Here is a 72089-nt window from a genome sequence, read left to right as displayed (position 1 = left end):
TAAAGTTAGAAGAATAGATAATATTACTGTTCCTATCATTTCATCATTCCAAAGCTAACTTCATTTAACAGCAAACATTACTGGTCTCATAAGGTCTAGAAACAGTATATTGAATAAAGAGCTTTTCTACATACCATGAACCATAGTACTAATACAAAATTATGACTAACCACTGGGAAAAATGAGAACTTAGTATAGAAAATAACAAGATATTTGAGAAAACATATGTAGCTTTCTAGGCAATAAAAAAATACTAATAATGAAATATTTCCAACTGGAGGGTTAAGAAAATTACTTGATATTTGGCCATATTAACTGCATTATAATTTATGAAAAAATAGAATCCAAATAAAAAGGTAATTTTAGAGATTCTTCTTGAATATCTGATTACCTTAAATGTAATACAGTGAGAACTGGAAATGAACTCTTTTACTGCATACTGTAGGTTAAGCTTAGTGAAGAACAACTTGACCATGTGTTAAACAGTGAATGGAACCAGAACCTTTGAGCAGTCTTAATATCCCAGAAAAACAGTACCACCTATGAAGTATAATTGCAGAAAGAAAGAAGGGAAAAAAAGAAAGAAAAAGAAAAGGAGTAGAAGGAAAAAAAGTTAAGAGAGAGAGGTAGAATAGAATTTGAATCTGATCAAGGTTCTAGATCTAGTTACTAATGGTAGAGGAAAATGACCACAGAGGAATATAATCAGTAAAATCTAGAACTGAGGAATGCTACAGAATAAATCACTGGGTTTCTTCAACAAATGGTAAGAAAAAAGAGGGAAGGAAAACTCTTACAGATTATAGCTTTTTAAAAATTCAGTTCATATTATTACAGTTTTTTTTTAAACTGTTACAGATTAAAGGGACTTGATATGTATCACGCACATGTGATATGTGGATCTTGTTTAGACCTTGATGCAGATAAACCAGAAATAAAACAAACATTTATAAGAACTGAAAAAATGTGAACCCTAACCAGGTATTTGATTATATTAACATTATTATTGATTTTAGGTATAGTAATAAAATTGCATTCATATTAATCCTTGTGTTTTAGGAATATACACTGGCATATTTGTTAATAAATAATAACATATCTAGAATTTCCTCTTTAATAATTCAGGGGTGGAGGAGGAGTAAGGAAGAAATAGATGAAAGGGTGATCTCAGGATGATAACTGTTGAAGCTGGGTGGTGGGTATGTGGAAGTACATAAGAATATTCTTTCTTCAAGATTCCATGATGAATAGTTTTTTAAAACCTCTACAGTAATTAAAACAAACTAAAAGTTTTAGTTATAGTGAATTAAATAATTGAAGTCACATATAAAAATACAGTCAGTTTTAGAATCTATGTATCTGACAAACATTTAAGGAAATTTAGAAATTGAATATAATTAATATTTAAATACATTCTTTTCTAACCTAGGATAATATTTAAAATCATTTTCTTACTGTGTTTTTCTAACCTAAGATGCTAATGAAAGCATTTTTTTATGGTGTTTTTTATTGTTGTACTGTTATCCACCAGTAGAGGGAGTAAAAATTCATCTGTAACAGTTCAAATCCCAAAAAGAAAATCAGAGAATGATAGAATTAAACAGGAATTTAAAAATGTAATTTTATAAATTAATCTGAGATCGTACAGGTGAAAGCAAATTTGTAGCAGTTACATGGCTGGTTAGGAGTGGGACCAGATGAAGAATTTAAATCTCCTGGCTTCCAGGCCAAAACTAACTTTGACTACAGCTAAGTCTTATCCTTTGAATGAATACAGTATTTCCTTCTTAGCCTGTGAGGTAGTCATTTGAAATGTTTCAGAAAGACAATCTTAGTTTCTTATAAATAAAGTTGATGTAGTAGTCTCAAAGACGGGCTTTTTCTTTTCTATTTTAGTGTGTTTTGTACGTGTAATGATCAAACAAGGCCATGCCAGGGAATTGATTATAAGGAAACGTTGCTATTTGCCTACCAGTATGTGCTATACCTTTCCTACATTTGCAATATACTGTTAGACCAATTTTTGTGTTTCTGATTAAATGTGCAAAGTGAAGGAAAATAATTACAGAAACCTTTTCAGCTCACTGAGATAATTTTTTAATCCTAAATATAGAGGCAGATATTTCTGTCCAGTCCGCACTTTATATTTAATCATACTTTTTTCTTTTTTTTAATTGTACTTTTTTTCTAAACCATGTAAGATTATCTGAAAATGCTTCTTCATGAAAAATTTTTAAATATTTAAAAGATCCAACTCACCTTATTAAATACGCGGGAGGTGCTTGTCTAAGCACATTTTGGGGCCAAATAGTAAGAATGGTGGTAAAATTTCTGACCCTGAAACAAAATGTAGATCTAATCATCAATTAAAAGCTAATATCCAGGGGTGCCTGGGTGGCTCAGTTGGTTAAGCTACTGCCTTCAGCTCAGGTCATGATCCTGGAGTCCTGGGATCGAGTCCCACATCAGACTCCCTGCTCAGCAGGGAGTCTGCTTCTCCCGCTGATCTCTCTCCTCTCATGCTCGCTCTCTCTCTCTCTCTCAAATAAATAAAATCATTTAAAAAAATTTTTTAAAAAGCTAATATCCAACCCTTCCATTCGTGGAACTGCTTCCCTGTTATGGCAACTACTGCTCAGGCCAGTTGTATGATATTACTTCATGTTTAGGCTGTCAATGAACCATTTTCCCCACGATGAAAAGTGTAGACATTAGCGGTGTGATCGTATGTCAAAACTAAGGTGTGTGTTAATAGTTCCTGAAGCACTGTCTGAATAAATTCACCATCCTCTTAATGTACGCACTAAATAGATAAAACATTCTTTAAAAATGGAACGTATCTATTATTTTTCCTCTCAAAACAAGAAAACTTCAAACACTTCCCACTCATTTAAGATGATTTTGTATCTAGCTATGATGAAATAATTGATGGCAAATTCCCAAATAGGGGAATGTTAATGTTTCTAACGTTAATTGACCACATTAATATACAGAGCAGCTAAGTGTGAATTTTTTTTATAAATGTATTTTTAAAAAGATTTTATTTATTTGACAGACAGAGATCACAAGTAGGCAGAGAGGCAGGCAGAGAAGGGTGGGGGGGAAGCAGGCTCCCTGCTGAGCAGAGAGCCTGATGCGGGGCTCGATCCCAAGATCCTGAGATCATGACCTGAGCTGAAGGCAGAGGCTTAACCCACTGAGCCACCCCGGCAACCCCTAAATGTGAATATTAACAAAAGCCAAATTAATAGCTAAAGGGAGACAAACTTTCTCTTTGGGTCTTTCGAAAACAATAAAATATTCATGGAATAATTAAATTATTATACATGTTTAATCTGAACACATAAGAAATGATAATACCAAAATAGACTATAAATCAATGTTAAATTAAATTCATATTTAATTTAATTAGTATTTCTGGGGCATCTGGGTGGCTCAATCAGTTAAGTCGACTTTTGGGCTGTGAGATGGAGATCTGCATGGGCTCTGCACTCACCAGGAAGTCTGCTTGAGATTCTCTCCCTTTTCTCTGCTTGCTCTCCCCCTGCTTGCTCTCCCTTGCTCTCACTCCATCTGTTCCTCAAATAAATAAATAAATCTTTCCTAAAAAATGTTCATATTTTAAAAAAAAGTTCGCATTTCCATGTAGAACATGAAATCCATTTAAAATACGTTATTATTGGGGCAGCTGGGTGGCTCAGTTGGTTAAGCGTCTGCCTGCAAGTCAGGTCATGACCTCAGGGTCCTGGGATCAGGCCCTGTGTCAGGCTCCCTGCTCAGCGGGGAGTTTCACTCTCCCTCTGTCCTTTCCCCTGCTCATGCACACTCTCTCTCAAATAGATAAATAAAATCTTTAAAAAATAAAATGCTTTATTATTTATTTATTTTAAAACGTACATTTTGAAATGTATTTTGGATTTTACTAATTTTCTGAGAATGAATTTCAATGATTTTCTGAAACTGAAATGTTAGTTCGATGCTAATATGAACACAGTCCTACATAGACACTACCAGAAGCAAAGTTGTCTTAATTCAGTTCAAGAACAATTAACATCATTATCAGTAATCTGTGCTAAACCTAAAGAACACCTTTAAACCAAACAGAACTAAACATTTTTTGATAATAGCAGAATGTTTATCTTCTACTTAATTGAATTATAATTTTCTTTCACTCGATGGATTTCTGATATCCTGCTTGAGTCCTAAAAATGGCCTGGCTTATTAAGCAATGGTGGGCATTTTGCCTGTAGCATTAGAATACTGTTTGAAATTTGGAGTCTCCCCCAAAATCTAGAGTAGAGAGAGGGAAAGAGGACAAATTGATATTTTACTACTGGAGGTTAAAAAAAAAAAAAAGGCATATTCACAGGGCTACCTGAGAAAATTGTAGCAAAGGAAGAATATCAGAAGAAAGGAAAGAAAGAGAGAGAGAGAGAGAGAGAGAGAAAGGAAGAAAGATGAAAGAAAGAAAGAAAGAAAGAAAAAGAAAGAAAGAAAAGCAGCCCAGAAAGTCTCTTGATTACTAGGGTTGAGAGATTAAAATTCCAACTCCTTCATTTTTTAATACTCATAGTTTTACTTCACACCTTACACTAAGCAAAAGCAAAACCTGACAAGCTCCTTGGGCGCAGGACTATTTATCCATTATCTATAACTCTGTCTGTCTTTCCACAATTTCTATACCTGAACTGGGCGGACAGACCTGCTTTGTGTTCATTCTCATTTCTATTTCCTCTCCTTTTTCTGGCGCTCACAGGAATAAGAAGTGCTATTTTAGCCTCCAAGCCTGTGCTGGGTATTCTAATCCATTTTGAGTTTATTTTTATGTATGGTGTGAGAAAGTGGTCCATTTCATTCTTTTGCGTGTGGCTGTCCAGTTTTCCCAGCACCATTTGTTGAAGAGACTGGGCTCTTCCATTCTATGTTCTTGACAATTCGGTCATACATTAATTGATCACATAAGTGTTGGTTTATTTCTAGATCCACTGATCTCTCTATTTTTATACTGATAACATACCATTTTGATTACTGTAGCTTTATAATAGCATTTGATGGTTTGAAATCAGGAAGTGTGATGTCTCCAGATTTGTTCTTTCTCAAGATGGTTTTTGTCCCATGCTGGGTATTCTGATCCATACTTTGGTAGTTATTAGGTACTAGCTCAAAAATAAATGAATTATACTTAAATTCTCTCCTGCTAATTTTTTCATAGACATGGTTTTCTTGGTAAGAAAGACTGAGGGAAGGAAGGCAAGAGTTGTACTATAAGCTTCACTTCAGAGTTCCTGGAATCCAGTAGACCCCAGTGCACCAGTAAAAGCCACATAATAGCTATATCTAGTCTACGAGAGAGTAGAGATGTGAAAAATGGTTGGGAAGCACCACTGTAGGCTAGTTCTCAGCTTTAGGGTGCCAAATGAGAAAATTAAAACAGTTTGGTCATGAGTTTTTATATCATTTTTTAAAAGATTTTATTTATTTACTTGAGAGAGCGTGGGAACAGGAGCAGAGGGAGAGGGATGAGCAGATTCCTTGCTGAGTGCAGAACCTGACATGGGGCTCCGTCTCATGACCTGAGCCAAAAATCAGGCATTGGAAGCTTAACTGACTGAGCCACCCAGGCACCCAAGTTCTGATATCTTTTATTCCATGGGAACACAATCCATGGAAAGAGAGCACTCTTTCCAAGGGATTTTGGAGAAGAGAAGCTTTAGTAGAAGCTTTAGAAATGGGAATGAAGAAACCGGGCGTGATGGCTGGAGTTGCATATCTGACCTTATTTAGAAAGATCAAGGAACAGGGAAGTGAATATAGAGCTCAGCATTGGCTTGGAGTTTGGGAATTGACTGACCAGATAGAATGTTGCTGAGTGGTTTTTACAGAAACACAAAATTTCAGTTTGCTCACATGGCACCCTGCCAATAGGAGCAGCTCCATCTTGAATCTAGAAATTTGTTTCCACTAGGGGCTAAAAGATTTTTTTTTTTTTAAGATTTTATTTATTTATCTGACAGAGAGAGATCACAAGTAGACGGAGAGGCAGGCAGAGAGAGAGAGAGAGGGAAGCAGGCACCCTGCTGAGCAGAGAGCCCGACACGGGACTCGATCCCAGGACCCTGAGATCATGACCTGAGCCGAAGGCAGCGGCTTAATCCACTGAGCCACCCAGGTGCCCCTAAAAGATTTTTTCTTAAAGAAAGCCAAATATTTTAAAGAGAGCACACACAATGGAGAGCAACCATGCTGGTCACCCTCAGGGTTAGGTTAAACCTCTGAGAAGCTGCTTCCTCTGTAGGTCCATGCAAGCCTGTTCCTCCATTAGGAGTGGCAAAGAAAGGTAACAGGATGAGGGAGAAGAGCAGAGACCTAGTAAGCACCTCATAGGCACCTGAGTGGCTCTTCCCTCCCTAGCTGACACTGAGCCAACATTGCTCCATCAAGTCACAGGAGGGCTCAGAGGATCGTACAGAATCCACTCCTGTATGCATTTCTTCCATATTTTGTGGAAAGCTAAGCACTACCCTCTGTATTAGGATATAATTATCCCTATTATCATTCTTTTATCTCCTGACAGTGACTTTTCTAACATCAGGGATTAAATAAACAATCTTCCCAACTGACTGACAGAGGCATCCAACCAGCAAGAGATTTTCCAAAAAGACTGAGGGAGGCAGAGCTGGCAGGAGGTGAATGTGTGAGAAGTAGGGGTGAGAGAGAGAACGAGAGGGAACAAAGCATAGCTGTGGGCTTTCTCAAAATGTCCTCCACCTGACAGAATTGTGTCTCCCAGTTCCTGCAACCTGAGCTAAGCCTGAGCAGGATTCTTTTTTTCTTTCTTTTTTTTTAAATTTAATTTTATTTTTTCAGTGTTCCAAGATTCATTGTTTATGCACCACACCCAGTGCTCTATTCAATCTGTACCCTCCTTAATATCCACCACCAGGCTCTCCCACTCCCCCACTCCCCTCCCCTCCAAAACCCTCAGTTTGTTTCTCAGAGTCCACAGTCTCTCATGCTTTGTCTCCCTCTCCAATTTACTCCAGTTCACTTTTGCTTTCTTTCTCCTAATGTCCTTCATGTTATTCCTTATGCTCCACAAGTAAATGAAACCTTATGATAATTGACTTTCTCTGTTTGACTTATTTCACTCAGCATAATCTCTTCCAGTCCTGTCCATGTCAATACGAAAGTTCAGTTTTCATCTTTTCTGATGGAGGCGTAGTATTCCATTGTATATATGGACCATATCCTCTTTATTCATTTGTCTGTTGAAGGGCATCTTGGCTCTTTCCACAGTTTGGCGACTGTGGCCATTGCTGCTATGAACATTGGGGTACATATGGCCCTTCTTTTCACTACATCTGTATCTTTGGGGTAAATACCCAGTAGTGCAATTGCTTGGTCATAGGGTAGCTTTATTTTAACAGGAGCCAAGTTTACTGTCACTTCCTAGAATGGTTTTGTGGCTCCCCCGCCAGCTCTAAGGCTATGCTGAACTCCCAGAAAGCATTCATCTGAGGAAGTGACTTACCTTTGGAGTTAAAACATCAGTGTTACCCGTGTCTGAAAAATTGCGTTGCCAGAGAGGGATGAAAGAAAAGAGTGACAGAATTGTGACGACTTTCTTGAGCAGAAAATCTTGAGGAAAGGGAATGCGATTTATGGAAGCTGTTATGAAGGGTTTTCTGTGTTCCTCTGTGAGAACCACATGCTGCTCTCCATTATTCCTCCAGGCTTCTGGAGTCACACTGATAATGCTTTGAATGCAGCGCCATGTAGAGACAAGTCACCAGGAAGCAGCATTATATAGACAAAATCACATTTAGAACCCCTCAGCCTTGCAGATCAATGGTCACCTTCACAGAGGAGGTGAGCAACATGACCAGCAGGGGGTCCACGTGTGCTGGCCCCTTTGTCAATCACACCTCACAGTGGGAACAACAGGACTCCAGTCCCCTCCAGCAACTGGGATTTCTGCCAGTCTAGTAAAATCCAGCAAGGGCATAGGGTTCACCAAGGTAGCCTGGGACCTACATGCAAATTGGAAATGGCCAGGAGAGGCTTCCAGCGGGCTATGGGAGGTGAGAAAAGCAAAGATTCACATGCTTTCTAAGTAAAAGCAAGAAATCAGGATTTCTTTGATTTCCCACCCGTTTTCTACTCTAAAATAGAATAAAAGAGGACATTGATATATTAATTTTGCACCTCTCCCCTTTTCAAATGAAATAAAGAATATAAGGAAAGTCAGGGAACTGCTCAAGACCTTTTAGCAAGTGGGGGTGGAGGGTCAACTACAAAGAAAGCAAATGAGACACAAAGTGTTAGTTTTTGCCAAAACCATAAACAACCTTCCCATACCTCAGACCAAAGAGAAATTCTGTTTTCAGCATTGCCTTCCTGCAGGAAAGTTAGCTTTAGCTGGATTGAGTGAACAGAGAGAGCATGGGGTCGAAAATTGATTGAACAGGAGCATGGTATCCAGAACAAAGAGAGTGTCCACAGGACACAGGCAGTGTATGCTCAGGATCCCTAGAAGGGCTCTGGGCTCTCAGTGGGTGGTGATTTGGACAACTCGCTTCTAAAAGTTGCTTTGAATTTTCAGCACAACTAAGATTAAAGAAAATATATGTTTTTTAAATCCAAAGCACTGCTATGTACAGACATCCTTGTACAAATCAAAGATAACATGTTATTGCCAGCTATGGTTTATTCTAGGACAACAAGATTGGTTCAGCCTTTACGTGATGAACGTAGTTTGGCACATCATCCTAAGAAAAGATAAATCACATGATCTAAACAGATGCACAGAAATAATTTGACACAATTCAAATCCATTTATAATGAAAACTGTCAGTAAGTTAGAATGGAAGGGAACTGCCGACCTAAGAAAAAGTCATTCATGAAGAGCTTCCCCCTTTCTCTTTAATAGTGAAAGCTTGAATGCTTTCCCTCCAAGAACAGGGACAGGACAGGAAGGTCAACTCCCTCACTTCTAGTTCATGGTGTATTTAAAGTCCTAAACAGCAAAAAGGGCAAGAAAGAGAAAAAAAAAAAAAAAAGGCATTCAGATTTGAAAAAATACAAACCTATGTTTATTATGATTGTTTACATTAATATTCCAAATTATCTTTAAATGCTATTGAAATAAGGGAGTTTAGTAAACTTGCACAATCAAGGTCAATATAAATCAAAAGTCTTTCTGATAGTGAATAACTAAAAATTCAAATAAAAAAATAACATCTATACTTATACTAAAAATAAGTGTAATGTATAAATCTAACAAAATAAGTGCAAAATTGACACTAAAGATATAAAATATTTTTTATTATTGAAGTATAGTTGACATACAATGGTATATTAGTTACAAGTGCACTATGTATCAATTCCATAATTCTATACATTATCCAATGTCACCATGATAAGTGTGGTCAACATTTATCATCATATAACATTATTACGGTGCTATTAACTATATTTCCTATGCTGTACTTTTTATCTATGTAACTTATTCATTTTATAACTGGAGTTTTTACCTCTTACTACCCTTTATCTATTCGACCCATCTACCCCACCGACCTCCCCTCTGGAAACCACCAGTTTGTTCTCTGTGTTTAAGAGTCTGTTTAGCTGTTCTTCATTTTTTTTTTGTTTTGTTTTGTTTTGTTTTTAGATTCCACATAGAAGTGAAATATATAGTTTTTCTTTCTCTGACTTATTTCACTTAGTGTAATACCCTTTAGGTCCATCCATGTTGTTGCAAATGGCAAGATCTTACTCTGTTTTATGGATGAACAATATTCTGTTGTATTGATATATATAACATTGCTTTTTTATCCATTTATCTATTGGTGGACACCTAGGTTGCTTCCATACCTTGGCTATTGTAAATAGTGCAACAATAAATGCTGTTTATATCTTTTCAAATTAATGGTTTGGGGTTTTTTTGGGGTAAGTACCCAGTAGTGAAATTACCAGTTCATACGGTATTTTTATTTTAATTTTTTGAGAAACTTCTATACTGTTTTCCACAAGAGTTTTACCACTTTACATTCCTACCAACAGTGAATGAGGATTCCCCCTTTCTCCACATCCCTGCCAACACTTGTTATTTCTTGTCTTGTCTTTTTTATATTAGCCATTCTGACAGGTATGAAGTGATATCTCATTGTGCTCTTGATTTGCATTTCCCTGGTGATGAGTGATGTAAAGTATCTTCTCATACGTGTGTTGGCCGTTTGCATGTCTTTCTTGGAAAAATGTCTATTCAGGTCCTCTGCCCATTTTAATCAGATTGTTCCTTTGGTGTTGATTTGTGTAAGTTCCTTTTATATTTTTGGATATTTAATCCATTATTGGATATATCACTTGAAAATATTTTCTCCCATTCCAGTGGTTGCCTTCTGCTTTCGTGTAGAGTTACTAGTTTTATTTTTTTATTGTTTCTCTTGATTGAGGAGACATATCCACAAATATGTTGCTAAGGTCATTGTCTAAGAGATTACTGCCCTAGTTTTCTTTAAGGAGTTTTATGATTTGAGGTTTCACATTTAGCTCTTTAACCCATTTTGAGTTTATGCTGTGCATGGTGTAGAAAGTGGTCCAGTTTTATTCTTTTAAATGTAGCTGTTCTGTTTTTCCTGTATCACTTGTTGAAGAGACTGTCTTTTCCCAATTGCATATTCTTGCCTCCTTTGTTGTAGATTAATCAACCATATAAGTGTGGACTTATTTCTGGACTGTCTATCCTGTTCAGTTGATTTATATGTCTGTTTTTGTGCCAGTACCATACTGTTTTGATTACTATAGCTTTCTAGTAATCTTGAAATATGGGCATCTGATACCTCCAACTTTGTTGTTCTTTCTCAAGACAGCTTTGGCCATTCAAGGTCTTTGAAATTTTAGTCCATACAAATTTTAGGATTATTTTTTCTACTCCTGTGAAAAATGCTATTGACATTTTGATAAGGATTTCATTAACTCTGTGGATATTTTGACCAGAGCAGACATTTTAATGATATTAATTCTTCAAGTTAATGAGCATGGAATATCTTTCTATTTGTGTTATCTTCAGTTTTTTTCATCAATGTCCTCTTTTTCAGAGTATAGGCCTTTCACCTCCTTGTTTAAATTTATTCCTAGGTACTTTTTTTTTGGTGCAATTATAAATAAGATTATTCTCTTAATTCTTTTGATACTTCATTAATAGGGTATAGAAATGCAACAGATTTCTGTATATTAATTTTTTAAAAAAGATTTTATTTATTTATTTATTTGACAGACAGAGATCACAAGTAGGCAGAGAGGAGGAAGCAGGCTCCCTGCTGAGCAGAGAGTCTGATGTGGGGCTCGATCCCAGGACCCTGAGATCATGACCTGAGCCGAAGGTAGAGGCTTTAACCCACTGAGGCACCCAGGCATCCCTTAATTTTGTAACCTACAGTTTTACTGAATTTATTTATTAGTTTTAACAGTTTTTTGGTAGAGTCTTTTTTCTATATATCGTATCAGGTTATCTGCAAATAATGACAGTTTTACTTCTTCCTTACTAATTTGGATGCATTTTATTTCTTTGTGTTTTCTAATTGCTGCAGCTAGGATTTGCATTGTCAAGTAGAATGAAAGTGGTGAAAGAGGACATCCTTATTGTACAACTGATCTTAGAGGGAAAACTTTTGAGTTTTTCACCATCGAGTATCTTGTTAGCTGTGCATTTTCATACATGATCTTTGTTAGGTTGAGGTATGTTCCCTCTACATTTGCTTTGTTGAGTGTTCTTGTCATGAACAAATTTTGAATTTTGTCAGGTGTTTTTTCTATATCTATTGAGATGATCAAGGTTTTTATCCTTCCTCTTATTAATGTGATATATCATGTTAATTGATGTGCAAATATTGAATCCTCCCTGCATCCCTGAAATAAATACAACTTGTTTGTGGTGAATGATACTTTTAATGTATTGAACTCAGTTTGTTAATATTTTATGGACATTTTTTGAATTCATATTCTTCAGTAATATTGGCCTGTAGTTTTCTTTTTTGTAGTTTTCATCTGGTTTTGGTATCAGGGTAGTGCTGGTCTTGTAGAATGAATTTGAAAGTTTTTCTTCTTCTATTTTTTGGCAAGTTTGAAAATAGGTATTAACTCTTCTTTAAATGTTTGGTAGAATTCGTCTGGTCATTTGGTAGAGGCCATCTGGTCCTGGACTTTTGTTTTTGGGGAGTTTTTGGATTACAAGTTTAATTTCATTAGTATTAATCAGTCTGCTCAATTTTCCATTTCTTCCACGTTTTCTTTTGGAAGATTGTTTCTAGGAATTTGTCCATTTCTTCTAAGTTATCCCATTTCTTGGGCCTATATTTTTCATAGTGTTCTCTTATAATCCCTTGTATTTCTGTGGTGTTGGTCGTTATTTCTCTTCCTTCATTTCTGATTTTATTTGAGTTCTCTCTTTCTTTTCTTTTCTTTTTTTTTTTTTTCTTCATGATGAGGCTGGCTAAAGATTTATTGATTTTGGTTATCTTTTCAAAGAACTAGCTCCCGGTTCCATTGATCTAGTCTACTGTTTTGTTTTGTTTAGTCTATTTTATTTCTATCCACTCTAATCATTATTTTCTTCTAGTTTTGAGCTTTGTTTGTTCTTCTTTTTCTAGCTCCTTTAGGGGTATGGTTGCATGGTTTATTTGAGATTTTTGGTTTTTGGTGTAGGCCTATATCCCTACAAACTTCCTTCTTAGAACTGTCTTTACTCTGTCCCCAAAAGTTTGGACCAAGGCATTTTCATTTAATTTGTCTCCATGTATTTTTTTCGTATGTATTTTTTAATTTCCTATTTGATTATTTTGTTGGTACATTGATTGTTTAGTAGCATGTTAATTAGTCCCCATACGTTTGTGGGTTTTTTTCCAATTTTTTTCTTATAGTTGATATCTAGTTTTATATTATTGTTGGAAAAGATGCTTGAGGGGCGCCTGGGTGGCTCAGTGCGTCAAAGCCTCTTCCTTTGGCTCAGGTCATGATCCCAGGGTCCTGGGATCGAGTCCTGCATTGGGCTCTCCGCTCAGCAGGGAGCCTGCTTCCCTCCCCTCTCTCTGCCTGTCTCTCTGCCTGTTTGTAATCTCTGTCTGTCAAGTAAATAAATAAAATCTTTATAAGAAAAGATGCTTGTTCGATATAATTTCAATCTTCTTTAATTTATAGAGATTTCTTTTGTGACCTAACATGAGTTCTAACCTGGAGAATGTTCCATGTCCACTTGAAAAGAATGGGAGTTCAGCTCTTTTAGATGGAATGTTCTGAAAATATACTAAGTCCATCTGGTCTAATGTGTTGTACAAAACCACTGTTTCCTTATTGATTGTATGCCTGGATGATCTACCTAATGATGGAAATAGGGTGTTAAAGTCCCCTACTATTATTGTATTACTATCAGTCTCTCCCTTTTTATCCCTTTATCTGTTAATATTTGTTCAATGTATTTAGGTACTCTTATGTTGCGTGCATAGATACTTCAAGTTGTCATATCTTCTTGTTGGATTGTTCCCTTTGTCATTATATAGTGCCATTTTTTATCTCTTGTGACATTCTTTGTTTTAAAGTCTATTTTGTGTAATAAAAGTATTGCTACCCTAGCTTTTTTCTTTTCACCTCCTTTTGCATGGTAAACATTTTTCCATCCCTTCACTATCAGTCCATCTTTTTAGGTCTGGATTGAGTATCTTGTAGGCAGCATAACAATGGGTCTTGTGGTGGTTGTTGTTTTTTAAACCTATTTCATCACCCTGTGACTTTTGATTGGAGCAATTAGTTCATTTACATTTAAAGTAATTGTTGATAGAGGTATGTGCTTACTGCCATGTTGTTACTTGTTTTATGGTTGTTTTGTAATTCTTCTCTGTTCCTTCCTTGTTCTCTTGCTCTTATTCCTTATGGTTTGATGTTTTTCTTTAGTGTTATGCTCGGATTCCTTTGTGTATCTATTACAGATTTTTGACTTGTAGTCACCATTGGATTTGTATATAACATCTTATGTGTATAGTAGTCTATAGTAAGTTGATGGTTCCGTAAGTTCAAACACAGTATGAAAGTACTAAGTTTTTACTCCCCCCCAACACATATTATGTACATGATGTCATGTTTTAAATCTTTTTATTTTGTGTATCCCTTGACTAATTTTTATCAATATAATAGATTTTACTACCTTTGTGTTTTAACCTCCATACTGACTTTATAAGTAATTAATCTACTATCTTTGCTATATGTTTGCTTTTATCTGGGAAATTTTTTCCTTTCATACTTTCAGTTGTTTTCTTTGCATGTAAAGAATTTAACATGTATTATAAGGGTGGTTTTGTGATGATGAACTCCTTTAACTTTTGTTTGTCTGAAAATTTCTTTAACTCCCCATTCTATTATGAATGATAATCTTGCCAGGTAGAGTGTATTGTTATTTGAAGGTTTTCCTTTCAGCACTTTGAATATTTCATACCACTCCTTCTCATTTGCAGTTTCTGTTGAAAAATCATTTGATAGTCTTACGAAGTTTTCCCTTTATGTAACTGTTTTCTTTTTTTTCCTCCCTGATTTTAAAATTAAGTTCTTTTTTTTTTTTTTTAAGATTTTACTTATTTGACAGAAACCACAAGTAGGCAGAGAGGCAGGCAGAGAGAAAGGAGGAAGCAGGCTCCCTGAGGAGCAGAGAGCCCGATGTGGGGCTCGATCCCAGGACCCTGGGATCATGACCTGAGCTGAAGGCAGAGGCTTTAACCCACTGAGCCACCCAGGTGCCCCTAAAATTAACTTCTTATCAAGACATTCTGCCATTTTAGTTATTATATGTCTTGATGTGGACCTCTTAGCATTCATCTTGTTAAGTAATTCTTTGTGTTTCCTGGACATGGCTGTCTGTTTCTTTCCCTATGTTAGGGAATTTTTTTAACTATTGTCTCTTCAAATAACTTTTCTGGACCCTCTCTGTCTGTTCTCTTATTGAGACTCCTGTAAGTTGAATATTATGCTTGCTGATGTCACAGAGTTTCTCTAACCTCTTTTCTTTTTTTATTAGTATTTGTTTGTTTAGCTCTTCAGCTTGACTGCTTTCCATTACCCTGTCTTCCAGATTGCCAATTCATTCTTCTTTATTCTCTAATCTGCTATTGATTTCCTCTAGTATATTTTTCATTTCAGTTTTTTAAATTCCTCAACTCTAGTTCTTTTTTATATTTTCTATCTCTTTGTTGAAATTCTCACTGTGTCCATCCACTCTTTTCTCAAGCCCAGTGAATATCTTGATGATCATTACTTTGAATTCTGTATTAGGCACAATGCTTATATCCATTTCATTTAGCTCTTTCACTGTAATTTTGTGCTGTTTCTCAGGCTGAGTTATTTAGTATTCTGGCTTTTTAAGGATGGGGACTCAATTTCCCATTACCCCGTTGTTCTCCCAGAGCTAAGTCTCATTGTTTTTCAAAGCCAGACATGATGAAGACTCTGGTACAGGTCACCAGTTCTAGGAGTATATAGCCGGGGGTCTGATCCTCTTCTCCATGCTTATGGTATCCCTCCCATTTATGGTTAGTCACTCTGGGGTTTTGGTTCCCAACTACCTCTGCTGATCTTACCCCTTTCATTGTGGCCTAATCTATAGTGAGCTCTGGAAGGTCTATTCTGCTAGTCTTCAGATCTTTTTCAGAATTAGTTGTATAGATGGAGCTCTTTTCTCCATGTGTCTGTGGGACAAGGTAAGCTCAGGATACTCCCACTCTGCCATCCTGCCTTAGTTTCACCATTATAAAACACTTTTGGTTGAAAATAAAGTTGATATAAATAAATGAAGAGCAATATTATGTTATGAATAAGAGGACTCAATATTGTTAAACTTCTAGTTCTCAAGTCGATCCATAAGTTGAATTGCAAATCCAGTCAAAATCTCAGTAGGTTTTTTTGGGGTAGAAAATAGCAAACCGATCTAAAATTGATATAGTCCTTATTTCATGCCATATCCAAAATGTAACTCAAAATGAATAATAGATCTAAATATAACACCTAAAATTATAACCTTTGGAAGAAAATGTAAGAAAACTCTCTGTGACTTGTGTGAAACCCATTGGAATGTAAAATAATACAATAATTTTGGAAAACAGTTTAGGCAGTTTATTTAAGTTATTTAAAAAACTCCTATTTAAGTCAACTGTTCTTTTCCTGGGTGTTTCTATTCAAAGGAGCAAATAATTACGGGTTTACTTACATTTAATATTACATATGCTGTATGTTTGTACTCTAGAATACAATTAAACAGCAGAGAGAATATATAACAAAAATCAAAGATTGGCTATTTAGCACAAGAGGTCTTGCTTTCTGCCTGTCTCAGCTTTGACATAACTTTCTCACTAAGCTTAGACATTTCTAGCTTTTGATTTAAAGTGAGAGGCTTTCATCTCTAAAACGGGGCTCCCACCTTATTCATTTTTACATATTCAGAAATGTATTTTATCCCAGAATTCTTCCAAGGAGGAAAAGACAAAGAACAAGAAGCATCAAACAAGGAAAGGAAGAGAGTTCTCATTTAATAGAGAAGTACATTCTTTCACTCTTAAGTACTGAGAGCAAGGATATCTCTTTGGCTCATCTCTATTTCCATGAGCAATCACTCTTCCTGTGAGAACCATATACTTGCTGTTGAAACATTTTGAGGGACATGTCACTGAACTATGTTTAGAAAGGTAATATGACTTATTCAAGGTTAATATCTAGAAGCCTTTCAGTCCTTAGGAAGCAAAAGAAGTGTTCTATCTCCTGACTGCAACCTACAGATTTTCCAAAAGACAGATAAGCAGTCCACTCTGATAAATGGTCAGTTAGTCAACTAACAGCTTTTTTTATATGCTGAGTAGTGCAAGAGTTCTTTGAAAGAATGATATTTTTCAAAGAGGTTGAAATCATGTCACATTTGAAAGAACAGTTATCCGTTTTAATGGGTAAAACCACAAGAGAAGGAAGAATGTAAACTCCATGAAGCAGGGCTTTACATTGTTCTCTGCTGTAACCCCAGTGCCTGGTGCATGTTAAATAGTCCATAAATAGTCTATGATGTGAGTACAGGTAATGGTGCAGACAGAATTGGAGCTTCCATGCCCAGTGTCTTTAAATATAAAAAGATAGAGAATATACTTAATCCTCTGTCCCATAATTTTATATTAATTATATCTACTCTAAATTTATAAACTTAAAAACCACATTTTGATGGGTGATTTTATTATTCAACCTCTCATGCACAGTGCCGGGAAGAAAGCTGTCAGTTAGTATATTAGACAGGGGACTACAGAGAAATAGGATGTATAGGATGATTAACTGTGTATCAACTTGAGTGGGCCAAGGTGCCCAGATATTTGACCTCAATGTTCCTGTGAAAGCATCATGTTTGCATGAGACTAATATTCAGATCAGTAGACTTTGAAGGAAGCAGATGACCCTCCATAATGTGGGTGGGCCTCATCCGATCAGTTGAAGGCCTTAAGAACAAAGACGGAGGTTTCCTGAAGAAGAAGGAATTCTGCAGCTTTACTGTAGAAAGCTTTGGGACTTGAACTGCAAATCAGCTTTCCATGGCTTCCAGCCTGCCTGCTGACCCTGCAGATTTGGGGCTTTCCACCTTCCATAATCACCTGAGCCTATTCCTTATGATCAATATATTACTCCCTTCCCACCTACTTTATAATAAGTCAGGGTTCTTCAGAGTTTCTCTTCAGTTTCTCTGAAGAACACTGACTAACACAATGCGAGAGAGAGTGTGATTGATTTTGAAGAATTGGCTCATGCAATCAAAGAGGCCGTCACGTCCAAAATCTGAAGGATGGGTCAATAACCTACAGAACCAGGAAAGGGTTTATCTGCAGTTCAAGTCCAAAGGCAGTCTGCTGGCAGAATTCTTTCTTCTTGGGACAGTCAGTTTTTTATTAAAGCCTTCCACAGATCAGATAAGGCTTACCCCACATTATGATGGCTATCAGCTCTATTAGGTCTACTGATTTAAATGTTAATCTTATTTTAAAAATACTTTCACACAAATAGCTAGAATAATGATTGACTTCATATCCAGGTACCATGATATAATGAGGTTGACACATAAAATTAACTATCACAGCACACATTTTTTACCTTTTTTAAAAAAGTGCAATTAGGTATCAAAGGTTGAAATCTGCTTTTTATGACATCTTATTCATTAGCACCTGAAGCCACATCATATAAACCTTGTCCGCCTAGACTTCAATTTTTTCCAAAGAATTTCATTACCATTCTAATCAGGTATATTCTTCTCCAAACTCAATAATTTGGTCCTTCAACACTTTCTTATCCATCACCCTGGGCTTTTCTACCCTGGAAATTCTTATCAGGAAATTAGAATATCTATCTGTGTGCCTGTAAAGATTTAGCATCCAAATATGATAAAAATCACTATTTTCACATTTTCTCCACATGCCTTCCCATCTCTTTAAGTAATTCCAATAAAGCCATCACAGACTGAAGTCTATCATTGGAATCAGCTGCTTTCTTAATGTAATTGAAAGTTCTTGTTCAAAATGGCATCCAGCTAACATTCTCAAATCCTTTTTTCTTTAACTTCTAACTAAAATGCCAAAAAAATCAGGGAGAAAGGTTGAAAATCACAACACAAAGCAGGCATCCTAATGTTTGATCGAGCAACATGTTAACAATAATCATGAAAAAAAAGATGAAACTGAATTGAGAAGAATCCAAGTCAGAATTTAGTACATCATATAGAGAGGTTCACTCCATAAGAAATGGGCCACTTTGAAAAGCTGAAAGGTTTTTGTCTTCTAAAACTGAAGTATATGTAGCAATGGATCCAAGTTTCTAGAAAATAGAATTAATAAAAGCAGTCAAATTTATATCACCTTAGAAAGTTTCTATATGAACTCTGCTATTGACGGAACTTATGTCCCCTAGAAATTCATGTGTTGAAATCCAAGTCCCCAAGGTGATGATATGAAGAGGTGGGGGGCCTTGGCAGGTGATTAGGTTATGAGGTGGAGCCCTCAGAAATGGGATTCATGCCCTTGTAAAAAGATATAAAAGAACTTGAATTTTGTCTTTTTCTCTGCTGGTTAAAAAAATGTATTCCAGTTATTATGGCCTTGTAACAAATTATATGAAAACTCAAATGGTAAAATATGACAACAGGAATTTAGGTCAGATTTTTAGAGAGGACAAAGCTAGAAAGGCTTGTCTTTGTTCCACAGTGTTTGTAGGTTCATCTGGAAGACACACAGGCTGAGGGCTAGAAACTTCCAAAGGCTCTTTATTCACATGTCTGGAGATTGATGCTGGGGGCCTCAGTTGGGCTCTACTTGAGACTTTCCAGATGATCTCTCCACACAGTCTAGTTTGGATTTCGTCACAACATGGTGGTTGGATTCTGAGGATCAAGTTGAGAGAGTGTGAGAGAAAGATGGTATCATTACTTTTGCCATAATTTGTCAAAACAGTTGCAAAATCTTGGTCAGAGGAAGGAAAATAGACTGTTTCTTTTTCTTTAACTTCCCTTCACCCATCCACCCCCTCCCCAAATCCCCAGTAATCACCAGTTCCTTTTTCTCAGTATTTATGAGTCTATTTCTATTTGTTTGTTTTGGTTTGGTTTTTAGATTGCACATATAAGTGAAATCATTTGAAATTTGTCTTTCTCTGCCTGACTTACTACACTTACCAAAATGCCCTCTAGGTCCATTAATGTTGTTGCGAATGGCATGATCTCATTCTTTTAGGGATAACATTCCATTGTATATGTATATCACATCTTTAACTATTCTTCTATCAATGGACACTTGGGCTGCTTCCAGATCTTCGCCGTTGTAAACAATGCAGCAATATACATGGACATGTATCTTTTTGAATTAGCGTTTTCATTTTCTTTGGGTAACTAGCCAGTTGGGGAATTACTGGGTTATATGGTATTTCTATTTTTAATTTTTAAAAGAAGCCCCATATTGTTTTCCATAGGCTACACCAAATGGTATCCTACCAACAGCCCACGAGGGTTCCCCTTCTCCACATCCTCACCAACAATTATTATTTCTTATCTCTTTAACGGTTAGCTATTCTAATCACTGTGAGGTAATAGCTCGTGGTTTCGATTTGCATTTCCCTAATGATAGTGATATTGAGCATCTTTTCATCTCCTTTGATTATCTGTATGTCTTCTTTGGAAAAAATAACTATTCAGGTCCTCTGCCCATTTTTAAATCAGATTATTGTTATTGGTGTTGAGTTGTATGAATTCTTCATACATTTTGGGTATTAACCCCTTATAAGATATATCATTTACAAATATCTTCTCTCATTTAGTGGATTGCCTTTTTGTTTCTTTTTCTTTCCTTCTTTTTTTTTCTTTTTCTTTTTTTTTCTTTCTCTCTCTCTCTCTTTTTTTTTTTTTTTTTGGTTGGTTGTTTTCTTTACTGTGCAGAAGCTTTTTAGTTTGATGTAGTAGGTTCTGCCTCTTAATAGGAATGAAAAAATTATGAAAGAACATGTAGGACTTGAATTCTTGCTGTGATTTTTTTTGGGAAAATGCAACCTTCTATAAAATCCACTAACCAAGAGGATAGATAAAGACATTTGGGGACATGCAGGAATTTTGAAAGTTTACCACAAATAGCTATTCTCTAAAACATAATTTCAAAAAATCATTCATAGCAAAATATATGAATTAGGTCTAAGGAAAAAGAAGTTGGACTTTTTTTTAAAAAAATATTTTTATTTATTTATTTATTTGACAGAGAGAGAGATCACAAGTAGGCAGAGAGGCCGGCAGAGAGAGAAGGAGAAGCAGGCTCCCTGCTGAGCAGAAAGCCCGATGTGGGGCTCAATCCCAGGACCTGAGCTGAAGGCAGAGGCTTAACCCACTGAGCCACCCAGGCACCCAAAGTTGGACATTTAAAAGAAGGGGGAAGGTAAGTTTAAAAAAAAAACAGTAAATGTACAGTAATGTCTAAATAATTGTTAAAACCAATAATCTGCAACTAAAATTCCAGATGATTTTAATGTAAACATGTTAGAGTTTTCCTTGATTGTTTTAACACTAATTCAGATACTTATGAGAAAATAACATTAAACTATATGTTAGAAAATATAAGAGTGACTACTGGACAAACAACACAGCATCATAATACAACAATAACAGGAGAAGTAATGAAAATTGAATTAATCCAAATCAGCTAGAAAGGGGTTTGGGGAGTGGAAACAAACATGATCACCCTGCTTGGAACATTCCTGCAGAAGCCATGCCATCTGTCAAGTAAGGTCTATAGGGACCAGCAGAGGTTGAGCTGTGTTGAGCAGCGATAGTGTTGACAGGAAATACAGTCAGGAGGCTGGGTTTCTACACCACATACACAGTCTTCAGAATTCACAGGAATTACATTCGAAAGGTGCCCTGGCTCGCAGTGGAACAGCCTGTTGACAACTCATAACATCATAACTGTGTTTATTGTCATTTGGATTTTAAGAAGAAATGCCATCCCTGAAAACCAGATTATATGTACACGTAAGGGGGAAAACAAAACCAATTTCTGAAGACTATTATGAGAATGAGATGATTTTTTTAAAGTCTTGGGACAGGTAAGAAACACAGTTGGTCATCATAATTTTTGTAGCCAGTCTCACAGTCTCTGAATTACAAGATTGCAGGAGTTTTTCCTTTTTGCCTTCTTTCTAATTCACATAAAGAATATATCGTGCTCCAAGAAGGAATATAATAAAAATACACAAATTGTAGGGAAGAAAAGAAACAGGGTAAGTCAAAGGCATGTCAGGACAAGCTCAGATACTGGAGTGTTAATAATTTTAATATTGTTTACAAAAAATAACCTTACCTGTCTCCTGGGTTTCATGTTTAGGATTTAACAAGAAAAGACCATTTAGGTAGCTTTCTTTTTTCAAAGGTATCTAATTTTCTTTTTTCAGTTAGATGATTTATGGTCAATTTACTTTATTTCATAAAAGGCCCAGACTGCCTCTTGAAATTTAGGCTATAGAAATAACTGCAGCTGGGTATTATGATAAAAGACTGACTTTGAAAGCACTTGGGAAGTAAACCATATTGATTATTATGGTAAAATGTCCTGTTTGATATATATCCCAGAGAGAGCCAGGCTGACATTACTGTATTATGTTCTTTTAGAGAAAGGCATAAGTTAAATTCCACAGAAAGAAAGAGAGAAATGAGGAAAGAATATATGGCGATAAGTTGATAAACTTTTAACATTTCCTTTTGAGAACTCCGTGCAGACCTCTATCAACCTGTAATCCATCCACCTCATCTTTTCTTCTAATTCCCCATGTGACCTGTTCCAGGCTTTTTGCTGGCCCACTATCCCATCAGCATATCACTAAGGCTCATCAGGCTCTCTTTTCCTTCTGAATTCTCTCCCCAGTCCAGCTTATTCTTCAAGGACTAGTAAAAGCCTATCTCCTATATGAGTTTTTCCAGACCACTCAGGCTTTCTAACAATAAGGGACAGTTGGCAAGCGCACTCATTTTGCATTTGTATGAATTTGCTAGGGCTTGCCTAACAAATACCACAAACTGAGTGGCTTACACAACAGAAATTTATTTTCTCACAGCTCTGGAAGCTGGAAGTCCAAGAGCTAAGTGTCAGCATGGTTGATACTATTCTGAAGCCTCTCTCACTGGCTTGCAGATGGTTACCTTCTCACCGTGTCTCCATTCAGCCTTCCCACTGTGTGTATGTCTCTGTTTTAATCTCCTTTTCTTAAGCACACCTAATCATATTGGATTGGGTCTCCCTCCCCCAACAACCCTCTTTTACCTTAATTATCTCTTTAAAGGCACTATCTCCAAATAAAGTTGCATTCTGAGATATCAGGGGTTAGGGCTTCAACATAATGAATTAGGGGAGACACAATTCAGCCCATAACAGTTCTTTACTACACCTTGCCTTTTCACCTTGCTGTTTTGTGTGGCTCCTAAATGTTTGTTTTCTGTATGATCCTTAAGAAGATGCAAAGCTTGAAGGACTAATATCAAACATTTGTTTCATTTTACCCTTGCCAGCACTTTGCAGTAAGAAATGGACATCAGTGGGGCTGCCCCGCATCGGGCTCTCTGCTTGGCGGGGAGCCTGCTTCCTCCTCTCTCTCTCTGCCTGCCTCTCTGCCTACTTGTGATTTCTGTCAAATAAATAAAATATTTAAGAAAAAAAAAAGAAAAGAAATGGACATCAGTGTTTTTGGAAAGAATGGTTGGAGTTTTGGCTAGTTCCCCATTATTCCTTCAAATACTTGTCAGCTTTGGTGATACTCTTCTTCTATATTAATGTTGCCCCCTTTAGACCGTTACTGACTCTGTGGGTGAGAATCATAGAATGGTGGGGGCGGGGGGGCGGGGAGGTGGCCAGAGCTTTATCTGGAGGATGCAGGAATGAAAGAGGACAGTGCACTCATAGAGTAAAGAACTATTAGAATGGGTATATTTTTTGGTAGTGAAATCAGACTCACCAGTAATTATGTTCTCAATTAATTTTATCCTCTCATATTCCCAAAAGTATCTAAAGAAGCTACTAAAGACAGCCAAGTTAATTTCTTAGAATGGAATTCCAAGATCTAAAGAGAGGTCTTTTTTAAGGTAAAGCTTTAAATGTTTATTTTTATTGTTTTTCTATAGTTTATTTCTGTTGGAAACTGAGGCCAGGAGACTTTAAGCAAAACCTTAACAATATTCTGTGGCTTATCTTGTAGGGTTTGGGTGATGAGGGCCACTTAGGTCAGGAGCTAAGAAAATTTGGTGGTAGGTGTTCTTGCCACTCTCTTGGTCCCATTTTTCCATCTGACAAATTCCTATTCATTCTTCAGTCATCCAAAACCTTTAGTGCACCTCTGTGTGGATTGTAGTTTATTTAAAATCTGCAGCCCTTAGCAGATTATGAAATTCCAAGGGCAAGAACAGTTTTACTCATGGTCAAATGAACACAGTGGAATGATGGGACTCTGAAAAGGGTCAGTGGATCAGTAAAAATAATTGATTAATGGTAGACTGCATTCTAGGGCATAGCAACTCAACTGCTTAATCAGTTGCTGAATTATTTAAAATACAGAACACTTTCCTTTTAGTTACTTGGACATATTTCTAGATAATCTTAGATTGAGGTCCCATTCTATCTAATAAAATATACTTCTTTCAATTTCATATTATATTTACTACTAACGCCACTAAATATTTTATTAATATTCCAAGAAAAGCTCAGTGCCTTTATACACCACCTTGTCACCTACGGTTCCTTCTCTCAAAGTGTGTAGAAGAATGCCTTCCTGTGGATCTTGCAGATACTCTGATTTTTATGCAGAATAGTAGAATAAGGTCAGGGACTCAGGAGTGTGACTGCTTGGTTTCCATCCCTGCTCCCATCACTTACTAGTTGTATGCCTCTGGTAAAATTACTTACACTTTCTGGCTCTCAACTTTTTCACATGTAAAATGAGGATAAAAATAGCCATCAGTGCCTCTTAGATTTGCTGTGAGAATTAAGTAGGAGTAGATGGGCCAGAGACACCACAAATAGCCATCAGTGCCTCTTAGATTTGCTGTGAGAATTAAGTGGCAGTAGATGGGACAGAGACACCACTTTATTTATAAGGTGATTATTTAAAATGTCTGGTACTCAGCAAGTCATACCAATTGTTTTGAGTGATTGGCTGTTTTGTCAGAGACCTTTTACATAGATGATAATCTATGTATACCCAAGCCTTAAGACTTTAGGCATCAGTTCCTCCTTGTTCCATGCCCAAAGAAGCCCTAACACTCTTTCTTCCCCAGAATCAGCTCTTGAGACCATAAATTAAGTTGGACACCCACTCTACAAGTTCTAATTTCCTCATTCAGTATCCTTGTTTCCTATCCTGCTCCCTTTCCTTCTTATCTTCATGGTTGTCTTGTTATGAAGCCTAGGAAGCCTTCTAGGATAGGAAGGCGGTGTGAGGGGTGGGAGATAGGATAAGGTAAGAGCAGGGAAGTTTGCTTCAAAGTCCAGGAATTGGCAGGGGTCTTTTTAAGACATTGCTCTTACTTTTGATTCTTCCAGACTTAGGCCTGGGGTCTTACATCTATATTTTAACACTTCTTCTATATTAACCTGCCAAGATACTCCTATCTGGATGATTTTTAAGTTAGAGCAGAGTCACCATTTTATGTCAAATCTCTAAAGGTATTTATCCTTACTTTTTTTTTTTTAAAGATTTTATTTATTTATTTGTCAGAGAGAGTGAGCACAGGCAGACAGAGTGGCAGGCAGAGGCAGAGGGAGAAGCAGGCTCCCTGCTGAGCAGGGAGCCCGATGTGGGACTCCATCCCAGGACGCTGGGATCATGACCTGAGCCGAAGGCAGCCGCTTAACCAACTGAGCCACCCAGGCATCCCAATCCTTACTTTTTTTAAAGGAGCTTCATTGTGGGGTATCTCTGTGTGTGTGTGTGTGTGTGTGTGTGTGTGTGAATGGAATATTACACAGCCATAAAAAGGATGAGATCTTGCCACTTGTGACAATATGGATGGATCTAGAAGGCATTATGCTAAATGAAATCAGAGAAAGATAAAGACTATGATTTCACTTAAATGTGGATCTAAAAAAAAACACAAATGAATAAACAAACAAAAAGCAGAATCAGTCCTATAAAAATAGAGCACAAACTGATGGTTGCTGGTCTGTGGGGGTGAGATGTACAAAAAGGGAGACAGGGAGTAGGAGATATAGGAATATAGTTATAGGAATATATGGTTATAGGAATAACTTAGAGGAATAAGTTACAGGAATAAAAGGCAGGGCATAGAGAATATAGCTGATGATACTGTAGTAGCATCATATGGTAACAGATGGTAGCTACACTTGTAGAGAGCATAGCGTAACACACAGAGTTATTGAATCACTAAATTGTACGCTGTTTTATGTCTGAAACTCATATAACATTGTATGTCAACTATATTCAAATTTTTAAAACACACTGAAAAGAAAAGGAGCTTTAGAACCTGTGACCTTGGAAGGGCCAACCAGTGCTAACTGAATACTTAGCTTAAATATGGCCTATTTAATTAAAATAATAATTAAATTAAATTAAATTAATAAAATTAATTTAATTTAATAAAATTAAAAAGTAATAATGAAATTAAAATAATTTCATACAACATAAGTTCATTTAGATTTAAAAATTTTTAAGAAATAGTTTTTATAAAGAGAAAAATTTACTCAACATTTCCTAGCAGAAAAAAAAATGCTTACATATTTTCAGTCCAGAAGAAAACATGATTTAAGTGCTAAAAACAATAATAATGATCCTTCTTATATGAACCCTTTATAGTTTCAGATGTTTTTTCATAGTTGCCCAAATTAACATTGAACACTCCTTACACAGACAAGGCAGCCGTCGCTCTTGACATTTTGCAAATGACACAACTCTAGCTTAAGTTTACAGAGAATTATATCCCAGGTCCTCTGACTCCTGATCCAGTGCTCTTTCCAAAAAATCATACTCAAGTGAGAGAAAAAATGGAGTAAGATCAAGAAAAATCTCATTAATGGCATCACTCCCCTCAAAGGTGAGATCCTAAGAACCCAATATGTAAGTAGTCTACTGGCACACAGACGAGAAAGGGCTCTTCAGAAGGTCTTGAAAGAAACACCTTCCATTACACGGTTTCCTCCCACCTTGAAAAAACACAGGCTTCTAGTGACAATCATATCGTTAGAAACATCTACCCTACTCCAATTGTCCATGGAAATTATAAGGTCATTAAAGAACATTATGAATATTATCAGTGATTGCTCGAGTTGCAAAGTAAGAAATCATGATGGGCTGCTTTGTGCTCTGGGGGATGGGGGGGTGACTCTTTATGAAGAGTCATTATCTCAACAGAGTCTTTTCAGATAATACAAGACTTTAAAAGCCATGTGCACTCATATTGGTGGGGAAAAAAAAACACAGATGAATAACAAGCTAGGAAGAATGCAAGACAAGAAAATTTTCCTTTTTAAGAATTATCGATATATTTAAGAGCATCTTCGCTTTTAAATTAGGAAGTGCAAAAATGTGTGATGTGGTTTAGAAAAAAAAATTATCTTTTGGAAACCTCTTCATCTTTGCAACTAATGGAGCCTTTCTGAATATGTCCAGAGATGTATGTACTCAAACTTTTTATGTCATTTAATGTTTTTAAGCTGACTTTTAAAATAAACATAATAATCATATTGAGTTCAAAACCACAAATTCAGCAAAACCAGCCGAAACATGAATCGTGCATAACCAACCTAGATGCTAGAGATATAGAAGCAAATAAGATACTCTCTTTCCCTTCCTGGAATTTGCAGGATTTTAGAAAGAAGACAGAAACAGAATAAGAAATTGGTATTACTGACATTGGAGCTTGGTTAACAACCCGAAGTGTACAGGCTGTTATGGAAATCAAGGACGATTTCACAAGGAATAATGTCTAAGCTGAGGACCCCCCCCCCACAGGAGGGGTCTGATGACCTTTTGAAGATTGATGACTTTCCTGTGATTATTTTTAATCTTAGCCCTTTATTTTCTTCCAGCTGTAACAGTGTGTATTAGAAAGAGCAGGTGGGCAGGGGACTAGTCAGGAGATGGCATGGGCATGATGAGAAGCTGTGGACTCAGGGTGAGGGATCCTGTACTTCACTCCCTTAAAATCAAGTACTTAGCCTGGTTTAAACAAATTTGGATATAGTTCTTTTTAAATATTGACATAGCTCCATTTCTAAGAGCGTTTGTTTTTTTTGTTTGTTTGTTAGTTTGTTTGTTGGGGTTATCCCTCTCTCCATACATTTGTAGAAATCAGTATACTCTATTAACAATTTTGGTAGAAATGGGTCAAGGGGTTTTGATCCGGTTTTGTCTCCAAAATAAGACATTTTTCACAGTTGTATGCCAAAGTAACACTATTAAAACAAAGGGGTTTAATCTGCTGTCTTAACACAGCACAGTGACCTCTAACCTCCAGGCAGAATGTCTTTACAAGCACCAAAAGAAGTTTCACAGTGAGTAATCAAAGAATCCACTCTTTGAAACAGCCATTAATTTAGTTAGCATATTTTTTAAAATCAAGAAATAGGGGGTCTATACCATTTCTCCTTGCTCTATGATTTGTCTGGTATTTTAAGCATATCTAGGAAGGAATTCGACTTTTTTCCTCACAAATTTTTTTTAAAATTTTTAATGTTTTATTTTTTATTGTGGAAAAATATAAAATTTTCCTTCTGAACCATTTTTAAGTATACAGTTGAGTGTTAAATACGTTCACCTTGTCGTGCCATTATTCTCCAGGACTTTCTGTCTGGCAAAACTGAAACTCTGTACCCATCCAGCAACTCCCTATTGCTCCTCCCTCACACACTGCCAACTACCCTTCTGCTTTCTGTCTCTATGAATTTGACTACTGTAGGTAGTTGTATAACTGGAATCCTACAATACTTGTCTTTTTTTTTTTTTTAAAGATTTTATTGACTTATTTGACAGAGATCACAAGTAGGCAGAGAGGCAGGCAGAGAGCGAGGGAGGAGGAAGCAGGCTCCCTGCTGAGCAGAGAGCCCGATGTGGGGCTTGATCCCAGGACCCTGGGATCATGACCTGAGCCAAAGACAGAGGCTTTAACCCACTGAGCCACCCACGTGCCCCAATACTTTTATGTCTGGCTCATTTCACTTAGCTTAGTGTTCTCAAGATTCACCCATGTTATAACATGAGTCAGAATCTCCTTCCTTCTTAAGGTTGAATGCCGTTCCATTGTAGGTATAGACCACATTTTGTTTATCCATTCAAGTGAATACTGGGTTGCTTCCACCTTTTGGCTACTGTAAATAATGCTGCTGTGAACATGGGCATTTAATTATTTAGGACACCTACCCCAAAGTGGAATTGCTAGATCATATGGTAATTCTATTTTTAATTTTTTGAGGAACCACCATCCTGTTTTCCATTGGAAAATTTCCAAGTAAAACTGTCAGTGAAAGTAGAGTTAATAAAAAGTATATGTATGTACATATTATATGCACAATTTTTTGAATAATTCTATGGTCTCTAAAATATTCTAGAGGAATAATTAAATAAATTATATAAGACCTAAGCAATCATGTCTTTAGGGGGCACAGTCATTGAAGCAAATCCTATTTAAAAACAAAACAAAACAGAGTACGTGGCTTCCAAGAACGCTAAGATTCTCATGCAGATGAGTGGAACAGCAAAGGTGCCTGTTTGCTACACTGGGAGATTATACATGAGTGGGTTTCCTGGGAGATGGAGATTGGTGTGCAGGAAATCTTAAAGAAGTACAGTTAGAATTAATACCTCTGGGTAAATGAAAGAAGCAGTAATGTGCACTGAATTAAATTGCAGTGACATCACAACAAAGGTCTCAGACAACCCCACGGATGGGGGTTGGATCCGGTACAGGTCTTTTGAATTGTCTCAAGTTGGCCTAAGGGACCCAGCCTCTGTACTCCAGCAGTCATAGGACGTGGGCTGTTCTTCGGGAAGAAAGCATAATGACAGGTGAGACTCCTCTCCTTGGTCTATGGCATGGGCCCAGAGAAAATCTGCTGAGAAGTGTTGGTTGCTACACTGCAGTCTCCTGATGGCAAGGCTGCTGGGCCCACCTGACCTTAGGACTCAGTGAGTCTCAGTTCTTGATGAGCAGTTCTGGGAGCCTTGTCTCTGGAAGTTCCATGGGCAGGCTCCATTGTTACTGGGGATTAGCAACATGCCAGGAGCTCTTTTGCAAAAAGTATATAGTTTTGCCCTGGAGTTAGCATGGATATGCTCCAGACCCCAGGGGTCTAAATTGTAATTATCCTCCTGGGGCTGCCATAAACTACACACACACACACACACACACACACACACACACACAGCTGTTTTTTCCACACCTGCAGTACTTCTGCCATGGTGTCTGCCAAGTTGTATGACCCTCCCAGCCTGGACCTGCTGGAGAGCCATTTTCTGCTCTGGAAACCACACGGAGCTGGCAGGCTTGTTTATCAGCTTGTGCGTGGGGTAGAATAGAGTTCCCAAGTATAAAGTGAGCTGTCTCCAGAAGTTGGAGTTGTGTTTTCTTCTTAGTGGTGAGAATTGCAAAGTGTAAATGTGGCTTGTATTATTGAGGGGATGTCCCAGCATGTATCGGACCACTGGACCTCTAAAACCTTCCCTTCTGTGGTCCTCTGGAGTGTGTGGCTCTTGTCCCATCACCCAGTGTGCTTGCCGTTTTGTGCTTACTTGGTCCAATTAACGTAATACATCAACAGAGAAGATTTAGTAGACAGATGCGATGTTCTGTAGGATGTCCAAGTGATCCCAACCACCTAGACTATATTATGGGAGGGAGGGGAGATGATCCCTGGTTAATGCAACCTGTAAAACAGTTAATGCAAACTGTTTCTGATCCTTTTTTATAGTAGGAATGGGGAAGATTGCATTGATTAGATTAGTGGCGACTGACCAGGTACCTGAGCCATGTCACTCTGTTCCAACATGAGCACAGCTGGTTCAGTGAACTACAACGAGAGTTTGTAGTAGTCCATTGTCATCTCCTTGAACCCGGCTGGCTTCTTGAAGGGTCTGGCCGGTGAGTTTAGGGATATATTGTGCATTTCCTGCATCCTTTAGGTTTTTAAGGCTGGCTCTAATTTCTATTTTCTCCAGAGAGTTCCTGACTTAAGAGGATTCAACCTAAGATTTCTTGACTTTACAGGGGGGGTTGAAATATTCAGTAGAAACTGTACTTTAATCTTTTGACCTTTACCCAGGCTCCCAACATGCAGTACAATCTTCACTCATGATGCTGAACCGCTGCTGTGAGCTGTGGCTCCCAGTCAGCCACCCAGTCACGAGAGTCAACAACTGATGTCCATACAACCATTCTACACCGCTCAATCATTCTATTTTTTACTTTCAGTACAGTATTCAATAAATTACATGAGTTATTCAATACTTGATTATAAATAGACTTTTGTGAGATAATTTTGCCTGACAGCAGGCTAATGTAAGTGTTCTGAGCACGCTGAAGTTGGCTCTGCACTTACTATGCCCGACCTACTGACATCACAGATCACATGTTCAGTAGTAGGTATAGTAAACACATTTTGGACTTGCTATTTTTTCAACTTATGGATTTTTTTGGATGTAACCCCATTGTAAGTTAGGAGGATCTGTATTGTTTTGAATTAGTATTTTGGCTTAGGGGAGGAGGGTCATGGACTGCTTCAGAGTCTTCTGTTGTTCTTTTCACACTATGATAGCTCTTCTCACTGACCAAGGGACCAGTGTTGGGTTTCTGGCAATTACAGAGTCTATCCATTCCAGGTGTATGAGCAGAACAGAAAGAAATGACCACTTGGTGCCCCCCCCCCCCCGCAATATGTTCACTCTAAGATGGAGCACTTACAATCCTCTGATGACACATATAGATGTCAGCTAGGACCCTGTATCCAGTTCTCCAAATGTCTGTATATTTCCTTTTCCCCATTGCACCACTGATGAAGTAAATAATTACAGATTCCTTTGGGGAAAGAGTGGCAGAATCATTACCATATGTACCTGCTGAGGTGTTTCATATTTGCTCCTCCCGAGAATTTAGACTCTCCTTTAGTTAGTGGGTTCAGAATCTGCGCATCGTAGTGTGGAAATTGAACATGGCTTTTTGTTGAGGCAGCTCCCTTTCATCCATCTTTAATTTCTTTTGATGTATAGATTGGCCAATACCTCAGGTCATTTTAAACATACCCATTTGTTACAAGTGGTTGATAAATCTCTTAAGTTTCTCTTAATATTTAGGTTTCCCCCATACCTTTTTTTTTTTCTTTCAGTTACTTGCTAGAAATGGTATTTTCTTCGGTAAATTTTAGTGTAGTTTGAATTTTTTTTTTTTAAAGATTTGATTTATTTAATTGACAGATAGATAGAGATCACAAGTAGGCAGAGGCAGGCAGAGGGAGAGAGAGAAGCAGGCTCTCTGCAAAGCAGGGAGCCCGATGCGAGGCTCGATCCCAGGACTCTGAGATCATGACCTGAGCCGAAGGCAGAGGCTTTAACCACTGAGCCACCCAGGTGCCCCAGTGTAGTTTGAATTTTGCTGATTGCCTCCTGTGATGTTAATATGTGCACCTGTTCCCTATATTTCCTGATTATTTCTAGTTACATCAGAACCACTTTTGAGTTTTGGAAGACAAGACTACTTCATAGGTGATATTGTGTACTTTATTTAGTTGTCTCTTTATGATGTTAGCTGCTGTACTACCTACTAATTATGTGTTACCACGCCCTTCCCATGACATGGTGAGCCCTTCGGAGAGCAAATACAGTAGTATTCATCACTTTACCCCTACTACCTAGCATGGTTTCTCAAATATAATAGGTGGCCAATATTTCCTAAATGTTTAGTGAATCTAGGAACTCACAGTTCTGTTCAGCTCTAACTCTTTGTAGATCATTGGCAAGACAGTTAATTTTTAATCTCATTTTCATTGTCTATGAAATGAAAGGATTGATTTAAACCTGGCCTCTGAATTTACTTCAATAATTATATGAAATGGTCAAGAATATAAACTACCTTGCCACCACCAAAGGTTGTAAGAAGAAATAAAGGAACCCAGCCCATGCACACATACTAAGAAATACTGTTTTTCTGGTTTTCTCTTGTTAAAAAAAAGCTTTTTACAGGAGTGCATTTGCTAAGTAGTGCAACAAATTTGGAATAGAATATAATTTGTTGGTTGCATCTATCAAGCTGGGCCAAATAACACTCAATTAAATTAATCCCTTCTGTGGTAGGTAAGAATATACAAATACATGATCTCTGAACACATATGAATTAACAGTTTCACTGATGTATTCTATTGCTTTTTTTGTTTCTCTCTGCCATTTATTTCTACTCTAATCTTTACTAATTTCTTTCCTTCTTCTGGTCTTAGGTTTGTTTTTCTAGCTCCTTTAGGTGCAAGGTTAGGTTGTTTATTTGAGACTTTTCTTGCTTCTCGAGATAGGCCTGTATTACTAGTATATACTTGCCTATTAAAACCACTTTTACTGCATCCTAGAGGTTTTGAAACGTTGTGTTTTCATTTTCACTTTTTTCCATATACTTTTTTATTTCTTCTTTGATTTCCTCATTGACCCATTCATTGTTTAGTATCACGTTATTTAACCCATGTATTTGTGGTCTCTACAGAATTTTTTCCTGTGAATGACTTCTTATTTCATAGTGTTGTGGTCAGAAAGGATGCATTGTATAACTTGATCAAGAATTCTTGCATTCGTTGACCTTTGTTTTTTGGGCTAATATGTGACCTATTCTGGAGAATGTTCTATGTGCTTTTGGAAAGAATGCGCATTGTGCTGTTTTAGGATGGAATGCTCTGAATGTATCTGTTAAATCCATCCATTTCAGTGTGCCATTCAAAGCCGTCATTTCCTGGTTGATGTTCTGTTTGGATGATCTATCTACTGTTTGTTGATGTAATGATGTAGACGATATAAGTGGGAGTGTTAAAGTTCCCTACTCTTATTGTGGTATTATCAATTAGTTCCTTTGGGTTTTTATTAACCATTTTATGCATCCAGGTGCTACTATGTTGGGTATGTAAATATTTATTTTATTTTTTTTTTAAAGATTTTATTTATTTATTTGACAGGCAGAGATTACAAGTAGGCAGAGAGGCAGGCAGAGAGAGAGGAGGAAGCAGGCTCCCTGCTGAGCAGAGAGCCCGATGTGGGGCTCGATCCCAGGACTCTGAGATCATGACCTGAGCCGAAGGCAGAGGCTTTAACCCACTGAGCCACCCAGGCGCCCCTGTAAATATTTATAATCATTATATATTTTGTTGGATTGTCCCCTTTATTATTGTATAGTGTTCTTTGTCTCTTCTTACAGTATTTGTTTCAAGGTGTATTTTGTCCAATATAAATATTGCTACTCTGGCTTTCTTTTGACATCATCTGCATGACAGATGTTTCTCCATCCTTTCACTTTCAATCTGTAGTTGTCTTCAGGTCTAAAATGTGTCTTTTATATGCAGCATATAGATGGGTCTTGCTTTATGATCATTCTTCAACCTTATGTCTTTTGATGGGAGTGTTTCATCCCTTTACATTCAAAGTAACTATTGATAAATATGTACTTATTGACATTTTCTTACTTGCTTTGTGGTTGTTTTCGAAGATTTTCTCTGATCCTTTCTTGTCTTCCTTTCTTTCATGTTTTGTTGATTTTCTTGATTTATATATCTGGATTTCTTTCTCTTTATTCTACATAAATTTATTAGTGGGTTTGAAAGATGCTTACCATCTGTTAGTGTATAATCTCTTCTGCATATAACAGTCTATAGTAAGTTGATGGTGATTCAAGTTTGAGCCCATTCCTCCCTTCTCTTCTCACATTTTAGGTATATGTCATCATATTTTATATCCTTTTTTATGACTTCCTTGACTAACTTTTACAGAAATATTCATTTTTACTTCTTTTGTGTTTCCTATATTTATACTGTCACTTTTGGTCTCTCCTTTCCATTCAGAGTCCTATTTAATATTTCTTGCAGAGTTGGTTTAGTGCCCACAAACTCCTTTATCTTTTGTTTGTCTGGGAAACGCTCTCTCCTTCTATTCTGAATAATTGCCTTCCTGGATAGAGTATTCTTGGCTATCGAGTCCTCCCACTCAACATTTTTAATATATCACAGCACTGTCTTCTGACTTGCCTAATTCCTGTTGAAAAATCTCCTGCTAACCTTATGGGTTTTCCCTTGTAAGTTAAGGACATCTTTCCCTTGTAAGTTAAGGACTTCTTTCCCTTATAAGTTAAGGAATTCTTTGGCTGCTTTTAAATTTTTTTCTTTTTCACTGTATTTATAAATTTAATTACAATATGTTTTGGTGTCTGTCTGCTTTTATTGTATTTGTTGATTGGTCTCTGTTCCTCCTGGATCTGGATGTCTGTTTCCTTCCACAGAGTAGGTAAGTTTTTAGTTATTTCTTTCTTTGAATAAGTTTTCTGTCTCTCTCTTCTCTCTCTTCTCCTGGGACTCCTATACAATGTAAGTTACTACATTTGATGGAGTCATTGAGTTCCCTAAGTCTATTCTCATTTTACATAATTCTTCTCTTTTTGTTCCACTAATTACTTTTCATTACTCTGTCTTCTAAGTCACTAATTAGTTCCTCAGCTTCTTCCATTCTTCTGTCCATTCTATCAAGTTGCGTTTCTCATTTCACTTAGTGTATTCGTTGTCTCTACTATGTTACTAATTATCTGTTTTAAAGGTCTCACTCATGTCTGCCACTCTTTCCTCAAGTCCAGTGAGTATCCTCATGATAGTTGTTTTAATGTCTTTATATATCAGGCATGTCCTTATATCTGTTCTGCTTAGATCTCTGGCCATGTCCTTGTCCTGTTCACTTAGGATAAACTTCTCTATTTCCTCATTTTGTCTGCCTCTCTCGGTCTGTTTCTCTGGGTTAAAAAAGTCAGCTGTGTCTTCTGCTCTTGAAAGTGGTCACTTTATGAAGAGGAGGTCCTAGTGTGCCCTGAAGCGCAGTGTTCCCCGTTCACCAGACTCTGGACCTTTAAGAACATATTCTGTGTATGTTCTTTACGTCGTGCTATTGTGTCTGAGGCACTTTTCCTTTCTGTGCAGTTGTCTGCACTGACTCTCTGCCTATCGTGGGCTGTGCTTGCTCTCCATTAGGGGACCCAAGCAGATGAGCTTTTGGGGGGCATGATAGTGGGGAACTTGGGAGCAGGGCAGTTGGTGTCAGCAAAATGCTGCTGGGCCATTATCCCTGTGCCAGGTTCCTGGTGGCTGGTGGTTGCGCACAGTACAGCCAGGGGCATGCAGCTGAGCATGATACGATGGTTTGGCTCATATTTAACTGTTTTGAATTATCTAAACATTTATTCTCTAGCTCAGTGGTCACAGAGTCAGTGAGGATATTATAGCTTCTTGGCACCAATACTCAAGAGTCCTTAGAGATTGGTTGAACTCATTTTGGAAACAGAAAGTTCAATTCATTTTTCTGTTCCAAACAAAACTATTTTTCCACCCTATGTTAGGAAACCAGATACATTTGCATCACTCATAGGAAGTCACAGTTCTATCAGAAATTAGAGTACCTGATGAGCACAAGAAAAGACAGGATTGGTATCTAATATTTAAAAGCAACAATAATAAATTGGTTTTAAAATGGGCATGTTAATCATAGACTTTCTGTCACCAAAACACAGAAATGTCACCTTGTAATAAAAGGCTCCCTAGGGTCAGAACATTATTACTAACAATGTAGCACAACATCTAAATAATCTTTTATTCTTTAAAGCTGTGTACGCTGTTCATACTCTTAAAAATCATCAACATTAAAGATAACACTAAAAACAGCCTATTGGCCAAAACATACAATATGCACAGGTACACACAGACATCCATACATGAAAGTGTCCTCCCAAGTTAAACTCTCTAATGGCAAAAAATACTGCTAAGTAATTGCTTTTATTAATTTAAGATGTTTCTATTCTAGAGAAGGTAAATATTATAAACATGATTAAGGCTTATGATTCTAACATCACTGTATGTTCCTTTATGAGTGATGTCCCATAGTTGAATTTAAATTTCTCTCTGCCACTTTAAAACAAGGTGATACACACGTGACTCTATTATCCTTTGGTGGAGACAAGCATGAGTTGACCCCATATCCAATTAGAACATGTTCCAGTGGGGCACCTGGATGGCTCATTCATTAAGTGTCTGCCTTTGGCTTAGGTCATGATCTGAGGGTTCTGGGATCGAGCCTCTCATTGAGCTTCCTGCTGGGTAGGAAGCCTGCTTCTCCCTCTCCCCCTCTTCCTGCTTGTGTTCCCTCTCTTGCTGTGTCTCTCTCTGTCAAATAAATAAAATCTTAAAAAAAAAAAATGACTATGTCCCCAGCCTTTAAGAATTTGGCACAGCTAAGATCATACTTCTCTAAACATTATAATTACCGGACAGTCTCCTGGTACCCATTTAGTATGTTACTGAATTTTTACCCTGTTTGTTATTGTTACATTATATGTACACTAAGATTTTGGTTAAATGTCCCACCATTTTGGTCTTTTCCTATATCTTACAAATCGAGTTTACATTCAGTGTTCCAAAGACCTCAGCTAAAATAAGAACTCACTTATCAGCAACATAAATATTGAATATGATTAAAATCACTTTCTTTTCTTCTCTAGATTTTCACCAACACACAGTTTTAGGAGATTTACAGAAGTTGTGATCAATATATGCCATTGTGGAGAACATAACACTTTTTGTACTGTACAAGATAATTTTTTTAATGGAGATTATTTTCTAAGTGTCAAAGTAGGGAAAAGTAAAAAGTGGGGAAAGGTAAATTATAAAAATTATTTTTAAAAAGAAAATGCTGCTTATGCTCAGGCAATTCTTAAATATAATAATTTAGTAATTTAAACTGACTAGAAATATACTGATTTTATTCCAAATGTCTTTTCTTATCCACAGTAAAATATTTGATGATGCATCAGAGACAGTCCAAAAAATGGTCAAAATTAGTATTCATTAAATAACATTGAGGCTGAATTTGTTTACTCAATGAGCAATTATGGATTTAATATCCAGGATTGGTTATTCTCTCCTATTACTTGCCAGAATATTTAAAATCGGGTAGTTCTGCTTTGTGAGACAAAAAGTCATATTTGTACATGGAAATGATTCAAACATAAACATTTGGAAAGGAAATATACAATAGACAAACTAAAATTATTCCTCCTCCAATCTATTATTAGTTTTAAACAAATAAAATCACATTTTATGTGATTATGTAGATTACATAATAAAGTATAAGCAGTATGTTCCAAACTAATCTGTTCCAACAGGTATAAAAAATAAAATAACATATATTTAAAAGTGACATTATCTGGTGGCAAAAAAAAAAAAAAAATCGTACATGATTTAAATTTTTTTTTTTAAAGAATACGATTGAGGCAGTCCTTCCAGTGGTAATATTCAAATGTTTTACTTAAATTAGGATGGTCAAATTCTTTGATCTCTCCACTTCAACTGGATATTAGCATAGGGACTTAAATTGCATAATGCTAACAATTGCACATAATTCTAGCAATTGATTTTGGAAAAGACAATGATAGATGTTTTGCTATTCTTATTCCAAATCAAATGGTCTTGCATAGATTTTGCCTATCCAGAATTTCAGATTCCACTGAGTGCTTTGGAAAGAAAAGCGTTTCCCCCTGATGTTATTATAGATACTGTTTGCAGCCTTACAAATCCTCCAGCCTATGCAGTGAAATCTAAGATACAGGCAAGTACAGATGTTCATAGAATTTGTAAATGTGCCACTCAAAATGTTATTTCTCTTCATTTCTTTCAAGATTGTATTTATTTATTTGACAGACAGAGATCACAAGCATGCAGAACAGCAGGCAGAGGGGGGACGGGGGAAGCAGGCTCCCTGCTAAGGAGAGCCCAATGTTGGGCTTGATCCCAGGACCCTGGGATCATGACCTGAGCCAAAGGCAGAGGCTTTAACCCACTGAGCAACCCAGGTGCCTCTATTTCTTCTCATTTCTAACCCTTACATCACCACTAGAACTCTGATAGACAGAGGGAAGGCTAAAAAATGATTACATTGGTAAGTAAATAACTCTGATAGATTAAAGAGGTTTAATTTAACAGAGGTTTATAGCTGAATAACACAACACAGCAAATGTCATTGAATTTGTTTCCTTGAATAAGGCAGCACATGTTTGACCATGCTACCCACATACCAATTTGTACTAAGCAGCAGTCATTTGACAAATAGTAATCTCATAGTCTTGAAAGAGTTAATATTCCACGGTACAAAACAGTTTGTCCACTGGAAAACCAGGTACAACTGATTACATATTTGAATTTTGGGAGGGAAAAAAACATATTTAGCTAAGGACTTCCTGCTTATTAATATTATAGTGAGGAAGCCAGCGATAATATGTTGAATGTTTATAAAACTTCTACAGTGAGATTCCATTAGAGGAAATCTGAGAGTTTGTCTTTGGTCTTCATGAGTTGCTTTTTCATTGTCAATATTTTAACTAGATAGTATTCTGATGTAGGGAAGAACAACATTTCAAGACTTTGTTACATATCTGATTTTAAGGTGAGATACTCTACTTGGCAGACAATTTTTAAAGGGCAGAGTTTCTATTAAGTATTTTTGCTATTGTATAAATTAAACAAAATTCTATAAAGAGCAAAGGAATATACAGTTAGCAACATAGTAGTTTATCCCCAGCATCAAGATAAAAGTATCCTGCATTTTAAAAAGTTTGGGTTAACATGGCAAATTTTTTAAGGTTCAGTTATCTGAAATTTGGAACATAGTTTTAAAAATTATCTATACTATTTAGTGTTGGTTCTGACTAGAACATTTACACATAAATGACTTGATGGGCAAAGTTTTAGAGATAACTTACATACACACACATACACGCACGCACACGCACGCAGACCTTCCTCCCAGCCACAAACCATAATTTAGTGTTTCCCAGATACGCTTGATGAAAACAGTTATCAGAGGAACTTTGTAAAACATATGGTAGAACTTTCTAAGGAGATTCGGATCATCTAGATATAGAGATATTCACAAATATATCCGGCTCACTTTTTACCTTGTATATATACCTCTGCAAATCACCAACTCTTTCTACTATGTAATAGTTCTGTTGAAGAACTTGAAAACACAAGAAAACATGGCTCTAATTTCCTGCAAAGTATTCCAGTAACAAACTTGACAGTGGTCCTAAATAGCTTTTTGGAGTAAACCAGAGCCATAATTTCTGAAACCATAGTTTATGTGTGCACTTTTTCTTCTCCTAGACTTTTAGGATTATTAGGGCAATCAAATACTGAAATGAATTATTAAAGAGTATTGCTTCGAAATATCTATAAAAGAAAAAGTATCTGGGTTAAATATTTGCTTGCCCCACTAGATTATCAATCTAGGACACATTCAGCATTGTGTATAAGGATCTACAGCTCTTTGATCCTTTATCAGTTTTAACCAAACTGATTAGATGACTTCATAAATTAACAGATCAATTCAAAACAGTTTGTCGGTAACATGAATAATAATGATCTTCAGTGACAAAATAATAAAGCCAATGTCTAATAAAGTCAAGTAGAGTTTTATGTTTCGCTATTGTTTTCAAATACTATGGTTATTGACATCCAAACAAGAGTTCCATCATATACTTAGCTTTTTATCTAGTTGAGTGTGCAACTTTTAGTATTAGTAGAAAGAGACCACATTCATGATCCTGACTATAGTTACCCAATGCTACCAACTCCCAACTGAAAACTTTGCTGTGGTTGTTGCTATTATGTCAAGGTGTTCCCTGATTTATTTTCAGCCTTTCACTGTGTAATGAATCAGTCATCCTACTTTTCTCTTTTTGTCCCATTTGCTTGTTTATAACTATGATACATCATTTGTTTTCCAATGAGAAATCCTCAAAAAGTGGAGGAAAAAGCAATTCCTTTATGATATTCACTTGCAATAAAAGTCTGCACACTCTTTCTCTACTTGAATACATTTAGCAGTTTTAATTAAAATTACGGCCCCTCCATTGTCTCTGAACCACATTCTCGAATGAATGTGTAGCTCTCTGTACGTTCTAAATTTCTTTTCATAAGCAGAATTAGAGACTTCTTCAAAAGGCTGATAGCATATGAGCTCATAAACTAGAGGCAACCTCTTAGAGGTGTGTGTCTTCTCAACTATGCTGTGTTTCTAGGCATCTGTCAAGAAGGAAGCAAACATGAAAATGAGTAAGACCTTGGGCAGTGTGTATATTTTGCCAGCGGTGCTTTGTCTTTTAAACAGAGTCCACTTTTATTAGGTTATTTTTGGTCATTAATGGAGAGGCTTTGCACTTAACCCTATGTGCTGCACCATTTGAAATATCGACAAAGAATATTCTGGCTGTACACAGTGAGACTATAATCCTTCTGTATTCCTTTCTGAAATTTGGGTTCAGTAGCCCATATATGATTGCATTGAGGCTGCTGTTGAAATATGCCATGTAGTAACTGGCCACAAAGAGCCACTCTGGTATCCGGGGCCCCATGCTGGCAGGGTCTGAAGCCACAGCAAGACCAATAAAGTTGAGAGGAGCCCAGCAAATGGCAAAAAGGACAAAAACCACAAACATGGTGACAAAATTCCTGAAGTCCTGTGGTTTCATTTTGGGTTTATTGTTGGGTTTCACCCTCTGTCTGACCTGAAGAACCAGGATCCATATTCTTAGGTAACAGAAGATGACTATCATCATGGGAACTATGAAATGGAAAACCACCACAGCTATAGTGTATGCTGAACTGATAGACTGTGCAAAGGTGCAGGAGTAGACCCTTGGGTCATACTGCAGGGTTCCGGTACGCAGGTTGGGCATGACCGCCACAAGCGTCAGCGTCCATATCAGGAACACGTAGCAGAGGGAATTCTTGTTACTGTACAGCTTGTCGTACTTGAGACTGTGGCAGATGTAGCAGTAACGGTTAATGGCAATTCCAGTGATATTGAAGACGGAGCCAATGACACTGAGGCCCATCAGGAAACCACTGATTTGGCAGTGCAGGTAGCCCAGGTTCCATCCGTTGTTAAATATAGATGTCAGCACCAAGGGGTAGGGGTAAACAGCTACCACCAGGTCTGCAACTGCAAGGCTCACCACAAATATATTTCCTAAAAGAGAAAGGTTTAGAAAGTACAGGTTACCCCCCATTTTATATGCATTGCATTGGTTTTCTTCCACAGTTCTTATTTTTTTAAAGAGCTGTTTCTGCAACCCCATTAACCTGGCATCACAGTGACTGCCATATTATAACTGAAATGGAGACCATTTTCATCAGGAAGCAAGCCCACTGTTGCCCTTGTCAAGTCAATTCCACCGTTCGCAAATTCCCGCTTTCCTAAGACAAGGCATATTTCATGTTCAAAACTGTTATTTTTCAAACTATTTGGTTGTTGTTCTTGGACAGCAGTGAACCCTTGACCCTTGGTATAATAGTTAAGAAAAAAAGGTTTTTTTCATCAACTGTCTGGGTTAGAATATTGGCTTCACCCTCTCCTAGCTGTCTAACTGGGGCAAGTTATATTATCTCACAAATGTCAATTTCCTCTTCTGTAAGATGGGGATAATGATAGTACCCTCTCCGTAAGGCCTCCATGAGGCCAAGTTGAGGCATCCCACATCAAATGCTGAGCAGTGTCTGTCGTATAAGTGTTCAATGAATGTTGTTGGTGTTCAATAACACTCTCACCTCAATCTAAAGGAAAAGGTAGAAATGCTTCTAGATTTCATAAAGAACCTAAAGTATAAAATTAAACCCTAAATATTTTCTGTGTTAATATAATAACTCAACACATTTGAAAGTATAAAACAAGGAACTCTAGTCAAATTTTCCAAGATCTCTGCAAGTATGTTCTTTGCTTTTGCAGCTCATTTGCCTTTGTTTCTTACTATTCCTTCTGCCTTCAATGGCTCTTCTTTCTAATTTTTGAAATGCTACCCATTTCCCCAAATCCATCTTAAATGGAAATGCTCCAAGCCTTTATTTATTTGCCCAACTACAGGAAGACCTTCCTCCTTTGTAGGCTTTTAAATCACTTTATTTTATCACATTTGGTTGAGATTAAGTTGTAATAAATTACATTCAATAAAACCTTATTAACTGCATTTAATAGGTACTGGCTAAACAGGAAGGAACAGCCAGGGATCCTATGATCCTCAAACTTAGAAAAACAAAATTAAAAGAGAGAGAAAGAAGTATAAGCGTATGTGTAGAAAAAGAGGCAGCAAGAAATGGAGTGAGCTAGGAAGGAGCAGGGAAGAACATTCCAGGTGGAGTAACTATATATTTTGCCTTTTATTATATTTATTTGTAAAGTTAAGTTTCCTTTATTTCTATACCATAGTGCCCTAAGAGTGTGTCCTCCTTGTAACAGGATCTTGAATAGTAGTTCCCAGTCGAGACTTTTGCTCAACTGCTTGATCACAGATACTAAAATGTGATCTCCCAACATCTGAAATAAAACAACCTTTGTATTTGAGGTTCCTATTTAATTAATTTTACTCCCTATCCCTCCAAAAATTGCAAAGAAGTGAAGTAAAAGAACAGTCGTGGCTAAAAAAAAAGGAAGGTTTTGTCATAGAGGTAGGAATTTTAGATAAATTACTGTAAAAACAATTTCTTTGAAAACTGGTTACATGAGGCCAAATTAAAGCAATAAAAACAAATTTATTTTTCCCCAAAGAACAATTTCAATCACCACTGAAATATTTGAATTCCAAAGTGGGTTTGTTTTAATGAATTTTTAACTCAAAATGCATAATACTTTAAAAATATGTATATGAAATTCAGCTACAAATTACCATCAGAGCAGCCCATTTTTATCCACAGCATCACGATGACGAACTGACATAAATAGAGTTATTTTTAAAGAGCTTAAGTATAAGATAATAAACAATGTCCTAGACTTCTTTCATAGCTTTACTCCTCTGCTCCATTTAGTTTATAGCAATTATGCTTCTTTTTGTTCAAGTCATTACATTAATTAAACCATTAGTTTAGTTTTCTTTGAACTAATCCCCTTTCACAAGTGTCTGGAGAAAGAAAAATTAAGCCATAGAATGTACGCAGATGTGGCTATCAGGTAGCTCAACTGGAAGCTTTTCCATATCTCCTAGGGGTGTGTGTGTGTGTGTGTGTGTGTATGTGTGTGTGAGAGAGAGATGGGGAGGAAGAGGAGTGATAACAGTAATTAAAGAACATCATCCTGATTGTACACATTATAAGATCATCTCTTCCATCTCAGCTCTACGTACCTCCAGAGAGACAGTGATCTATCCTTTTTACAGACACCCGACACTCCCTACAACCAGCACAGCAATGCATTCTGAAACTTAAAATAATTCCTGTTAATGGCTAGCAAATTGCTTTTCTGTTGGATTCACTTCCACTCCTTACTGCAGAGCAATTATGGACTCCTAGGATGTTGAGATGGAGAGAAATATTAGGAATATGAGTGATCACACAGGATAATTCCCACTTTTTAGACGTGAGGAAAACAGAAATACAGAGTTAATCTGGATGAAGTCATACAGTTAATGCCAAGACAGCACCTGTGCTGGTTATTTGTTATCGTGGTGAAGGGGTAGGAGCACGCACCTCTTGGAATGGGCACTGAGTGTGAAGACACTTGTGTCCCTACAAACACTCACCAAAAAACAATCTCAGCAGAAGAGGGTTTGTTTTCATTTTGCTTTGTTAGCAGAAGAGATTCTTAACGACACAGCCTGTGGACATTAATCTTTCCTTGGCCATCACTGTCCCTGACCAACAAGCTCAAAACGTTATCATGCACCAGAAATAGAAGTTACAAATGGGCCCAGCCACATAGACTACGACTCATGAAAATGATCTGGTTATAGCCACTGCTGTCCTGCGGAATCCCCACACTGTCAAGAACAGACCAACACTGATATGCTGCCATTCCCCGGAAATATCAGCCAGACGATAGTGGTAGATTGATCACATTGGACCACTTCTGTCATCAAAGGGGGAGTACTTTATTCTCAGTGGAATAGAAGCATATTCTGGGTATGGATTTGCCTTTCCTGCCCTTATTCACCAATCAGATATCCATAGAATCCCAAGGTGACTTTGTCTTTGTTTATGATAAAAACATTGCTTCTGACTGAGTAACTGAATTTGTAGCAAAGGAAGCAAGGCATTGTGGTAGAATGGCTTATGAAGGTTTAGTTTCAGCATCAACTGAATGAGCATAGGGTAATGTCACCCAGGGTGTAGTATATGTTATAAATCAAGGACTAGATTCATAGATCAGAAAATCAAGTGTGGAAATGGTCATTTTTTCCTCTCAGAATTATCCTAGTGACACTCTAGCAAAGCATTTGCTTCCTGCCTCCACAACTAGGTTCTGTCGTTCTAAAGTCTTGGTTTCCAAGAGAGGAATGTTCTCTACCAAGAGATATAATTGTGGTTTCCTTAAACTGGAAGTTGAGACTGCCACCTGGATACTTTGGACTCCTCATTCCAGGAAATCCATAGACTATGGGGTCACTGTCCCAAGTGAGGTGGCTGATGCTGATTATCAAGGGAAAATTGGGTTGTGACTACACAGTAGGAGCAAGGATGGATGTGTTTGCTATGCAGGAGCTCCCTCCCCTGGAGTGCTTTGGTACCACCATGCCCTGTGATAAAAGCCAATGGAAGGGGCGCCTGGGTAGCTCAGTGGGTTAAGCCTCTCCCTTCAGCTCGATCATGATCTCAGGGTCCTGGGGTCGAGCCCCACATCGGGCTCTCTGCTCAGCGGGGAGCCAGCTTCCCCCTCTATCTCTGCCTGCCCCTCTGCATACTTGTGATTGCTCTCTCTCTGTCAAATGGATAAATTTAAAAAATCTTAAAAAAAAACAAAAAAAAAACCCAATGGAAAATGAAGCATCCCAATTCAGGCAGAAATGCCAATGTGCTGGAGCCCTAGGAAGGAAGGTTTGAGTCACCTGGACAGGCAAGAAATCGATCTCCCCATCTAACATTATACAAAATTTGGGCCTTGAGTTTGTCTTCATCAACCTGTTTCTGTGGCTCTAGCTATCTTGTTCCTAATTCGGTAACAGTTGAATCTGTGTGATGATTTCACCTGAGGAGAATTCATTTCTTTGTGTGGACTCCTCTCAGAACTCTGGCTGGGGGTGCCCATTACCATGGCAAGCTGGTCTCTGGGTTATTTCTCACATCCTGTCTGTGTCAGAGGCCTTTGAGAAGATGCTACCAATACCTTTTCCAAGTGCCCTCTGCCAGGCTGGTGCACTTACTCCTGAATTTTGATGAGTGTTGGTTGCTTCCTTTTACTCGCAGCTGCCTCCTCCAGGGAATTGCCCTCAGTTGAGTAGACAATGAGTGAACAGTTGACAGTGGAGTATAAAAGCCCAGCCCCTTTGCCTTCAGCGGTTGCAATTTTGTGGTTGGATTTATACCTAGAGTCCCCGGCTTGTTGGATCTGGCCAAGTCCAGGCTTCAACTGAGATCCCATCCTTGCCTGACGCTTCCTCTGCCCTAGGCAGCTTCTCTGTTCCACTATAGGTTCGTCCTGAGAGCAGTCCCTCAATAAAGCACGAGTAGCAAACCTGCCAGCTCTCTTTCAGGTTCTGTTTGTAGGCAACCTCACATGGACCTTCAGCTCTGTGATGGGGTTAGGTGGTTTTCTAAAGTCAGCCACTTCTTAGAAAAAAAAAAAAAGAAGAAGAAGAAGAATTACTTACTACGCTATATGACAGAAAACAAACAAACAAACTAGCCATGTTGGGTTGAAATTCCAGACTTAAATCCTTTTTGGTCTTGCTCTTTATTCTTTTCATCCTTGCTATGTGTATGTATGCTTCCAGCATCAAAACAACATGAGACTCTGTGCAGGTGCACAGAAGTCTGTCTCCCTCTAAGACCTCTTGAGGTCCAGGACTCTGAAAGCACAGTACCTGGCACATAGCAGGTGCTCAGGAACAGTTTGCTGAATGGACTAATGTACCCGTAAGTCTCTATACTCCACTCATACAAAGGTGGAAGTTAGTTGCTTTTTTGTTCTTATTTGCCAGGATGTTCATTCTTCAACAAGTCAGTATTCATTCCTTCTTTCATTTTAGCCTGGACTTGAACTTGGAAAGCAAGATTAGAGACCTACTGAATTATTGTTCGTAATTAAAAAAATAAAATTCTGGGATGCCTGGGTGGCTCAGTTGGTTAAGGGTCTGACTCTTGATTTCCAATCAGGTCATGATCTCAGTTGTGAAATTGAGCCCTGCATCAGGCTCCACACTAAGTGTGGAGCCTGCTTGGGATTCTCTCTCTCCCCCTCTTTCTCTGCTTCTCCTCCCACCCCATTCATGCATGCTCTCTCTCTCTTAAAAAAAAAATAATAATAACAAAATAAATAAAACCCTGACTGTACCTGAACTGTGCCTAACATCAAACAGATAAAGATCAGTTTGAACAGGAAAAACTTTGGCTAGTCTTGAAAACATTTTTCATGTGTTTTACACAGCAAATCCACAGACTCGGATCTAAAAAAAAATTAGCTTAAAGAAGAATTTATTTTGTACATCAAGGCTCACGGGCAATGTCTTACATTCTTAAATTTCAAAGGACTATATTTGAGAAACTTGTCTTTGCAGATTGTTAGAGGCAATGCAGACCTTAAGTTTAGAAACAAACATATCTGCATTCAGATCCTGGCTCTGACACCTGTTAAATGACCTTGGGTAAGTCATAGCTCCCCAGAGCCTTCATCTCTTAATATGTAATAAATCAAGATAATAAGGACCATGGTGAGAATTTGAGAGAGTGCGTGGAACACCTCTGGCTTTGGATAAATACTCATTCCTTCTCTTCTGCCTTGACGGAAAGCGCCTGTCAGGTTTCACAGAAGGCTCCTCCCCTGGTCAGATAGCCCTTGCTGAGGCAACATGTCTGCAGGCAAGGACTCTTCCCCTAATCCTTGTCATCTTGCAGAGCTCTCCTTTGGCAAATAAGCCTCCTTCTATCCTCCTGTCCTTCTGGCTATCAGCCCTTTCCTTTCCCTTCAAACAATCAGATAGGGCTGTCCCTCTGTTTCCTTCCCACCTATTTTAAATTCACCTTCCTGTAACATCTGGGTTCTACCCACACCACATTGCTGAAACTTCTGTCTGGTCATCTGTAACATTCTTTCTGAGCCTTCTCTCAGCCTTCATCCTCCTTAAAGTCCCGAAACATATTATCTTGTTCATGTAACACTTGTCCACATACTCCCCACCTTGTGTAAATAGTGGAAGACGCTATCCTGTGGTCCTGATCACATCTAGGAACCTCACTCTGTTGCCTCCTTCAACCCACTTGCTTCCTTGGCTCTTTCGTCTCTTTGTCTCACTTTGTCTTCCCTGTCCTACTCCTTAACTTGGCTTGGCGGTGACTCCCTAATACTGTAAACATAGTTGACTGACGTGTTGTCCTGACTGTTCTGGTACTGTAGCAATTAAAGAGGCTAAGAAACTTTATAAGAAACTAACACACATAACCCTCTTGCTCTAGTCTAGTTCTCAATCAATTTTTAAAAGTGTGAAATCCTGCCAGGAATTCTCCTCATTTTCTAGATCTGGTTACTCTTTTCTCATAAGGGTGGTTTAGGGGGATGCCTGTAATATGTAACCATCCACATTACAGCCAGATTGATTCAGCCTTTCATCTGTAAGCTAAACACAAACTACTGATGTCATAGGGAGTTTGGGAAGATGGCAGAGTAGGAAGACCCTGAGCTCACCCTGCACCATGTTTGCAACTAGATACCATCCACATCCAAGTCAGTAAACCAGAGAGCAACCTCAAGACTGGCAGGACAAACTCCACAGCTAAATATGGAGAAGCTGCATCTGAAAGGTGATAAAGGTCAGAAAGGCAGAGAGAGGCTACCTGCAGGAGAGAAGGAGCTGCACATACGCAGAGGGCAGAGAAATGGGCCCTTGTGACAGGGAGCTCACAGGGGGAAACCTAATCTCCATAAGGTTTGGTTTTAAAACCAAAGGGGTTGAAAATCATGAGTTTGTAAAACCAGCGAGACTTGGAGTCTGGCGCTTAAAAGTCACCTAACTCAGCACTGGGTGAGCCAGGAGGGCAAGTGATAACCAGGTGACTGAACTTAAAGAGACAGCAGCCCATATGGAGAGGCAAAGTAACAACAGCAGTTTATACAACACTGGAGGCAAACGGGAGACAGCTCTGTTCATAATGATTTTGGAGCATGTTGGGGGGTGTCTTTAAAAACAAAGAAGCTGGCAAGTGCCATTTTCTTCCCTTGCCCCCCAGCATAAACACAGAGTCTCTATCCTGCAAAGTTATCATTCGGAATAGTTCAGAATGTTCCCCAGACAAACAAAAGCTCAAGTCCACTGAACCAGTCCTGCATGAAGTATTAAAGGGGACTCTTTCTTTCTTTTTTTTTTTTTCTTTTCAGTGTAACAGTATTCATTGTTTTTGCACCACACCCAGTGCTCCATGCAATACGTGCCCTCCCTAATACCCACCACCTTGGTCCCCCAACCTCCCAACCCCTACCCCTTCAAGACCCTCAGGTTGTTTTTCAGAGTCCATGGTCTCTCATGGTTCACCTCCCCTTCCAATTTCCCTCAACTTCCTTCTCCTCTCCATCTCCACATGTCCTCCATGTTATTTGTTATGCTCCACAAATAAGTGAAACCATGTGATAATTGACTCTCTGCTTGACTTATTTCACTCAGCATAATCTCTTCCAGTCCCATCCATGTTGCTACAAAAGTTGGGTATTCATCCTTTCTGATAGAGGCATAATACTCCATAGTGTATATGGACCACATCTTCCTTATCCATTCGTCCGTTGAAGGGCATCTTGGTTCTTTCCACGGTTTGGTGACCGTGGCCATTGCTGCTATAAACATTGGGGTACAGATGGCCCTTCTTTTCACTACATCTGTATCTTTGGGGTAAATACCCAGTAGTGCAATTGCAGGGTCATAGGGAAGCTCTATTTTTAATTTCTTGAGGAATCTCCACACTGTTCTCCAAAGTGGCTGCACCAAAAGGGAACTCTTTCAATGGAAAGGAGAGACCCAAAGTAATAATGTAAAGGTAGGAAACACAAAAGCAGTTAAAAAGATTATTTCTGTAAAAAATCAGTCAAGAAACAATAATGTATACCTAAAATGTGGGGAGGAGAGGAGAAACAAATAAGTTCAAACTTAAATGACCATCAACTTAATATGGATTGCTGTATATGGAAGAGGTTATATACAAACCTAAGGTAACCATGTATCAAAAACCACTAATAAATATGCAATGAATAGAAGTAATCCAAATGTATCATTGAAGAAAATCAGCAAAACATAAAAGAGAGGGGGCACCTGGGTGGCTCAGTGGGTTAAGCCTCTGCCTCCGGCTCAGGTCATGATCTCAGGGTTCTGGGATCGACCCCCCGCATCAGGCTCTCTGCTCAGCAGGGAGCCTGCTTCCTCTTCTCTCTCTACCTGCCTCTCTGCCTACTTGAGATCTCTATCTGTCAAATAAATAAATAAAATATTTAAAAAAACAAACCCCAAAAAACACAAAAGAGAAGAAGACAAGAAAGGATCAGAGAAAATCTTCAGAAACAACCCCAAAACAAGTAATAACATGGCAATAAATACATATCTACCAATGATTACTTTGCATGTAAATGGACTATACACTCCTGTCAAAGGAGAGTGACAGAGTCACAGAATGGATAAAAAGAAAAACAAGAACCATCTTCATGCTGCCTATAAAAGACTTATTATAGACCTAAAGACACCTGCAGATTGAAAGTGAGGGGATAGAGAAACATCTATCAAGCAAATGGATACCAAAAGAAAGCCAGAGTAACAATACTTATATTGGACAAAATAGACTTTAAAACAAAGACTGTAAGAAGAGAAAAAGAAGGAAACTATATAATAATAAAGAGGATAGACCACCAAGAAATGATAATTGTAAACATTTATGCACCCAACATAGAAGCACCTAAATACATCAAACAGTTAATGACAGACATCTAGGAATTAATCAATAATAATACAATAAAGTAGACTTTAACACCCTGTTTACATCAATGGACAGATCATCTAAATAGCATCAACAAGGAAACGATGGCTTTGGATGACACGCAGGAACAGATATGGATTTAACAGTTATATTCAGAACATTCATCCTAAAACAGTAGAATACACATTTTTTTCAAGTGCATATGGAACATTCTCCAGAATGGATCACATATTAGACCACAAAAGTAGCCTCACCAAATTCAAGAAGATCCAAGTCATACCATGCATCTTTTCTGACTGACCACAATGCAATGGAACTAGAAGTCAACCACCAGAAAAAATCCGGATAGACCACAAATGCATAGAGGTTAAATAACATGCTACTAAACAATGAATGGGTAACCTGGAAATAAAAGAAGAAATAAGAAAATACATGGAAACAAATGAAAATGAAAACACAATGATCCAAAACCTCTGGGATGGAGCATATGTGGTTCTATGAGGGACGTTGATAGCAATACAAGTCCAGCACAAGAAGCAAGAGAAATCACCAATAAACAACCTAAGGAGCTAGAAAAGAACAAACAAAACCTAAAGCCAGCAGAAAGAATGAAATAATAAAAATTAGAGCAGAAATCAAAGATATAGAAACAAACAAAAAAAACACAGAAAAGATGAAACTAAAAGATGGTTCATTGACAAGTCAATAAAATTGATGTACCTCTAGCCAGACTTACTAAGAAAAATAGCGAGAGGACTCAAAGAAATAAAATCACAAATGAGAGAAGAGAAATAACAACCAACATGACAGAAAGACAATCATAAGAGAATATTATTAAAAACTATATGCCAACAAATTGGACAACCTGCAAGAAATGGATAAATTCCTAGAAACATTGGAACTCCCAAAGCTGAAACAGGAGAGAATAGAAAATTAAACAGACTGATAACCAGCAAAGAAATTGAGTCAGTAATCAAAAAACTCCCCCAAAAAACAAAAGTCCAGGACCAGATGGCTTCATAGGCACATTCTACCAAACACTTAAAGAACAGTTCATACCTATTCCTATACTATTCCAAAAAAAGAGAAAAGGAAGGAAAACTTCCAACTTCTTTCTATGGGACCAGCATTACTTTGATACCAAAACTAGATAAAGGCACTACTTAAAAAGAGAACTATAGGTCAGTATCCATAATGAACATAGCTGTAAAAATTCTCCATAAAATACTAGTAAACTGAATTCAGTAATACATTTAAAAAAATCATCCACCACAATGAAGTGGAATTTCTTCTTGGATTGCAAGGTGGTTCAGCATTCACAAATCAAACAACGTGATACATCCCATCAACAGATAAAAGGGTAAGAACCATACGAGCATTTCATTAGATGCAGAAAAATCACATGAGAGTTCAACATCAATTCATGATAAAAAAAAAAAAAACAACCTCAATGAAATAGGTTTAGAGAGAATACACCACAAGATGATAGTCTATCTATGAAAAACCCACAGTTAACATCATCCTTAATGGGGAAAAAGTGGGAGCTTTCCCCCTAAAGTCAGGAACAAGACAAGGTTGTCCACTCTCACCACTTTTGTTCAACATGGTACCAGAAGTCTTAGCCACAGAAATCAGACAACAAAAAGAAATAAAAGGAATCCAGATTGGTAAAGAAGAAGTAAAACGTTCACTATTTCCAGATGACATGATACTCTGCTTTAGAAATAAAAATATATTCACCCATCTTAATTCTACCCAAATACTAAATAACAAAGAATAGACTTTCCCAGAACATTATATTTAAAGCACAATGAACTTTAAGTTTAGCAGTCCTGTAATCCTTACAGTATTAGTAGTGTCCTAAATTAAAAAGTGAGGAAATTAAGCGAGTAATTTGCCTAAGGTCACACCCATTGGATGACAGAGCCAGAATTTTATACCAGGTCCATTGGTCCCAGAACCCACATTATTCAAAGGGAACATATTGCCCCCAAAACTTGAGTCTGTAATAGAACTAATTTTCTACAGATAGGAATGTTTTATATATAAAGTGTTGTATATAAATAACTTTGTATATGTACTGTATTTATATGTATTGTATTTTATAACCAATATAAAACATAACCTGTTTTGTAAATAGGCTTTTAAAAAAGCACTTACATGGTAAGGGGCACCTGTGTGGCTCAGTCATTTAAGCAACCAACTCTTGATTTTGGCTCAGGTCATGATCTCAGGGTTGTGAGATCAAGCCCTGTGTTGGGCTCCACTCTCAGAGGGAAGTCTGCTTAAATTTCTCTCTCCCTCTGCCTCCCCCAAAAATAAATAAATAAATCTTAAAAAAAAAAATAGTTTGTGTTGTAAAAGAATATAATACCTATACAAATGGCCCAAAATGAAAATAGCTCAAGGTATTCCAAACACAAATATAGGAAATAATTAAAGTTAAACTAATAGGATGAATTAAATAACAAAGGTATACATGAAATTTAAATTATTTTTTAAAGATTTTATTTATTTATTTGACACACAGAGAGAGATCACAAGTAGGCAGAGAGGTAGGCAGTGGGGGTGGGGGGAAGCAGGCTCCCTGCTGAGCAGAGAGCCCAATGCAGGCCTCCATCCCAGGACGCTGAGATCATGACCTGAGCCGAAGGCAGAGGCTTAACCCAGTGAACCACCCAGGCGCCCCTTAAAATTATTTTTTAATTGGAAAATAAAACTCTTAAAAGTAAAAATTAAAATTTAAGCCAAATCTTAAAGTAAGAATGAATTAGCTGGAATAGTGTTTGTCTTGCCACAGAACTCTGTCTCAGGCTCCAAAATCATACTAGACCTGGCACAGAGGAGATATCCAACAGACATTTAAAAAAAAAAAGAAAAGAAAGGAATTAATGCATGAATGATAAAAGCACATTATCCTTTTCAATATCACATAAGAAAAGAGTTTTATATTTTAAAGTGTGTTAAGAAAATTATAAAAGATATTTATCATCTTCCATTTAATAACTATGTGAGAAAATGTTTTAAAATTGAAGTTAACAGCCTGGTTGTCAAATCTCCAAGTGGTATTTTTCCAGGCTGTATTACTTCCTTCATAAGATACAAAGCCAGTGTATTATTTGCCAATAGCTATGCTTTGTCTCCATTATTGACAATTTTTTTGAAATTCTCTCCTTGATTCTGCCCCATGTGTGAAGTAGTTTTCATATTTCCCTCTTTTTTTTTTACCTATTCTTTCACCTGATGTTAATACTAACATTTTATTTATGTATTTTTATTTTTTAAAAGATTTTATTTATTTATTTAACACACAGAGAAAGATGACAAGTAGAGAGGAAGGTGCTGGGTTGGGGGGAGCAGGTTCCCTGCTGAGCAGAGAGCCTCATGCAGAGCTTGATCCCAGGATCCTGAGATCATCACCTGAGCCAAAGGCAGATGCTCAACTGACTGAGCCACCCAGGTACCCCTATTCATATATTTAAATTTGAATTTTAGCTACACTACAAATAACTTATTTTAAAATTGTTATGTCACCATAGTTTTTGATGTAGTATTCCAAGATTCATTGTCTGTGTATAACACCCAGTGCTCCATGCAATATGTGCCCTCCTTAATACCCATCACTGGGCTAACCAATCTCCCCCCACCCCCCTCCCTTCTAAAACCCTCAGTTTGTTTCCCGGAGTCCATAGTCTCTCATGGTTCATATCCTCCTCTGATTTCTCCCCCTTCATTTTTCCCTTCATTCTCTTAATGTCCTCCTCGCTATTCCTTCTGTTCCATTAGTAAGTAAAACCATATGATAATTGACTCTCTGCTTGACTTATTTCACTCAGTATAATCTCTTCCAGTTCCATCCATGTTGATACAAATGCTGGGTATTCATCCTTTCTGATGACTGAATAATATTCCATTGTATATATGGACCACATCTTCTTTATCCATTCATCTGTTGAAGGGTCTCTGTTCTTTCCACAGTATGGCTATTGTGGACATTGCCACTATGAACCTTGGGGTGAATTTAGCCCTTATTTTCACTACTCTATATCTTTGGGGTAAATACCCAGTAGTGCAATTGCAGGGCCATAGGGTAGCTCTCTTTTTAACTTCTTAAGGAATCTCCATATTGTTTTCCAAAGTGGCTGCACCAACTTTCATTCCCACCAACAGTGTAAAAGGGTTCCCCTTTCTCCACATCCTCTCCAACATTTGTTGTTTCTAGCCTTGTCCATTTTTGCCATTCTAACTGGTATAAGGTGGTAATCTCAGTGTGGTTTTGATTTGAATGTCCCTGATGGCTAATGAGGATGAACATTTTTCCATGTGTCTGTTAGCCATTTGTATGTCTTCTTTGGAGAAGAAGTGTCTTCACTTCTTCTGCCCACATTTTGACTTGATTATTTGTTTTTTTGGGTGTTGAGTTTGAGAAGTTCTTTATAGATTTTATCAGCCCTTTGTCTGTAGCATCATTTGCAAATATCTTCTCCCATTCCGTGGGTTGCCTCTTTGTTTTGTTGACTGTTTCCTTTGTTGTGCAGAAACTTTTTAAATTATTTTAATTTTTTTCATTTTTAATTGAAGTATAGTTGACATACAGTATTAGTTTCAGGTGCACAGTATAGTGATTCAGCTTTCACATACATCACAAAACACTCACCAGGGTAAGTGTAGTTACCATCTGTCAGACAGTGTCTTTTAAAACAACTCATGAGTACTTCATCTACCAACCAAGTTTTCAAATATATCTTGAAAAATTTTTCTGCTAAATAAGCATGTTTGTAGTCTTAAACCTTTGTATGACATGTCTTATTTTTATTTGAAAAGAAAAGAATTTTAAGTGCCATGATTGAAAGTAATCTCTTTGAAAGTAGGATCCATGTTTTACACAAGCTTAGTACATTGTCTTGTATTTTGACAAACCAACAATAATTTGCTGACAATTTATATTCCATCTTATACTGTAGGTATACAATAAATATTTATTTAAATAAATATTCAATCCAGTAAGCTCCCAAAGCACTCCAAGATCAGAGCAGCTAAGCGTCCTTTTAAGCCAGAAGCTCCACAACTCAAATTCAACTCAAGTAGCCTGAAAAAATATTCAGCATGAAGATTTATTTGTTTTTCTTTTTCTTTTCACTTTTTCTGAGACTGCCTTCAATGTGATTGCCAAAGCGGATAGCTCTGTAGAAGAATAAATCTTAGAGCACCTCAACCAGAAAATCCAGAATTTTATTCCCCAATTGTAGCATCATTGAATTTCACCGAAATTTCTTGAGATGTCACATAGAGCTGTCACGTGTCAGATCAACTTGGTTAGGCAACCTGTTTGAAAGGTGAGAAACTTAGGATGCTGATTAAGGAAGTATCTTTAGACTCCTTAGGAGAGTCTATGGATGATACTGGTGATACCATTTCTGAGCATGAGCAAGTGCCTCCTGAAAAGCAATTAATTGGGGCACCTGGGTGGCTGAGTCCGTTGAGAATTGGACTCTTGATTTCGGCTCAGGTCATGACCTCAGGGTCCTGGGATCGAGCCCTGTGTCAGGCTCCACACTCAGTGGGGAGTCTACTTGAGATTCTCTCTCCCCTCGTCCCTCCCTGCCTGCTCACGCATGCTCTCTCCCTCCTTTTATCTAAATAAATAAATCTTTTAAAAAAATCAGTTAATTGCCTCTGGTAGCTTAGAAAATCCTGAGAGTGTGTGTATTTCATTTTTAGAAAATAGGGCATTTCTGCAAGCTAGGCAACTTAAAACTCCTTAGGAAAAGGAAGGAAAGTCAAGCTACCTTATAAAGACCTTAGTATTTACCTCAAATATTCCAATTATCCTTTTTTTTAAGGCTGCTAATAAAGAATGAGCAGAACAAGGTCCAGAGACTATAGATATTTTTCAAAAGAGGTATTTTTTTTTCAATGGAAAGTGTAGCTGACACACAATGTTACATTAGTTTCTGGTGTACAATATAGTGATTCGGCAGCTGCGTAAGCAATGCTGTGTTCACCACAAGTGTAGCTCCCATTTCTCCCCATACACGGTTACAGTACCATTGACTACACTCCCTATGCTGTACCTTTCATTCCCATAATCTATTCATTCCATAACTGGACTCCTGTACCTCTCACTCCCTGTAGCCATTTTGCCCATCCCCCATCCCCATCCTCTCTGAAAACCACCAGTTCTCTGTATTTATGGGTCTTTTCTGTTTTGTTTTGTTTAGATTCCACATACAAGTGAAATCATATGGTATTTGTCTTTAACTTATTTCACTTAGCATAATATCCCCTAGGTCCACCTGTGTTGTTACAAGTGGCAAGATCTCATTCTTTTTTATGACTAATATTGCATTGTGTTTATGTTTGTGTGTGTGTGTATGTGTGTGTGTGTGTGTATATACCCAGATACACTACATATTCTTTATCCATGCATTTGTCAATGGACACTTAGGTTGTTTCCACATCTCAGCTGTTGTAAATAATGTTGCAGTGAATATAAGGGCATATATCTTTTCAGCTTGGTGTTTTTTGTTTCCTTTGGTTAAATATTCCAGAAGTGGAATTGCTGGATCTTATGGTAGTTCTATTTTAAAGTTTCTGAGGAAACTCCACACTGTTTTCCATAGTGGCTACACCAGTTTACAGTCCCACCAACAGTGCACAAGGGTTCCCTTTTCTCCACATCCTTGCCAATACTTGTTATTTCTTCTTTTTGATAATAGCCATCGTAACAGGTGTGAGGTGATAGCTCGTTGTGGTTTTGATTTGCATTTTCCTGATGATGAGCGATGTTGAGCATCGTTTCATGTGTCTTTTGGCCATCTGGATGTCTTCTTTGGAAAAATGTGTATTCAGTCAGATCTTCTGTCCATTTCTTATTCAGATTGTTTTTTTATGTTGAGTTGTATAAGTTCTTTATATTTTTTGGATATTAACTCCTTTTCGGATGTATCATCTGCAAATAACTTCTTGCATTTGGTAGGTTGACTTTTAGATTTGTTGATGGTTTCCTTTCATGTGCAAAACTTTCTTATTTTGATATAGTCTCAATATTTCATTTTTGCTTTTGTTTCCTTTGCCTGAGGAGACAGTCCTAGAAAATGTTACCAAATGGCAAATATTAGAGAAATGACTGCCTGTGTTCTCTTCTAGGATTTTTATGGTTTCAGGTCTCACATATAGGTCTCTAGTCCATTTTGAGTTTATTTTTGTATATGGTCTAAGAAAATGGTCCAGTTTCATTCTTTTGCATGTAGCTCTCCAGTTTCCCAGTACCATTTATTGAAGAGACTATCTTTTCTCCACTGTATATTCTTGCCTCCTTCATCATAAATTAATTGATCATATAAGTGTGGGTTTATTTCTGAGCTCTCTATTCTGTTCCATTGATTTATGTGTCTATCCTTTTCTGATTATTACAGCTATGTATTATATCTTGAAATCTGGGATTGTGATACCTCTAGCTTTGATCTTCTTTCTAAAGATTGCTTTGGCTTTCGGGACCTTTTGCGGTTCCATACACATCTCAGGATTATTTATTCTTATCTTGTGAAAAATACTGTTGTGTTTTGCTAAGGAATGCATTGAATCTGTAGATTACTTTGGGTAGTATGGACAGCTTAGCAATATGAATCATGAGCATGGAATATCTTTCCATTGTGTCACCTTCAATTTCTTTAATCAATATTTTACAGTTTTTGAAGTGCATCTCTTTCATCTCAATTAAGTTTATTCCTAAATATTTATTCTTTTTGGTGTAATTATAACTAGACTTGTTTTCAATTGAGATATTTTTGGATATTTTCAAATCAGATATTTTAAAAAAACAGAGCCATCAGATGTTAGTAAGAACTAAATGCAGGAGGTTTAATTTAGGACATTTTATCTTTGGTTAACTTTCAGATTTGACAAGAGAAAAGTGATTATGATAAGCCCCATCTTAACTGTGATTAATTTAATGCTAGAAACTGCTACTTTTTTTTCCTTTTTCTTTTTTAAAAGATTTTTATTTATTTATTTGACAGAGCCACAGTGAGAGAGGGAACACAAACAGGGGGAATAGGAGAGGAGGAAGCAGGCTTCCCGCTGAGCAGGGAGCCTGATGCAGGGCTTGATCTCAGGACCCTGAGATCATGACCTGAGCCGAAGGTAGACGCTTAACGACTGAGCCACCCAGGCACCCTGAAAAATTGCTACTTTCTTATGAAATGAATCCTGGAGGATCCAAAAATCAGATCCAAATTTAATCATGTAGCCCTCCAAATCAGTGATGTATTTAGGAGTCTTAAAACACTGTCATGAGGTTTCTAAGCAATTCTGAGGATTGCTTTGGCAAATTTGGCTAAAATTTAGAGTTTGTTAATAATATACTACACAGACCAGAAGGTCATGAAACTTTAAACAGTGGCTAAGAATGCAAGGGGGAAAAGTCAATAAAATGTCTTTAAAAATAAAAAATTGCCTGAATCAATAATTTCAAATCTCAGAAAGAGCTACAGGAGGAAAATGTCAATAGTACTGACAAGAACTCTGTCAGATTGAGGATTATATTAAACATTGATTTTGTTAGCTTGAAATAATTTTCCAAGTCTGTACATAGAGTCAGGTCATAACTTTTTGAATGTCAACGTACTTGTCTGAGAAATTTCTTGTAGCTTCCAGAGCTGATTCATTTTAAATTAGAGAACAGCTTGGATATTGAAATGATCAGCCTCTCAAAGGTTGGATATTAAAACAGTCTTGAGTCACAGTCCTACTTGCTGTGGAGAGAAAAATGTTTGTTTTGAAAGGGAAAATTGTGACATCAGAGAATTTGTGTAATTTCCATAATGCTGCAAAAGAAATTTAGATCCTAAATCTTTAGTTTCTGACTGATTTCACTTCTTACTGTTAATATTGTCCATTTACTTAAAAAAATTTAAAAATTACATAAAAGCTACTAATTATAGAATATATTAATAATAACATTATAATGCCATTATTTCTGTGGTATTTTACCACTTCAAAGTGATTGGTTGAAGGACAGGTGGATGGATGGGCAAAATCTTAATCTATCCTCCTAGCAACCCTGTGAGACGGGTACTCCACTGGACAGATGGAGAAACTAAGGCTTGGAGAGATTGAGTAACTAGATCCCACACATAGCACAAATAAAAGTATTACAGACATGAAAGACTCAGCCTGGGTCTGATTTTAATTCCAGTGCTCCTTCCACTGTCATACTGGGTGGGTCCCTGGAATAAGAAGTACTGATCATTTATCTGTGAATTTGGGGTTTTAGTTTTTTTATATACCTGAGGAGGTTTTTTAAGCAAATAAAACAAAATGTGGGAAAGTGCTTTGAATACTGAGAATTGCCCTATGTGCATAAATACAAAGCACCAGACATTCCAAACAGGAAGTTATTTTTCTGCTTCATCTACAGGAATCAGATCAAAATAGCTATCTGTGAAAAGTAAACCACAGACTACAATTTCACCAATTTCCTACTTTAGTTTTCTCAAGCTTGAGAATGTTTCAGACACAAATCAATGAATTTTTTAAATAAAAAAATAGAGTTGAAAAACTAAATTCCTTTAATTATTAGGGTTAGGTTGATAAGGATGCTAAAAATACTCATAATTTCAACTGGAAATGTTCACCAAAAGATGACCAGCTTTTGTAAAATCAGTTATGGACGGACCAGAACAATAAAAAAAAGACTTAAGTTTTATCAAAAAAAAGTTTTAAGATTTTCAATCATTACAGCAGAGTGGATAGTTGGGGGAATATTGTCTGTTTCAATTGCCCACGTCCCAGAAGTTAGACCTTTGTTACAATTCTATTTACCTTATAGCTGATGTCCATGGATATTAAGTGAATCACAGGAAAGCATCACTTTAAGTAAGAAGAGACTGTAGGATGCAAAATGAACCTTTATGGAGAAAGATTTCTGAAAAGATAAACTGCCTCAGTAGGATTGTCCAAAATGCATTTTCTTTTTCTTTTGAGACTTGGGCTATTGGTGCATATACAGATATTTTGTTTTGTTTTATGTTTTCGGATGTAATGATCCCACAGAACACTGGTTTTAAATCATTAGTAAACCATGTAACTAGCCACCTTTAGGACCTGGATAGAGACATCATGAGTTGATTTTGCAGGAGACATTGTCTGATTCTTTAATTTATAATGTGGTAAAGGGCTTATCTTCCATCCACTTTTGAACACGTGAGAGTGATGTGCTCACTCGTGTGAACCCCCCTGTTCTTTAGATATGTGTTACCACAAATGGAATGGCCAAGCTGGCTGCCAATTTAGGTTGTTCCTCCTAAGTGGTTACATTTTGAAGGGGTCACTGCCGACAGACCTAGAAGAACCTGACCCCAGGAATGCTCCCTGAGGAGGACTGTTCACTCGCACACACCACACGTTAGCTCACCACGCGTGTCCCCGGCTCATCCCACCCAAACTCGCGAGAACCTGCCTAAGTCCCAGAGGACCAACCCATTGTTTCTGTGTAGTTGGTTACTTCATTCTCTTCCAAGAAGGGAGAAATCTATATGGGAAATTTCTAAAACTTGTGTACATGTCTTAGGAAATAAAATAGGGAAACCAGATGTCATACAGAAGTCTTTTTCTCTAGTGGATGTACGACAAGTGACCCAGGTAGTTTAGGATAAGTGAGGCACACTTTCATGAGGACACTGTTTCCTAGCTCTGTGGTGTCCGAAATCACTGCATGTGTCTGTTATTGTACCCACGGTTCTTACACTTCACAAGGAGTTTAATAACCTTGTAAACACAAGGATACCAGAATCAAAAAGGACCCACAGATTTTGTCCAGCCCCATCATTTTACTGATGTGAAAACAGTACAGGGAAGTTGGGGGATGATTTAGCTACAATTGTAAATCCATTCTGTAAGGAAGACCTAGAGTTCAATTCCTGAACCTATTCTCTTTGCAAGCTCCTGCTGGGCTCCCCTGTGGGATCTAATACATTTGTCCCCAGCACAGGATCCCTCAACTGTGTGTGCATGCATGTACTTACACTTGTTTCCACCCCATCTCTGATGCTAAACCTACCACTGTCGTCATGACTTGCCCCTGAGCTCTGTCCCGACATTTTTAAGTTAGGAAAGGAAACTTCCATCTTCCCCTCCCACACCACTCTTCCCCATTCCCACAGGATCCCAAGAGGGTCAGAACTTAGAACTTGCTTTCAGGAATTCGTGAATGTCAGATGATCCAGCAGTTCGGAGGACTATTTCAGCTGTGGTGTTGGTCTGAGTGATTTTGTGGGCCAGCCCTGAAGCCAAATGTCGTATCATATATTCTTTTAAGACATTTATAAGTGAACTTCTGGAATATGTTTGTTAAGTTCAGGACTGTCTTTTTTTGCTGATGCACAACAGACCCAGGAAACAGATACACATGTGACCTCTACTAAGGGATCAAACCTAATGATGGTGATTAAACGGTACTGAAGAACAGGGAGTAAGAAATAATGGGGAAGAAAAAAAGAGAAGGCAAAGGAAGAGAAAGAAAGAGAGCAAAGAGAAAATGAAAGCCAGGAGACAGTGAAGAGAATGGCCAAGGGCTCAGTCAAGGTAGCTGGGTCCCCTTCACTGGGACCCAGCCTGGAGTACTGGTGGACTGATGGTGAGAGTGGCCACGGGTCACGGAGAAGGTAGTGAGCCTCAGCCTTCAGTATCTGAGCAAGGACTACAGAGAGAGAAAGAGCCAAGTTCAGTACAGACAACCATCTGCTTGTGGAGAGTAAAGGAGGAAAATGGACATTGGTGGTCTTCCGTACTTAGACTAGGCATAAATTCTAGTTCAAGTGGTGAATAATAATAATACTACCATCTATCAACAGCCTCATTTCATTTCTCTGAAGTGATGGTCACATGTATGTACATAAGGAAAAATACATTAAGCAGGGTCTTTGTTTTACGCACTCGATTGAGTGTCTTTTGCCTCGATTTAAAAACAATCTTTTTTCAGTAGGCATGCACGCCTGAGACTGTAAGCATCTTAAAAACAGGCCAGGGGCATCCCAGGTTGAAACTCCGATCTCTGAGCCCTAAGTCCATGTCTCTTTGCAGCTTCTCTGAGTAGTAATGCAGAATGGAGAGAGAGAGAACACTCCGTGTCAGCCTGAAAAAAACAAGTGCAAGCGTTCTTGCAGCCAACGAGTTACACTCAAGCCCGTGGTGCAGAGCTGATGCTCCAGTCTTATAGCCATTCTGGGGAACTTCCTGATTTAAAAATAATAATAAACTCCTTTAGGTAGGTATCTTCCTAAAATCTTATGGCCCTGTGTTCTTAAACAGAACACAGTGGATGTGACTGGACCTTTCCTTGAATGCTCAGGATCATGATTAATAAATACATTATTGGACTATATGTTTTCAGGAGCAGTTAACGGTGAGCAGTTATTTGCTTTATGACTTGACTCCCAAAGATTATGCTTGTTTAGTTTTTCTTTCTTTTCTTTTTTTTTTTTTAAGATTTTATTTATTTGACAGATGGAAATCACAAGTAGGCAGAGAGGCAGGCAGAGAGAGAGGGGGAAGCAGGCACCCTGCTGAGCAGAGAGTCCGATGTGGGGCTCAATCCCAGGACCCTGGGATCATGACCTGAGCCGAAGGCAGAGGCTTCAACTCACTGAGCCACCCAGGCGCCCCTGTGCTTGTTTAGTTTTTCAGACCAGCTTTTATTATTTCAACCCAAGTGGTTTGCCGCATGTACTGTTCCTTTAAATGTATCAGTCATCCTCCTAATTTATGACATAGTCTGGACACTAGCCTCTCTCTGTAGGGTACTCTAAAAACAAATCAGCTCTGAGAGAAAGCCTGTTATTTTTGGTTATTTTTATTTATTGGCTATATTCTAGATAGGTTTGATTGCCAAATAATTGAATTTTGAATATACAAGTTATGATCATACTCTTGCTTTAATTTTTTTTATAAAAGTTTTAGTTAAGCATGATGTATATCGAGAAAAGTACACAAATCATAAGTCTACAGTTCAGTTGTTTTTAACAGATTTCAACCAAAGAAAAGATTCTTTGGGAATGTTTGGGTAGCTCGGTCAGTTAAGCATCTGACTCTTGATTTTGGTTCAGGTCATGATCTCAGGGTCCTGGTATTGAGGCCAAGGCCCAGTCCAACTTCAGGCTCCATGCTCAGTGGGGAATCTGCTTGAGATTCTCTCTTTCCCTCTCCCTCTGCCCTCCCCCTACCCACACGCAAACGCACTCTGGCTCTCTAAAGTTGTTTTTGGGACACCTGTGTGGCTCAGTTGGTTAAGCATTTGCCTTCAGCTTATGTCATGATCCCAGGGTCCTTTCTCAGCAGGGAGCCTGCTTCTCCCTCTGCCTTCTTCTCCCCCTTCTTGTGTTCTCTCTCTCTCTGATAAATAAATAAAATCTTTAAAAAAATAAAGTTGTTTTTAACATAGCTTTGTTAGATATACTAGAAAAAAGAGCACATAACATTACCTACTTTGTCCTTTTCAAAGTATGCCTCGTTTTCCATATGCAAAATATCCTTTCCCATATGTGTGAGGCTAAGAAATAGATATTTTCTGTATTTAACATATGTGTAAAATAAAGGTTAAATAACTGATTGCTCAGATCACAGAGTAGAGAGCAAGGATAGTAATCCTAGTGTGCCAGTGCAGGAATCTGCCCATTATTATTGCAATGAAATTTGCTCAGAGCAAATAAGGTATTATCAATTCTAGTATCAAAATTTGGGCAGGAGGGACAGGCAGGGGCAGACATTCTGCCAGCGCCTAAGAGCGTGGTGGACGTTTGAAGCCTGTGTCTGCTCTGACAGACCAGGGTCCCTGACATACAGCTGTTAAACATCATGAATTTCTTCTCTGGGAAGTTGAATGTCAACGTGCCCTCTCGGCAGTGGTGGGGAGGGAGGGTGGGCATAGGTGACCCTGCCATTACACCAGATATCCAAAAGAGAGCTCAAAGCTTGAGATGCCTTAGCATTCTTACTTCCTTATCTCATGTCTTCTATTCTCTTCTTTGCATCTTTTATCCTTAATGCCAACACAATAATGTAACTGAAAGGGAAGGATTGAACAATTGTAAGAACTTTGGATAAACATCCCAAAACTCAGTGAAGATCGGCTATTTCTTTTCCCTGTTTCAAATTACCATCCATTCTAGAAAGCCTCACATGGTTTGAACTGGAACAGTGGTACATCTGAATAAAGAGTCCCAATTACATGAGTATGAAAGTTCAAAAGCTTCACAAACTTGGGGTGCCTGGGTGGCTCAGTGGGTTAAGCTGCTGCCTTCAGCCGCTGCCTTCAGGGTCCTGGGATCGAGTCCCGCATTGGGCTCTCTGCTTAGCAGGGAGCCTGCTTCCCTTCCTCTCTCTCTCTGCCTGCCTCTCTGCCTACTTGTGATCTCTGTCAAATAAATAAATAAAATCTTTAAAAAAAAAAAAAAAGCTTCACAAACTAAAACTCACTCCAAGTCTCCCCGTTAGCTACAGAAAGGCGTTTTATAGACTGTCCTGCTGAAAAATTGCTTAGCACCTGAACAGAATACAAAATACAAAGTTGCATGGAAGGTGCATTTCTTCTAACTCGTTTTCATAAAACAGCAGAAGTAGAATTATTTCGGGCCTGTGAATATTTTTTTAGAGGAAAGTTCCTGCAAGCTTCAAACTTGCCAAGTGTTGCACTTGTTGCTACTAACAAAGCAGAATGAGCTCTAGGGGCAAGCTCTGTGAATTTTATGCCCCACTCCACCACTTAAAGGATGCCTTCAGTTCCTCCTTTGTAGAAGAGGCTAACAGTGGCATCTCTCACCACAGGGCTTCCCCGAGAACTCAGTTCACATAGCCTTCAGAGCTGTGTCTGGCCCACGGACAGCTGCTTTTAGTGCCGAAGGGAGAGAGACTCTTTTTTGTTTGTTTTCACAAGGGAACAAAGGAATGCAATAGACAGGTCAAAGCAAAAGTCCTATTATCAAACCCTTATCCAAGGAATCAAAATAATCAGTAATGCAACACAGAGATTACAAAACAGATTAACCTGTCATAAAAGAGTCCTCTTTCCCGGACCCCAGAGATAGAAGGGACAGTGGAGACTGGCAAGAAATCAGCCACGATGAGAAAGCAGCCTTCCCCCACAGCTTCTCTCCTGGGGATGAGAGAGATAATTCTTCTTCTTTTTTTTTTTTTAAATTTTATTTTTGAGTAGTCTTTACACTCAGCATGGGGCTTGAACCCACAACCCCAAGATCAAGAGTCTCATGTTCCATCCACTGAGCCAGTCACATGCCCCAAGACAGATAATTCTTCTACCATGCTTCTAGCACTGTATTCTCTCATACCCTTCTTTATTCCCCCCAATTTATTTAAATTAAACCAAAAGCAAAAATGACTCACCCATTTTTCTCATCCTCCTATCCCCCCCCCACCCTCTGGCAACCATCAGTCTATATCTATGAGCTTGTTTATTTATTTATTTATTTATTTAAGATCTCACATCTAAGAGAGATCATATGGTATTGGTCTTTCTCTGACTTAATTCACTTAGCGTTATACCCTAAAGGTTTATCCATGTTGTCACAAATGGCAAGATTTCATTCATACATATAAATAAATATATGTTTAACTTCTTTATATATGTATTCATATGTGTTTGTGTGTGTGTGTGCAACATTTTCTTTATCCATTCCTCTGTTGTTGGACACTTAGGCTATTTCTGTATCTTGGCTACTGTAAATAATGCTACAATGAACATGGAGGTGCAGATACCTTTTTGAGTTGGTGTTCTCATTCTCTTTTAGTAAATACCTAGAAGTGGAGTTGCTGGAATACATGGTAGTCCTGTTTTTAATTTTTTGAGGAACTTCCATACTGTTCCACAGTGGCTGCCCCAGTCTGCATTTCAACAATTTACAACAGTGCACAGGGCTCCATTTTCTCTCCACATCCTCGCCAACACGTTATTTCTTCTTTTTGATGGTAGCAATCTGGTGGGTGTGAGGTGATATCTTATGGTTTGATTTTTATTTCCCTGATGATAAGTGAGGTTGTTATGTACATGTTGGCTATTCAGATGTCTTCTTTAAAAAAAAAAAAAAAATTGTCTATTCAGGTGCATTGGGTAGCTCAGTTTGTTGAGTGGCCAAATCCTGATTTTGGCTCAGGTCCTGATCTCAGAGTCCTGGGACTGAGCCCCCGAGTCCTCTGCACTCAGGCACAGAGTCTGCTCGAAGATTCTCCCTCTGCTGCTGCACCCCTCCCCCATTCAAGCTCACTTGCTCACTCTCTTTCTCTAAAACAAAAAAAGTCTCATTCAGATCTTCTGCCCATTTTTAAATCAGATGTTTTTTTCACTACTGAGATGTTTGACTTTTGTATATATTTTAAATATCAGCCCCTTATCAAATGTGATTTGCAAATATTTCCTCCCATTCAGCAGTTTGCCTTTTCATTTTGTTGATGATTTCCTTTCCTGTGCAGAAACTTTTTACTTTGGTGTGGTTTCCACTTCTTTATTTTTGCTTTTGTTGCTTTGGCTTTTGGTGTCAGATTCAAAAACACATCATGTAGACTGTGTCAAGGAGCTTACTGCCTGTGGTTCTTCAAAGAGCCTCTTTTTGAAGGCAGAATTCCTCTAGTTTAAGCCAATCATATATGAAATGAGGTTATTCAATGGACTAACTCAAATTCAGTTCATGGTATCAGGTGATAATCAAGTTACTTCTTAAACTACTCACTGGCCCAGGCATTAAAATGAAAAGGGGTCCCTCCCTGGAGAGAGCTAAAGAAAATCACAGCATTGATCAACTACTCTATTAGAGCATTTTTCCTTCCCCTACCCCACCCACCTCCAAAATGTCAGCTTCTAAATAAAGAAGTAGGCACTTAATCTAAAGATCTGAACATCCAGTGTCCTCTGGAAAATCATCCCTGGTCTTCCACCCAAGAGAAAGCTTCATTTCATTGCTTGGAGGATAAAGCAAGATTAATTAACTCAAACACAAAATTTGCTTGAGTAGCATATTATATGTAAGTATACTCTTTACTGTAACATTTCCTGTTTTAAAATGGAAACTTGTTTAACTTGGAGGAATAGGAATCATGTGTTGGAACCTTGGAAGTCTTTTAAAATTGCGTGCTAAAAACTGAAAACTACTCCAGACAACAAAACTAAAGTAAAGCTTCTCATTTCACAGGCTTATTATTTTCTCCTATTTTAACAAAGTTGTGAGGAAATTATCTGAAAAAACTAAGCAATTGACAAGTTCATTGATCTGATTCAGCAGGACTTCAGGAGGAACTTTCTGCATCCTGTATCTGATGCCTCTCAATCCAGTAAACCTCAAAAATTGATCACTGTGCAGTGGGGCTTTCCCCTAAAGTAAAGAGAACCTGACTTTGGCAAAGTGTTCTACCCCTTAGGGACTTAAGATTCCTTGTTTCATTGTGAGGGGTGGGGAGGAGGGAGAGAAAGGAAAAAACAAAACAAAACAAATAAAAAAAACAAAAACTTACACAGGCAGGTTAAAGGAAAAGTAAATTGATGGGCTTCTCTTTTCCTGTGGGAAAAAGAACTCAAGTCACCTTTTTTAGAAAAAGCTAATTGACCGCTAAGGAGGGGGCTGTGTTCTGCAACATGGCCAGAAAGGGGAGAGGCGGCTGCCGGGTGGACGTAGGAGGCTGCCCGGCCCCGGGAGCCCCTACCTGCATTCCTCAGCTTCTTGTTCCGATACACGGACAGGATGACCAGGAGGTTGCCCAGGACGTCCACCACGATGGTGAAGATGAGGATGAAGGCCAGGGTGCAGGTCACCCATGAGGGTCGCGGGTCTGCGCCCTCCCCGCCTCCGGGCGCCCGCTGAGAGGCATTGAGCAGCGTGCTGCCATTGCCCTTCAGGGTCCCGCCCGGCGCGCCCCACAACCCTGCCATCACACCCTCGGAGTGCAGGGCCACCCACTCCACCACGGCTAATGGCTCCTCCCGGTGCCACTCCCCATCGCAAGTGCTCTTTCCCCACCGCCCCTTGGCTCCCCCAGCTCCCTGCAGCGGGACTCCGCACTTGCACCTCCAGCCCCGCCCCGTGACACCTGGCATCCGCAGGAGTCTCCTTGGCCCCCGGGCTCCCGGTGCCATCCCCGCAGTCTGTGCAAACAGCGCCCCCGTGCGGCGGGCCTGCACCGCGCCGGAGCTAGAGTGGGAAGAAACCAAGGAACTTTCTCAGCGAGGTATCCCCACCATTCCTGGAACAGAAATCGCTTCCCTCTCTCCCCCCTCACCCGCTCCCAACCCACAGAGTGAGGAGGCCAGCTAGAATTTTCATATTTTTCCCCCAAAGGCTGCTTTTCTTTTGATATTTCCTGAACACGGTCCTTAAAATTTTAGTGTACCAACTATATTTCAATTAAAAATAAATTTTCCAATTTAAAAATTCCAAGTTCTTGTCCTCCACCTCTGTGCATGCCTCTGGTTGCTGGCCCAGGTAATCAGAAGGAGAACGAGGACACTTGAAATGTTGGCTTGAAATGACAGAATGTTCCACTGGGAAGCTGTGATTCAAAGCATCTCTAAACTTATCATTTCAATTTCAAATGTCGGTGGATTGAATAGTTTCAAAGTAGCCCCAGTCTTGCTTCACACCCAACACAGGCGGCTACTCTCTGGCAGATTTCTTCCAGGAGCAGTACAGATCCCAGACACCTTTAGCCACCACACCCTGCTAGCTCTCCCTGTAGACATCTCGGCTTATGTGGGGCCGGTACTCATCCTCTAGTTTCTCTTCCTCCTCCTCTTCTTCCCCTCCAATTTTTTTATGAACTGAAGATATTTTTCATATGAACACCAACACATTCATCTGTTTGTAACACTATACATGTTAATCCAATGCATATATTCAGATAAATAAAAGACCCCATAAGATCAATTAAAAAACTAGTACTTCTATATGCAAATTTGATATAAATGATGCTCTTTGACTTTGGCATTTGTGAGTGGAAGATCTGTTTTTTTAGAGTCCCACTCTGGAGCTGAAGTTTATTTTACTTTTCATTTACAATGCGGTCTCTTTTTTTTTTTTTAAAGATTTTATTTATTTATTTGACAGAGAGGTAGATCACAAGCAGGCAGAGAGGCAGTCAGAGAGAGAGGAGGAAGCAGGCTCCCCGCTGAGCAGAGAGCCCGATGCGGGACTCGATCCCAGGACTCTGGGACCATGACCCGAGCCGAAGGCAGAGGCTTTAACCCACTGAGCCACCCAGGCGCCCCTCTATTTTTTTTTTTTTAATAATAGCTTTGTAGAGCTACATTTCACATGCCATACAATTCACCCGTTGTAGAATTCAGAGTATGTGACTGACATCATAATCAGTTTTAGAACATTTTCATTACCTTCCCTTTCCCTTGGCCAAATTCAGTCTCTATTGGCTATTACTCCCCAGCCCTCCCTGCCCTGGAAAACCATTTTCTGTCTCAATAGACTTGCCTATTCTGGACACTGTATATAAATGGAACCCTGCAAAATATGAGGTACTTTGGGACAAGCATCTTTCACTTAGCAAGATGTTTTCAAGGTTTGTGGACCATGAAGCGTCTGTTGGTACGCCCTCTTGTTTATCGTCATGTGAGAATTCCATTGTATGGATACGACACATTCGTTTATCCATCAGATGAGGGACATTTGGGTTCTTTCTACTTTTTCTACATCGAATGTTAGTTTCGCCGTCTTGTGAACTTTATATGATGGGTCCGTACATAGGTAAATGCTTGCTTTTATGTCCAACTTCTTCTGTTCAATATTAACTTTGTGAGATTGGGGGCACCTGGCTGCCTCAGTCAGCAGAGCACGTGACTCTTGATTCTGAGGCTGTAAGTTCCAGCTCTGTGTTGTCACCCTATAGCTCTTAAAAAGTTTCACTTGATCCGTGAAGGTGTCTAGGAAATCTGTAACCTCAATATGTAACCACCAGCCACCAGGTGCTGGAAATCATTCCGAAAGAATTTGAAGTGTGGCAAGCCGAGTACAGTCTGGAACTTTTCAGTAAAGCAGCCAAAGACTGGTGGGATATGTACCAAGGAAATAAATAAATCCCCACCTATCTGAGGGTACTCCAGCTTCCACTTTCCCTTTTAAATCTCTCCTGTATACATGCCTGAGCAGGAAAGTCCTGGGTAAAATCAATTCCCTTGCATTCATGAATGTACTTGTTCAGGAAATTCTTTACACACGTGGCTCTATGCTCAAAACATAGTCCTTACCTTCCAAATGGCAGCGTGGGTTGGGGGTGCAGATGTGAGAGGCAGAAATGAAATGCAGAGTCCACAAAAAAGGAGAGCATGGAGGAAGGAATTTAGAAATGAATACATACATTAGATGATTGAACAAGAGGGTTTTTAATTAATAAACTACTTTTTAGAACAATTTTAGGCTTACAGCAAAATTGAGAGAAATTACGAGGAGTTCCCATATATGCCCATCCCCACACCTGCACAGTCTCCCCTGCTAACTAGATCCCACAACACGGTGGTGCATCTGTTACAATCTGTGAACCCACACGATTCATCATTGTTGTCCGAAGTCATAGTTCACATCAGGGTTCATTGCGGGTGTTCTACATTCTGTGGGTTTGGACAGGTGTATCGATGACATGTATCCACCATCATAATATGTCCACTGACTAAGAATCCTCTGTGTTCTGCCTGTTCTTCCCACCCTCTCCTCATCCCTCAGAACCAATGACCTTTTTAGTGTCTCCATAGTTTTTGGCATTTCCTGAATGTCCTCTGATTGGTATCACACAGTATCGGGCCTTGTTAGTTTGGCTTCTTTCACTTAGTAATCTACTTTTGAGTTTCCTCAGTGCCTTTGCATGGCTTAATAGCTCCTCCTTTTTAGTCCTAAAAAATATGCCATTGTCTGGATGTACCATAGTTTATTTATCTGTTCACCTAGTGGAGACCATCTTCATTGCTTCCAAGTTTTGGCAATGAAGAATGAAGCCGCTCTAAGTATCCATTGTTGTGTGGCTATAAGTTTGGGTAAATACCAAGGTGCACCATTGCCGGAGTGTATGTGAAGAGTATGTTTAGTTTTGTAAGAAACCACCAAACTGTCTTCCAAACTGGCTCTACTATTTTTGCACCCCCCCCCCCCACTTCACCCCCAAGTGATAAATCCACATCTCCATCAGCATTTGGCATTGTCAGTGTTCCAGATTTGGACCATTCTAGCAGTAGCGGTATCTTACATTGTTTTAATTTGCAGTTCTCCAGTGATATATGATGTTGAAAATATTTTCATATGTTGACCTGTCATCTGTGTGTCTTTGATGAGGTGTCTGTTCCGGTCTTTTGCCCATTTTTTATAACAC

The 72089-nt window shown here is 38.1% G+C and overlaps 1 protein-coding gene across 1 annotated transcript; it reads right to left on the bottom strand.

Moving 5' to 3' along the window:
• Positions 1-40954: 40954 nt before the first annotated feature.
• LOC111144644 (melatonin receptor 1A) lies at positions 40955-68655 on the bottom strand. Its single transcript, XM_022499040.1, has 2 exons — positions 68430-68655; positions 40955-41823 (listed from the first exon to the last, which is right to left on the bottom strand). The coding sequence occupies exons 1-2, from the start codon at positions 68653-68655 to the stop codon at positions 40955-40957; spliced, it is 1095 nt and encodes a 364-aa protein (XP_022354748.1).
• Between the last annotated feature and the right edge of the window lie 3434 nt (positions 68656-72089).

The sequence above is a fragment of the Enhydra lutris genome, unplaced genomic scaffold, assembly GCF_002288905.1.
Source record: "Enhydra lutris kenyoni isolate GAN:26980312 unplaced genomic scaffold, ASM228890v2 scaffoldscaffold11, whole genome shotgun sequence".
NCBI classification, from domain to species: domain Eukaryota; kingdom Metazoa; phylum Chordata; class Mammalia; order Carnivora; family Mustelidae; genus Enhydra; species Enhydra lutris.
The sequence above is the reverse complement of the archived record's forward strand: the minus strand, read 5'-3'. Positions and strand labels throughout refer to the sequence as shown.

Excerpts from the sequence above, each read along its gene's own strand:
- LOC111144644 (XM_022499040.1), bottom strand. The coding sequence starts at position 68,655 with ATGGCAGGGTTGTGGGGCGCGCCGGGCGGGACCCTGAAGGGCAATGGC. Across the intron at positions 41,824-68,429 it reads CAAGAAGCTGAGGAATGCAG|GAAATATATTTGTGGTGAGC; the intron begins GTAGGGGCTCCC and ends TTTCTCTTTTAG.